The sequence below is a fragment of the Grammomys surdaster genome, unplaced genomic scaffold (assembly GCF_004785775.1).
Source record: "Grammomys surdaster isolate TR1022 unplaced genomic scaffold, NIH_TR_1.0 213, whole genome shotgun sequence".
Classification (NCBI taxonomy): Eukaryota; Metazoa; Chordata; class Mammalia; order Rodentia; family Muridae; genus Grammomys; species Grammomys surdaster.
The window spans coordinates 2,893,367-2,964,373 of NW_021604658.1; the positions used below are offsets into that span (position 1 = coordinate 2,893,367).

The following is a 71,007-nucleotide window of genomic DNA, read 5'->3' on the forward strand; positions in this document are numbered from 1 at the left end:
ACGGGGGGTGGGGGTGGGGGGAAGAATTGAGAGCGTGTCACTATGCTCAAAACACATAATACCCACACATAAAAATGGCACCATGGAGCCTATTATTTTATATAATGAATTATATTAGTAAGTTTGAAAATGAATAATTCCCAAAAAACTAAGAAGTTACAATATGTTTAAGATATGCCTTAAGTAAATACTCTACTATCAAATTCTTCATGCATAAGAAAACATCACAGTTGCTTTGACTAGTTTAGTGTTAAAAAGCTAATGTATCAATAACTTCCTTTTCAGCTAGCAACAATAAAAATGACCATTTACTTTATAGCCATAATACATTTAACTATTCTCTACCAGTGCCCCCAACTTCATATTCCACTCTATCTAACTAGATAAGTAAATTATTTTAACAGCCAATAAATTGCTTACCTGCTGTGTAGTTTCTAAGGGTCGGATTCTTTTCTTCTCTACCTGAAAATCATCATCTTCATCTCTGTGTATGGATGCCTGTTTCTTGGCAGATAACTTTGCAGCCAGAGTATTTTTTTCAGGAGAGTCTTATATAAAAAAATAATTTTATAATTAATATGGTAAATTTATAATAAAAATATTTTAAATAACTTATACTATGCAATTCTAGAAGAAAACTAAGATTTAAGACATTTCTAGATGGGCAGTGGTGGCGCTCGCTGGGCAGTGGTGGCACACACCTTTGATCCCAGCACTTGGGAGGCAGAGGAAGGCGGATTTCTGAGTTCGAGGCCAGCCTGGTCTACAGAGTGAGTTCCAGGACAGCCAGAACTACACAGAGAAACCCTGTCTCAAAAAACAAAAAACAAAAACAAAAACAAAAAACCAAACAAAAAAAAAAAAGACATTTCTATAAAATTGATAAAATAGTTTAAAACTTATGATTTTCTTTGTCCCATTGGCTAATTGAGACAGGATCTCACTATGCATCCTTGGCTGGCCTAGATTCCCTAGGTAGATTAGGCTAGCCTCAAAGTCTCCTGCTTCTGCCTCTGAAATTAAAGATATGTGACAGGACATCTAGCAAGGTATCTTTAAAAAAACAAAACAAAACAAAAAACAACTTTTTATCAATCAATTTATTTTTACCATAAATACAACAAGCTTTTGATAAACATACATTTAACAAGAAACACCCAATTTGTTTTTCCCATTGGCTCATGTTTTGTAAGCTATACTCTATTGATGGTTTAAGAAATATAACTGTAAGAGTTGGGAGTACAGCTAAGCTAGTAGAGCAGCTGCCTGGCATGTGGGAAGCTGTAGGTTCAATGCCTAATGCAAAGGACACTGACAAAATATGCAAATTGAGTCCCTCAAGACTCCATAAATATTTCATTTCCATGGAAACCTCAATGCTCCTTTCCTACTGAGCGTCATCATGATCTTTAGGCTAAAAAAATCAGACAATAAACTCATAATGTCTTAACTTCACAATCCTGAAAGCTCATTCTTAAAACCACCCAAACCCTCATAACTATTAAATTATTAAAATTACTCCCATTTTACAAAAGTGAACAGTAAATTTTAAAGAATTTTGTCCAATTTTATAAAGTTCATAATTTACAGAGCTTAGGTGCAACTAGATTTGCCATTTTGCTCAACATCCTACAATTTGAGTCCTGACAAACACAGCATCCTATTTCTTGGAACTATGGCAAACACATTTCCTTTTCCCGAATGTCCATAACACTATTTTTCACTATCCTATACATTAGTTCTTTCCATTTCATCTGTACCTTTTCTTAAAGGCACCTCCTTCCTCTGTTCCTTTACACATTTTCTCCACTCTGTGGCTTGAATTCCTTTAACAGTCCTTCATTACAAAGGAGTATAAATATGACCCCACAGACAGTGGGAGATGAGCACTGAGCTTTAGTTTGGTTTGCTCTTCCTCGCTATTCTTCGCTAAAGACACTCACATATTGGTTCACCTTACATAGTGTTGTTGAGCTCAACTTGTGATAATGCCGCCACTGACAGAAACTCGCCCAAGAACTGCTCTTGAGGTTCCTGTGGCAGCTTGCTGCTTCTGTGGCCTTGCCTCAGCCTGGTAGTTTCTTCAGGATTGAACTACAGCTGCCCAGTGTCTGCTTGCTGAAAGGATTGTAGTTTCATGCCTGTTGTCTGCCTGCCTAGAAGACTAGTCTGCAGCTGCTAAGTCATGATTTGTGTTTGCTTCTGGACTGAACTAACTACTGCCCAAGAAGATTGAACTCATCCCCAAAGAACTATTGCTGATCAGGTCCACTTTCTCCACATCCTAATAACTCTTCTCTTCCACTACCTCTGCTGGGTGGTGGGCTAGAGAAGTTGAACTCTTATTAAAAGTAGGTTACAACAAAACAAAACAAAGTCCTTCATTACACTGAGTCCACACAATGACCAGATAGCATGGAAATCAATGTAAGTGAACCAATGTCTTGACTGAAAAGATTCACAGGCTACTCTCAGGGCAGAAAGATCTGCAGAAGCAGGTCTAACAATCTGAGCCTATAAATACAGAATGCAATCTATACCATATACTAAGTCTTTTCAAGTAGTTTTGTTTGTGTTTAGCAGAAGACTGCATGTGTGTGCTCATGCATGTAGGTATTCACATATGGTTACACACATGTGCACATGCCCATATGTGCATATTTATGGAAACTAGAAGTCAACTATAGGTATCTTCTTCTCCATTGTGTGTGTGTGTGTGTGTGTGTGTGTGCGTGTGTGTGTGTATGGGGGTGGATTCAGGAATCAGTGTCCATTACTGAATGTGGAGCTCACTGATTGGCTAAACTGACTAACAGGCAAGCTCCAGGGTTCCTGTCTTCACCTCTTCGATGCTGGAGTTAGATGCACATCAGTGAATTCAGATTTTGTTCTAGACTTGTTTTATTATTTTTGATTGTGTACATGCACAAGAGTGGAGGTGCCCACAGAGGACATCAGTGGTAGGAACTGAACCTTGGTCCCCTGGAAGAACAGTTCTTGCTCTTAACCTCTGAGCCATCTCTCCAGCTCCCACACTCAGATTTTTAAGTGGGAGCTGGGGAATCAGATTCAGGTCCTCTTGCTTGCACAGCAAGCATTTTAACAAGTGAATGGTCTTTCTGCACCCATAATAGGGGTACATTTTTTTAAAAATGGCTAATATTTCAACAACATGAATCAAAGACCTAGATCTTCCATGATCCAGAAGCTTTTCCCCATAAGAGCCATTCTAAAACGAAATTTTTTGAAAATATAAGTTTTCTGTATGCGCCATAATATGATTTTTGTTGTTCTATATTGAGATTATTTTTTACTTTGTACATAGCAGGTTAGTTTCCTAATCTACACCATGTTTTTGGTACAGTTCCCATTCCTTTTTTTTTTTTAAGGTTTTATTCATTTAAACTTTATGGGTATGGGTGTTTTGCCTGCATCTATGTATGTGCACCACATGTATATATGTGCACGCAGTGCCTGTGGAGGCTATAAGAGGGTGTGGGTCTCCCTTGGACTAGAGTTCTAGTTGTGAGTCACCAAGTAGGTGCTGGGATTCGAACTTGGGTTCTCAGATGCCATCTTTCTAGCCCCTTCTCTTCTATTCTCTGCAAGGAGTTCATCAAAGAGGTTAAATTATTACAGCACACAACTTACAAAGAAGTGAGGTATATCTAAAATATATATAGAAAGAAAAATAGAAGGATGGGGGAAATCAGAGGGACAACTCCCAGAAATCAGTACAAAGGAAGACCATTTGAACAGGCAATTCACTAAAGATGACACTCCCGAGAACCAATAAACACGTAAAATGTTCACTAGCCATAATATACTATCAACCAAAATTCAAGGCTGGGCTTGGAATTAGTTAGCCTTAGGTTCCATCCATAGCACTGTAAAGAAGGTACCATAGAGCCTCAGTAAGTCAGAACAGCAAGCATGCGCAAGAGTGGTTTGACCTAAGAAAACTAGAGATAAGAAGAGTGTTGAAAACCTCTACATAAAAGCACACGCCCAGTACTGTGGGTTCCATTCCACACCATCTCAATAAAGCTTACGGCAACAAAGTAGGCCACATCAATTTTTTGTTTCCCATTGCATAAAAAGTTATGTTTATACTATGCTGAACTATTAACTATGCAATATTAACATCTGAAAAAACAAAGAGGTAACTTAGTGTTGTGAGTTGCTATTTATATTTTCTGCCCCCTCACTCAGGTGAGGTCAGGTGAAATTATTGGTCAGATAAGTCTGGAGCCTGTGATTGGGCAGTGGAATGAAAGGTGGAGCTGAAAGTTTTAGAGAAGAGGAGACAGAAAAGACAGAGACAGAGAGACAAGATGGAACCAGACGGAGAAGAAAATGGAGCTGACCCATGTGGTCGGGAGAAGCTGCAAGTAGCTAGAGATTTCATAGATGGGCAATAAATAATGTAGGGTGCACGTGTCCAATCTAGGTGTGCAGCTTGTACTTATGTCAATTGAGTTTTGTGTTCTTTGTGTGGGCATTCTGGGGTTGAAGATTTACCATTATAAATATGGCTGGTATATTACAAGTCTCTAGTGTTATCATTTTACGCTAAGGGGAGAGCGAACAGTAGCTGGCTTTCTGCAGGCTAGCCACAGGGGATGGATGGCCTGGGAAGGGTGGGCGCCTTGGCAGCAAGCTAGCCTCAGGAACCATGGAGGTGGGCGAGACCACCGTTTATGGTGACTAGCTGGTTTACAATGGATTAGTTTCTCTTTGTTTGTTTTTTAAACTACACACTACAACTTAGTTTTAAAATGCTTTATTTTAAAAAAATACCTTATTGCTTAAAAAAAAAATCACCTGAGGTTTTAGAAAATCACGGCATCAACAAATCTGTTCAATTAACAGTTCCATAAAGAAGCAAAGTTCATCAATGGTGACAGATGACAACACAGAAAAAATACTGGGAAAAGAAAAAAAACGGTTTAACCCAGCAAAATATCTCAGTAATTAAAGTGAGAACACAAAAAGTTAAAGAGTTTTTGAGCAGTCAATGTTACGATAAAAATTATTCCAGCAGGACACACTGTTCAGTTCAAAACACATTCTTTGACACGAATGAAGCTTGAAGTTCTGTCATTAGCACCAAAAATAAATAATATAATTTAAAGGATTTCAGAGAGGCTCTGTGTGTAAATGCACTTGCAGTCAAGACCTGAGTTCAATCCCTAGGACTCACATGGTGGAAGGAGAGAACGAACACCAGCAAGTTGTCCTCTGGCAACCACATGAGTGCTGTGGCACATGGACCCCTTCTCACACACACATAGACACACACACACAGATACACACACACAGATATATATATACACACACACAGACACAGATACACACACACACAGACACACACACATACAGACACACAGATAGACAGACACATATACACAGAGTAAAAAAAAAAAATGTAATTTAAAAAAGAATTTCAGGGGGACTGAAAGTCCAGTTTCAGGGCATTTGAGGCAATCAGGTACATATATGGTACACAGATATACAATGCAGACAAATATTCATACATAGAAAAAAATTTTTAAAAAAGAATATCAGAGAAATTAGGTAGAAATACATAACCATACTAGCTAAATCATCCTAATAAAGCTTCATAGTGGTAATAACTTCAACAAACACAACAAAATATAATTTACCTTGACAGGGTGCTGAGACTCCATTTCTTTCAGAAGATGGTTTGCTTGGACTGAAATGAGGTGAAGTATCCAGGTTCGTGTCACTGTAGATAAAATTCTTTGAATGGCATACACAACAACATGAAGACGGCACCTCAGGCTTTTTATTCAGGGCCTCATCCATGGGCTTCCCTAAAACCAAACCAAAACACCTTCTACTTACAATACAACTAACTAAACGAATAGTGATCTTCTTTTCAGCTAAAGTAAGCAACCACCACAGTTCCCAAGGATTGGAAGTTTCTCAGGTTACAAGATAAAACTAAGAAAAACAGTTTGTCTGAACCTTATCTATAGTATCAAATCAAAACAGAAGAGAAAAGCTATGCCTGTAGTATGTACAAAAATTTTACCAATTTATAAACTACAAAAATATAATAAAAGGATTAATGATGTAATTAAAAGCACATCATTCTTGTATTTGCTTTTATTGAGATTCATTTCAAAATCAAGCAAATAAAGGATTGAAACAAACATGGAAAGTATATGGTTCATTACTGCTGTTTCACTAAAGGAAGAATTTGAAATTGCAGTATCCTAAATAATAAAGACAAGGCTTATAACCACATTATACGTCTTTTTTATTTCTTTTTTGAGATAGGGTCTCTCTACAGAACCCTGACTGTCCTGTAACTCACCAAGTAGACATACAGGCCTCAAATTTACAAAGACGTACTTGCCTCTGCCTCCTGAGTGCCAGGACTAGAGGTGTCCACCACTCACATCCAGCCTCACATTATACTTCTATTTCAAACAGAAACATTCCAGCCAGAGCAGTGGTGACTCACACCTTTAGTCCCAAAACTCAAGAGGCAGAGACAGGTGAATCTCTGAGTTCAAGGCCAGCCTGGTATAGAGTGGGTTCCAGGACAGCCAGGGCTACCCTCCCTCAACAAACAATAACAAAATCAAATAGAAACCTTGTATCACCTGCACAATCTGATTTAAGTATCAGAGTAAATTTTAAAACAATATGCGAATCCTATAAAAGGTAATTAAGATACTTAAACATAATTTTAAAAATGGGGGCTGGAGAGATGGCCTGGAAGGGGTTCCCAATTCAGTCCCCAGTGCCCACATGGCTGCTCATAACCATCTACCCACTCCAGTTCCGGACAGCCCAGTGCTGTCATCTGGGCTGCTCAGGCACCAGGCACGACTGTAGTGCAAGAAAATATACTCACACACACAAAATAAAAATGAATCCCTTTTTAGAAAATTACAGTGTCTACATTGTGTGCTTACATGATACAGAAATACACAACTCATACTTTTAAAAAGGTCATACCCAGGGAGTGCCTCCACCCTCTCAGAGGAGAAGGGAGGAGGTATGGGAGGAAAGATTGGGAGAGGGCAGTGAGCTGGATGTAAAGTGAATAAATAAAAATAAATTTTTTAAAAAAGTCATCATAGTCAGGCAGTGGTGGCGCACGCCTTTAATCCCAGCACTTGGGAGGCAGAGGCAGGCGGATTTCTGAGTTCGAGGCCAGCCTGGTCTACAGAGTGAGTTCCAGGACAGCCAGGGCTACACAGAGAAACCCTGTCTCGAAAAACCAAAAAAAAAAAAAAAAAAAAAAAAAAAAAAAAAGGTCATCATAAGCAACCATTGTCATATACACCTGTAACTCCTTTATTCAGGAGGCTGAGGTAGAAGGACCTTGAGTTAAAAGCCAGCCCAGACTACACAGTAAAACCCTGCCTCAAAAAAGGAGGCAACATGAAGATATAAACATGTATAAAAACCTCATAATGAAACCCATTATATATAATTAACATATGCTAATAAAACAGAAGGAAAACAAGTGACATGTTTTTGAATATGCTTTTGACAATGTTTTCTCATCTGCAACCCAAAAACATCCCAGATAACTGTCATTAAATTTCAATTATTGACTACGAGTGCCACTTTCCCCCAAAGAATGACACCAATAATAACCAAAACGGACAGATGAGAAAATGTTTACCTTTTGTTATTTATATCTCTTGTCTGTCTTAAGTGGGGAAGAACAGAGGGCGATCTGCAGGAGCCAGCTTTCTCCCTCTACCATGTGCTTTCAGGGATGGAACTCAGATCATCAGAAGTACTAAGCATCTTTACCACTGAGCCATCTTGTCCACCCCTTGTTACCAAGCTCTATCAGTAATGCAAACATTCCTTCTCCATTACGTTTATTTATGAGTATGTGTTTATGTGTGTACATGCCACAGTGTGCATGTGGAAGTCAGAGGACAACTTGCAGGAGTCAGTTCTCTCTTTTCACCAGATGGGCTCTAAGGATTGAAATCATGTCACTAGGCTTAGAAGGGTAAGGCTTTAACATTGAGCCATCCTGTTAGCCCAAACATTTCCTTTTTTTTTTTTTTTTTGGTTTTTCGAGACAGGGTTTCTCTGTGTAGCCCTGGCTGTCCTGGAACTCACTCTGTAGACCAGGCTGGCCTCGAACTCAGAAATTCACCTGCCTCTGCCTCCCAAGTGCTGGGATTAAAGGCGTGCGCCACCACTGCCCGGCCCAAACATTTCCTTTAACCATTATATTAGTCAGGGTTCTCTAGAGTCTCAGAACTTACGAAATGTCTCTATATATTACGGAAATTTATTTTAATGACTTACAATCTACAGTCCAACTAACCCAACAATGGGCAGCTATGATTGGGAAGTCTTAAGAATCTAGTAGTTACTCAGTCCCACAAGGTTAGCTGTTTCAGCTAGTCTTCTGTGTAAGCTGGAATCCTGAAAAAGTAGGTTCTAACAGATGTGCTGGCATGTAAGTAAAAGCAGGCAAAGAAGAGAAAGGCTTCCTTCTGCCATTGTCCATACGTAGGCCTTATTGACTACGAGTGTCACTTTCCCCCAAAGAATGACACCAATATGAACATATGGCCCAGATTAAAAGTCTGAAGCACCATGACTGGATTTGGAACTTGCTTTGTCCCAGGCTGGCCTCAGTCTCCTGGGATTAAAGGCATATACTACCCTGCCTAAACCTAAGCCTTTCGTGATCACTATGCCTCAAGGTCTCCATCAAAAGCATCTGTCATCCTATGTCAAGATCCAGGTCTTCCAGCCTTAAGATTTGGATCACAGCTGTGCCCTCCATTTCTGGATTGTAGTTCATTCCAGATGTAGTCAAGTTGACAACCAGGAATAGCCATCACAACAATGTGTATATACACATACACTCCTATGATTAACTTTACATTCTTCTAATACTTTAGATAAGACTTATCTATTTATGCAGCTAAGAAATACTCAATACTATATTTCAGATTTATTTTTAAAATTACAAACTCTCGGGACTCAGAAGTTAAAAGCACATCCTGCTCTTCCAGAAGACCCAAGTTCAGTTTCCAGCACAAACATTGGGAGGCTCACAACCCAGTCACTATAACTCCAGGCCATCTAGGACTCTCTCCTGCCTTCTGTGAACAGCTTACATATACCTATACATATGTAATTGAAAAATAAAATCTAAGAAAAATTGGAGTATTTTATTAAGTAATAAATTATTAATATTTATTAATATTAATAGCAATTTCTGTATTAGATTGTTTTAATAAAAACAATCATATAGAAGCACTTATCAGCAAATACATGGAACAATTAAAAGTACATTTTATCTCAAAACACTGGTTTTTACAAATAGAAACATCAATTCAGAATTAGCCATTGGAAAGGATTCACCATGAAAAAGAGTGTAATGGGAGCCAGTACTCCAGTATCATTGTTATCCAGGTGTAAATGTTTATTTATTTCCTGGCAGTTCTGAGTACTGAACCCTGGAACTTACACATACTAGTTAAGCATTACACCACTGAGCTACGTCAATCACTGAGCTACACCCTTAGCCCTGAATTCAATTTTTTTTTTTTTTAAAAGACAGATTCTTGTTGTCCCCCAGGCTTTCTTCAAACACGTCGTTCTCAGGTCTTAGCTTCCTAAGTGTACATGCTAAATCCTAGCTAAGTTTGTTTTTTGAGACAAGGCCTCTCTGTGTAACTCTGGCAATAATTAACAGAATGAGACATATCAGAAATTTATACAAGCATTACTACAACAAGCCCCTACTTATCTGATAATCACAGAAGTAAAGCAAAAAGAATCTTTTTTATTTATTTAATTACTTATTTATTTAGAACTAGGGTCTTGCTATGTAGCCCAGGCTGGACGCTTAACTCACTGTCCTCCTCTTCAACCTCCCAAGTACTAGGCTTCCTAGCATGTACCATTATGCTAGCTTTGTATGTTTTCTTCTTCCTATATTTCACATTTTAATGTTATGAGTCATATAAGCAAATATATTCAAGGATATAGTCGAGCAATTAGTGTATGTATCAGGACCATCAGAGCTCCATCTTCTGTTAGATACAAATTATCACCTAATTATCTTATAAGAACTCTAAATATCTAAAACATTCATACAATCTCTGCTTGATCAAGTAAATGGACTAAATTATGTTAATATTACTTAAGAATTAATTTTGATGTATTCAATTTCTTTTGGAAGACTTATAATGTGTGTGTGTGTGTCTGTGTGTATGTGTCTGTGTCTGTGTGTCTGTGTGTGTTTGGGAGGGCGGTGCTATATAGCCTTAGCTGACCTGAAACTTCCTACGTAGACCAGTGGGGCCTTGAACTTACAGCAATCATCTTGCCTTTGGCTCCTGAATGCTAGAATTTGACATGTGTACCACCATGCCTGGCACAGATGATTATCTTGAAGAAATGTCTTAACAGAACAATGTTTGAACTAGTCTGGATAAAGTATACTTTATTATATTTTTACCAGGTCCCACCTAGCAGCCTGAAATATCAAGAACTATTTCCTGGGCCTGGGCTAATAGTTCAGTAGGTAAAGGCACACACTTGCCACTGACCCATATGGTGGAAGGTGAGAAGTGATTCTAGCAACTTGTCCTCTGACCTCCATCCCACAGCACATGTGCACACATATATGCACACAAAAATAAATATAATATTTTTTAAAAAGAACTACTTACCACTAAGAGATTGTTGCCATGCTAATGCAGAACAAAGTAAGGCTAAACTTTTTCCACTTCCTGTGGGACTCTCCAACAAACAATGCTGGCTACTGTTTAGTCCTCTGACAATCTGTAGACAAAGATGTCAATTTTAAAAAGAAGAAAATAATAAATGATTACTTTACTAGACCTTTCTCTATTGAACAGGACCATGAATAGAGAAGTATGGGGAGGGAGAGGGAAGGGGAGGGGGAGGGGGAGAGGGAGGAGGAGGGGGAGGGGGAGAGGGAGAGGGAAAGGGACAGGGACAAATCTTCTTTTACTCCTCTCCATTTTTTTTTCCATCTTTGAGACAGGGTCCTATTATATATAGCCCAGGTAAGCTTTGAATTCATGATTTTTCTGCCTTAGCCTCCACAGTGCTGACAAAAGAGTCAGGATACACTCCAGGAAACACAGCATAGGAAAAACTAGAGAATTTTGTTAAATTTAGACTTTATTCCTCTATATTTCTTCTGAAAAGTCTGCTGGTTTTATAAATATGTCAAGCATGTGAAATTTAAAACGTAATTTATATTTAATTATACAAGCACAAGTAGTTTCTGTGGAACTGTAATAAGTGCTAGAGAGGTGGTCCCGCACTTAAGAGCAGTTGTTACTCTTGAAGAAGACCCAGGTTCAATTCCCAGCACCATGTAGTCGCTTACAACCACCTACAACTACAGTTCCAAGTCTGACCCCTCTACTAGACCCCTCAGACCTTGGGCACACATATGGTGCACAGACATACATGCAGGCAAAACACTCATACACATAAAAATAATCTAAAAACACAAACAAGCAAACAAACAAAAGACTGTAAATACATTAATAGCTATGAATATCTATGAGAAAAACTTGATGAGAGATACTGCTAGTGGAAGGACTGTTATAATGACTTTGAATAGAAATGTAAAATGTAGTAAAAATAAAGAATAAAAATCGAAATTCCAAAGGAGCTGAAAATGTTTTTCAGATGTTCGTGCTACATCGTGACCGAAACATACATAGCTTAGGAATTCTATCACTTTCCTAGAAGTTAGGTGCTCTTCCAGATCATTTTGTACCTGTGAATAGTCACAAATTCAATATATACTTACAGAATTCATCATAGCAAGCTGTGCTGGGTAAGCTTTACAGGGAAAGTGAATCTTCACCCCACCGATGGTGTATTCAGATGACACTGAGGACATTCTGCTTTTTTCGATCCGTTAGGCGCTTCGCTACAACAGAAACAATAAAATCAATATTGAAGGGTTGGAGAGATGGATTCCCAGATCTTACATCAAGCACCTTACAAATGTCTGTAACTCCAGCTCCAAGGACTCCCACACCCTTATCTGGCTTTTGCAATAACCTGCATTCACCTGGCATACCCATACACACATACACTCACAAATATAAAAAGTATTACAGTTTACATATTGAAATAATGTCATTCAAAGAAAACCAGACACCTAGCAATAGAGCAGAAGTTTGATAATAAAAGCTGGAATTAATAAGCACATATATAAAAGTAATAGAAATTAAAAAAAAAAGTCTGACCAGTCTAGACTAGCACTCCATGATGTATTAGCTATGTGATGTAAGTAAGTCACTTAACTTTTCTAGAACTCCATGTCCTCAGATACAGAATAAGAATACTAACAGAAACAAGCCTTATAGGACTGCTGTAACAGTTAAGTAACATAAAAACATACAGTAAATGGCAGATGAAACACAAGCTCCTGTAACAAGTTCTATTACGTAACCAACTTACAGATACAACAGATTTCTGAAGCAGCTCTGCTATTCCATAGCCCCACTGTTTCCTCTTATCCTGTTTGCCCTTTTCACATTCTCCCAGTTAGAAGGAAAAAGGAGATGAATAGGCAAGAAGCATAGGTTATGTCTATGACTTATCATTTTACACCTATAGTCTAAAATTCTTATCTGCAATAATATCTCCTTTAAAAATTGTTGTAAGGAAGAAAGTATCTTTCCACAGAAATTCTCTTAATTTTTTTTTATCATCTTTGGATTTACTGCGGGAAGAGGACCCGCATGTGTTGAAATCATGAAGCGATGTTCTAGAGTCAGACTAGGTTCTCTCCTCTCACCATGTGGGTCTCTGGAATTAAATACTCCTAGCTTGCTTATGTCCTTTATCTGCTGAGCCAGCTCCCTGAGCTAGCATAGTAACTCTGAAATCAGGAGACTATAATGGAAAGAAAATGGATTTGAATTCCACTGTTTGCATCACCTTACCTCCCAGACAATTGTATTGACTGAAGAATTTTTATTTTTTTTATTTATTTTAATTTTTATTTTATTTTTTTATTTTTTTGGTTTTTCGAGACAGGGTTTCTCTGTGTAGCCCTGGCTGTCCTGGAACTCACTCTGTAGACCAGGCTGGCCTCGAACTCAGAAATCCGCCTGCCTCTGCCTCCCAAGTGCTGGGATTAAAGGCATGCGCCACCATTGCCCGGCGACTACAATGGTGAGAAGATCTGGTAAACTCAGTCTGTGAATGGAGATGGTTAAGACAGAAGGTTCAACATGTCATGAAGTCACTAATAACTTTAACCATAGCTTCTGTGCTCCAAAAAACCCACCACTCTGTTATTTTCCAGTTCTAAATATTGTTCTCTCAGACAAGACCTTCACAAAATAAAGCCAACGAGACATGTCAACATTCCATCAGGCAGTACTAGTTGGACTCATTGGGTGGGAGGGGCGTATAAAGGGGTCCTGGAGCAGTGTGAAGGGTGTACTGGGGATAGGTATGGTTAAAATACATTGTATATATGCATAAACTCTCAAAGAATAAATAAAAGATATTGTTAGAAAAAGTACCCAATCACTGATTTCTATCTGTAAACCTCTGCGGTTTAGTGGAATCTAACTAACCTCTTAATCTGAAGCAAAAACTCAATATTGTTTTACTAAAATTAATCTAGATTTCAATCTATGCCTGGAGCTGTGGCATCATCCCTCTCAAAACGTGGGGCTTCACTTGTAGAATGTATCAGAGAATCACACTTCCGGGTCTACAGGCAAGCCGAAGCTGAAGGGTGAGATCCTGTCTCTTGGGGGAGTGGGGGCGGGGGGCGGACAAATCCGTCGCCCGCCCGGAAGTATCGCGGGAGTCGGGACTACCTCCAGCCCGCGTTCACAGAATGTAAGGACAGGCTCCCTGCTCCTCAGCTTTCCTTCACAAGCTCCCAGTTCTCACACATCCAAGGGCACCACACCGCAGGACCCGAAAGCCCGCTAGCGCCCGCCTGCAGGAGCCCGTCTCCTACCCCCGCCTTCCTTTCCACTCGCCCGCGACAGGCTCCGGCTCCCAGAGAAAAGGAAATGCTGACGTTTGACAGAAAGCAACGTGGAACCGAGCTACAAGGAAAGTTCGCGAATCGAAAGTCTCCCTCACCGACTGTTACAGCGCTGCCAGGTGCCAAGGTACTGCCACTCCTCCTCCTCTGCGCTGCACTCAGCGCTGCCACACAGACGAATTCGCGCCTCCCGCCTCGCAGTTCCCAGTCAGCCAATCACACAGCCATGCCGGAAAAGAAAACAGCCAATCATCGTACGAGGCCAACTCTGTACTGCCCAATGGGAGCCTGGGAAATAAAATCAACCCTAATGTATTATGCGGCACCGGAAGGCGATCACCGCCCGCGAGAAAGACTGTAACAAATTCCGCTGATTTGCTTGAAGGAAACAAAAAAAAGTCTTATACCACTTTTGGAAACAGATGATTTAACCTAGACAGCCAGTTCCCTATGACTGGAAGACTAATGTGCGACAAAAGGGAAACATTTTTCCTGTTGTCTATCACGCAAATAAAACTTCCTGTGGTTACAGTATCCAAAGAAACGGGAACGCAAACTGCACCGGAATTGTTACTACAATGCCAAAATAAGTGAGGAGGTCCCGTAGCACTTTGTACATTATTCCGTGATGATTAAGGCCTTCTCGGATATTAGAATCTGCGGTGGATAATCTCTCCAGAGCACATCGACCTAACACTAGTGCTTACCTACCTTACATACCTTTTACTTCTTGCCAAGAAGTACACTTTCCTCAATTATAGAGGGTTTAAACCACGACCTTGACAAATTAAATTTTTTTCTATTAGATTGTTGTAATAGCTATTTTATTATTGTTGTCGTTGTTTGTAGCCTAACCTTGACTCAACTAATAGAAACCCCAAAAGGCAAAACCGTGAGGTAGTTTTCTTGAATTAGTTTAGAGGACAAGACTGGTTGTTTGCCCTGCTTTCGGTTATGCAGCTTCCTAAAATGATGGAATTTGTAATCATAAAAAATAAATTACCTTTGACATAGTAAGCTCAGTGCCCAAAGTTTATCCTAAAAACATAATCTAAAGCATAATCAATTGACAAGTGTCAAATGTAACATTGAAAAGTTGTAAAGTCTTTAGTCTAGTAATGGGGTACGAGTTTTGATTTATCAGTTCAATAGTCAATAAAACGATTTAAAAAAAAAAACCGGCTTCCAAGAAAAAAATATGCCCTGTGAAATTGGGTTTATAAAAGCAGACTCCATGATCTGAAGAGTGTGGATGAGTGCTTAAGAGTACTTGCTTCTCTTGTATAGGACCTAGGCTCCATTCCTAGCACCCATATGATGGCTCACAACCATCTGTAACTACAATTCCTTTGGTTTATGTGGCCTTACAGAGGGATACATTAAAGCCCCGGAACTAAGGTGTCCTAGGTTCTAAATCTCTCCTGGTACTTTTACATTAACAGTTGTGAAATAAAACACAAAAACTATTGGTTCATTGATAAAGAATGAATATTTATAAATCAATATCCAAAATAGTTGCACACATCTGTTTTGACTTGAATAAAAAAAAATCACATTGTGACAAAGTTTATAACTTTAACTTAAGATACATGAATATTAACATTTACTAATATTATTTACACATTTTATTTACATCATCAACAAATTGGATGAAAAACAGGCTGTTACAACTTTAACACAGTAGGTTATGACTAGGCTTTGAAAATTGATCCACAAAATGTGTACTGTATTTCACTACAAAACATACTTCAAACATTTCAGAATTCCTAAAGGATTCTACTATTCACACAAAATATTCCAGAAAGGCCTCATTTAAAAACAAAACAGGAGCAGTTGTATTTAATCTTAAGAGACTACAAAACTGCCTCATTTAAAAATATGAAAATTCTTGTGGTATATCTTTAAAGTATATTCTTTTACTCTTCACATCAAAATTACTTAATTGAACATTAAGCATCTAATAAAAAGTTGTATATATATATATATTCCATCATGCATGATACTATGCACTTCATGATTGGAAACAGCTATAAACTTGTTTTAATAGAACACCTTCATGAGGTAGGGTCAGGAGTGACAAAGGAAAACGAGATGTGACTATGTGTGAGTGGAAAGGACGAAGCAAAATTCCTTTTTGTAAAAAAAAAAACAAACTTTCCCTTTTAGCTTACTACCTTCTTTAACCAGAGGTCTGCTTTGAGTGGGGTGGCAAATGATTGAGGTATTTCTCAAAGAGCAAAGAAGTACCTTCTACATTGGCTACTTAATTGTAAAAAAATGATTATGGTTGTCTGAATGCATCTCCTTAATCGTGAAGCTCCTAACAGAGGGCTGCAAAAGCCAGCAACACAGTATTTTCCACATTATAATTTTTCCTGAGGTTCAAACACTTACTCAAAGATCTCCTCAAAGTAAAATGTGAATTATAATCCTGATGATGAACCAAGAGCACTATTGGGGTTTATTGCTCTAAAATTCATTTAATTTGATACATCTTTGCTCCTCTGAGAATTAGATAATACAGTATTATAAAAATAAATTTTAAAAAGAATAAACGAAATTTACTTTCAGGTTCTTCTTTGCACAAAGATGTTTCTGTAACTACAATCAGTATCTTAAAATTTCAAATTATTCAAGTATCTCTTTAAACATATGGCTTCATATATTAGGAAAAATTGAAGCAGACTTGTGAAATCTTTATATCTTCATCTGTAACTCCAAAGCAGTCATTTACTACTGTTTTGGGTTTTTTTTGTTTTTTTTGTTTTTTTTTGGTTTTGGTCTTTGTTTTGAGGGGGGGACAGGGTCTCAGTATGTAGCTCTGACTTTCCTGGAACTCAGTATATAAACCAGGCTGGCCTAATTCAGAGATCTACCTGCCTCTCCCTTCCTCCCTAGGGCTGGGATTTAAGGCATGCTCTACCACACCTGGCTTACCTGCCTTTTTTTTTTTTTTTTTTTAAAGCCATTTACTAATGTCTCTGACAAATTAGAATTTCAACCTGTAATACTATTACTTGCATTACAAGTCTGTGAGATTTCTGTGTACTTAAGTGGTAATTTTTTCTAAATTACTCCTTTCTATATCCCTCTTTCTCCTTCCCTTCCTTCCCTTCCTTCCTCTCCTTCTCTCTTTATTGAAAACTGTTAAAAGCTCACAAATATGAGGGATATCCACAGGCTCATTTTTTAAGAAATTTAAGGCCTAGCAGTCTTTCTTCACTTCCATCGCTAAGTACATGAACCAATCCCTTTCTAGTGATATTTCTTAAAGTGTTCCCAATGGAAAAGAAGTTCAGCTGCTACAATATAAACATTCCATCAGAGCAGATCCAAAGATAAGCCAATCAAATAAACAAGTATAATTCTCAGAGAGTTCTAAATTCTCCTCATGCTGAATTGAATCACTTCAGCAATTCCAAGGTCTCCCTGTTCTCATTCAGTTTAGAGTTCTCATAAAGTCCAGATTCCTGTTCCATAAACACAGCAAATGGCTGCATTTAAAACCTGTTTTTTTAAATTCCACTAACACTCATGTTTATTATTTCAATTATTGTGCTTTCAATACAGTGACAGAGCTGGACATCAGGATCCATGCTTCCAGTGTCCCTGGATCCATTTTTGTAAGATGGATCTTTACAAATTTGAGACCATCCGCTAGGTTTCTCCTTTATTTGTTGAAGACCTACAAAATAAGGGGAGAAAATAATTTAGGCAAGATATTCTAACATGAATATAGTCTTGTTTGAAACATTAAAATGAGGTAGCACTCACGTGTAATGATTGGATCAATGTCTCTTGTCTGAGTGGCAACATCAGAGGCACACACTTGTCCTATTTGAATTAGCAAAGACATAATATCCTCATACAGTGGAGGAAATGCTCGACAAAAGGAGACCAGACTTGGAAGAGTTGGCATGAAAAAAGAGTACCGCTTAGCTTGTGTTAGAACTGGTGGGAAGAAAAGCAGCACAATTGTTTGTTTTACAAATATACATTCAAACCAGGCATCCTACACAACATGTTTTGTGCTAGGAAGACTAAGTTTAATAGGATGCTGCCCACTCTAATTTTAACAGCCTGTGCTCTACTAATTAGTCATCACCAAGGCCCATATTTTTCTTACAACCCTGCACTATGATAAGTACACCGCTTGCATTATTTCACCCAGTTCTCACAACTGGATCACACCAGTTGTGCATATCAGAAAACTTTAAGTAAACTTCAGAAAAGTTGTAAAAGTTGTTTTAAGGTCCAGTGTACTTGTACATGCCTCTAAAAGATTCCTGCCCTCTAGAAGCAGAGGCAGGCAGATCTCTGAGTTTGAGGACAGCCTGATCTACACAGTGAGGCCCTGTTCCAAAAAAAAAAAAAAAGTTATTCCAATTCCAAGGCTGGGAAGGAATAAGGTAACTTAATATAGAATTCTTGCCTAGCACATACAAGGCAAGAATCTGGGGTCCTGGGGAAAAAAATAATGCTTGTTCCAAGTGATGTAACAGTTAGTGGTAACGTGGGGACTAAACGCAACATGAACCCTTGACCACTATAAATTACTGTAACATGAGGTGAAAACAACAGAAAGAAAATGAACAAACTATTGTAAGAACACAGAGAAAGGACACAACCTTCTAAAGGATGGAACATACTCATATCATTTTATGTGAGTACACTGTCACTGTCTTCAGACACACGAGAAGAAAGCATCAGATCTCATTACAGATGGTTATGAGCCACCATGTGGTTGCTGAGAATTGAACTCAGGACCTCTGGAAGAGCAGACAGTGCTCTTAACTACTGAGCCATCTCCAGCCCCATATCATTTTAAAGTAGTTTTCTTTTATAACATTTACTCTACAAACCAGAAGATGAGTAAAATACAGAGTAAGTTGTGGAATAGGTTGTAGAATTTAAGGAAATAGCTAATATGATTTATTAATTTATTACTTTTTTTTCCTTTGGAACAGGGTTTTTGTGTATAGCCCTGGCTGTCCTGGAACTCTGTAGACCAGGCTGGCCTCATCCACTTTCCTCTGCCTCCCAGTGCTGAGATTAAGGGCATAAGCCAACACCACCCAGCTATTTATGACATTTTCAAATATTTTTGTTTCTGGAACTGAGCACACTTAGTAATTTCTAATTTGTATTCTAATTCTACAGATTTTATTTTTGTTTATTAAATAAGTATTATAACTAATATATATCTGTTAAATATATATATTTACATATTCACAAAACAAAGGTATATATGCTTCTATATTACAAATCATATTTGTAAGTATGAAATTAAAAAAGAAAAGTAACTCAAAGGATGGGATACTTTAAGATAACAGCAACATATACTGTGTCACACTGACTCATTAAAACACCAATAAGCTGAGCATAGTGGCATATGCCATCCCAGCACTTGGGAAGCAGAGTCAGGGAGGATCTCTATGAGTCCAAGGCCAGCCTGGTCTACAAAGTGAGTTCCAGGACAGTCAAAGCTACACAGAAAAACCCTGTCTCACTATGAGCTGCTGAGTCTTAAAGTTCAAAAAATACATGTAATAAATGTTATTAGATACTTTTATTGATGTTGATTGGCTACACACCTGTTAGCAAGGTCCCCATAACATTGACAGCTAAGCGGGCCACACTAAGTGACTTTGGTAATGCATACTGGATACACAAATGAGAAAGCAGCTGTATAGCAAATATCTGGAATACAAAATCCAAATGTTAAATATTTCTTTTGAAAAGTTTAAATAATAAAAATTATAAAATATCTCCTCTAATAGCCAACTGAAACATGGTCAAAATTTTCTTCACATACCTGTTTTTCAAGTTCCGGCTGGGCAATAAGCTCCGGTATGAAATCCAAACAGATGTGCATAGACGGGATCCCTGCGACTGTCAGAGGCAGAAGCTCACATGGGTAGCCCTGTCTCAGGAGGAAAGGGAGAGGTCAGAGACAGGCAGAGATGAAATGAAGCTTCACCTCCTTTCTGTAGAATCTTCTCCAAATACCAAATGTACGTGAATATATCAGTAAGTGAACTTTCCTGATACATTAGAAAAAAGATAAAGTATTTGAATATTTTATCAGTATTGAGAATTTAGATTTCTCTAAATATTGCAAAGGACCATGATCCTTTCTCATTTTCAAATGATCTGTATTGATTTAATATATAAAGCCTTCAAGAAGAAATTCAAACATTTACATTATTCTTTTGGACACGTACCTGAAAGTGAACAAGTTTAGCAATGTTGGGATCTGCAATGTACATTTGGTGCAACAGGCAACAGATAAGGCACTGAACTTCTCGGAGGTTACAGAGCAAACTGTCTTCTCCTTCTTCTGTTTCTTTATTTGGAGTGCTGATGGTGATGACACCTTGAGTATTCCTGAGGGATAGGTCTGAATTGGCACCTTTTGCCTTTTCCTCTTCAGTAGGTAAACAAATCTCTAAGAGAATCTGGACAGCTGCACTGTCCTACAAGCAGATTAAAAAGTACATGTAAGGAGCCTCAGAGAAGCTGACCTGAAAATGAAATCCCTATTTTCATATGAACAGAATGGCACAACACCATAAGCATGGTAATTCTCAGAGCAGAAGTGAGCAATTGACAGTGCAGAAGGTCTCACATTGTAAAGTAAAAAACTCCTGATGTATCGGAAAAAAAAACAACAAATCACTTTTTTTCATAAAAATAAACATATGCAGGAGACTAGAGGTGGCCAGAAGACCAAGGTTCAATTCTCAGCACCCATGTGGTAGCTCACAACTAAGTGTCCTGTAACTCCAGTCCCAGGGATTCCAACACCCTCTTCTGACTTCTAAGGCCACTGCATGCACATGCTGCACAGATATAAATGTACAATACCCACACACATAAGATAAAAATGAGCAAGTAGCCAGGAGGTGGTGGCACACGCCTTTAATCCCAGCACTTGGGAGGCAGAGGCAGGCGAATTTCTGAGTTCGAGGCCAGCCTGGTCTACAGAGTGAGTTCCGGGACAGCCAAGGCTACACAGAGAAACCCTGTCTCGAAAAACCAAACCAAACCGAACCAAAACAAACCAAAACAAACAAAAACAGCATGTAAATTAGCATCTGGCATACTTCTGAAGGCTCGTATACCACTAGGCAGATGTGCAGACTTCAGTTCAAAATATCTACTGGACAGGTAATCAAAGCCAATGACCTCTAAAACAGACTGTAGGCATAATGTTTTTATGCACTGTGTAATGGTTACCATTGTGTTAATCAAATGCTGATTCCTCTGCTCTCATATCTTGTTTCAATCCAGACACAACATTCTTATGTCAAGAATCTCCTGTCTCAAGTTTGTGTAAACAATTCTTACCATTTATTCTCTGCCTTGTCAATAAAAACAAATCACCCAATGGCTCGCAGAAGCAAGAATAGGGCGGGACTTCTGCCAGCCAGGACAGGGGGAGAGAGAAGAGGAAGACAGACTGAACCAGGAGTAAGGAGGAAAGGAGACAACATGAGAGTTCAACTGGAGCACAGAAGGCCCTAAACACAAGCATGACGGGGATTTTGACTGAGAGGTAGCCAGATTAGTTTAGATTAGAATAGACAATTGACTACCCAGATATTGAGGTAAAGTTTGAAAATAAATCTTGGTCTCTCTGTGTCTTGCTTGGAGACCTAGCTAGGATAAAGCAAACAGCCAGCATACCAAGTCACTACATACATCTATACAAACATTATCACTTGGAGCTGACCTGAGCCTAATTCCTGTCCTTCCTCTCACTCTCCTACTTTCTCCAAGATCCTAGCAGGTGCTTCTCTATTTCACTCTATTTCACTTTACAGAGCAGGACTTAAGAGGTGATCTGTTTGAGGGGCCTATATAGAAAAGACAGCCTGATCCTTAATAATATTATATATTCACTTATTTTTCTATGTATAGTCTGTCTCCAACATTTTTTTTTCTATCTCATCATTAAAAACAAGTAGCCAAAGGTTGTATCTCCTTTACCACAATGTCCCTAGTCCTTGAATAGTATCTGACACACAGGTGTCCAATAAATACATGTCAGTCAAGTGAAGTATAACAAGATTGGTTAAAGGCTTATAATTTGACAAATATAAATCTTATTAAAATACATATTAAGTTTTATAATGAGAGTTTACCTGATACTCAGAAGCAAAGATAATATTATTTTAGATTCTAGAATAAAAGGAACACACAATGTCAACAGTGTACATATAGGGCCAGTGTATCATCTACTTATTTAGTTAAAAACAAACATGCCATTTGAAATTTTACTTTAGGGAATTTTACCTGAGCAGCCAGTAATGCATTTTTCAGTTCTTCTCTGGTCACTTCTGGGGCATCAGTTTGTCCAACCAAGCCTACTGTATTATTTGGGGAAGGTCTATCTTGCTCTGCTGTTTCCTTCAGATGGGCACTAAGGTATGCTTTAGAGGCAAGGAGATATCCATTCAGCATGTGTAAAGTAACATCCATTAGTGGGGGACACCTAAATAAAGAAGAAAAATGTATCAGAAAGAATATAAATTTTAAAACTAGCCACAGTAAGAACTAGAAATGCATGCCACACATGAAGAACAAGGCTATATGGACACATTAAGGTTCCTCTGGACACAGAACTGGAATTGGTCAAAAGAAGCCAGAAAAGCTTTGACTTTACCACAGCTGCGAGAGTGAGACTTCTCATTGTATACCTTTATTTTTGCATACTAGTACATATGAAAAGTACCAGAATGAACAGAGAAAAATGGATATTAGTAAAGAATCTCAAAGACCCCTTCCCTCAGCTCCCAAAGTTATCTACACAAGGCTAGCTTATTTGAGATCTAAGTCCACCCACATCCCTACCACCACTACTAGGCAAATCCTCATTATCATTATGTATGGTGTACAATACCTTTTAAAAACCCTTAGAATGATCACCTGGTAAAAGTAAAATTAACCTGTATGAAGATTTAAACAACAACAAAAAAAAAAGGTAAAGCAAAGCACTAGGGCTAGGGCTGCAGCTCAAAGAAGAGGACACACTGAGCCCCAAGCTCTAGCACCCCAAAAAATGTAAAACTACAACATATGTAGTAAGAACTGATATAATTTTTCCTTGTGTGTGTTTAAGATAGAGTCTGTTTAAGGCAGTCTTCATAATGAAATGCATTCATCTGTATGATAACTTGATTAAACAAAGAGTCATGGCTCAGACTGGCCTCAAATTCATGATTCGTCAGCCTCAGCCTCCTGAGTGCTGAGACTGCGGGCATGTGCCACCACACCTGGCCTTTTATAGTATTTACACATGTTATAGATGAAGAATTCTTCAAATAAATAAAAAAACCAATAGAAAAGCTTTTCTGAAAGATAAACAAGAAATAACAATAACCAATAAACATACTAAAATGTTCAATCTAACAAAAATAAAATAAAAAAGAAATCTATTTTTTACTTTCCTGTACAATATAAAACAGAAATGTACAAGAAGATATACAACACAAAACACTGTAATAGAATGGTAATTAGTTGAGCCCTTCTAGATGGCAGGAATAAAACAAGAATCAAAATTTTTTAAAATGAATGTATTGCATTTGTCAAAATTCTATTTTTAGCAATCTGATCTAAGAAAATTGCATCTAAGAAGGAGGCACAGAGTATTTTATTTCACGTATATGGGTGTTTTGTCTGGACGCATGACTTTGTACTGCATGATTCACTGTCCTCAGAAGCCAGAGCCCTTGGAACTGCAGTTATAGATAGTTGTGAACCACTGGGTGCATCTCTCCTGCCCAGCTGGTACATGTTTTCAATCTCATCTCAGTTCTTGGGAGGCAGAAGCAGGTGATTTTCTGTAAGTCTGAGGACAGCCTGGTCTACATAATGAGTTCCAGGACAACCAAAACTGTATTGTGAAAGCCCATCTCGAAGAAACAAAAATGAAACAACAAAATTCATTTAGCACATCATCCATTTGCATAAGACCACACTGCTCTCATACAGCTATCTTCTTCTCCATGGAGATGATGATCACTAAAGGTAGACCCCTCAACTTATTTACCTTTAATATCATTTATCTTGACAATTGGAAATTCAAATATTAATGTCTCAGGCAATTAAATTCTGCCTTTTGAGTTAAAGGCAATTCAAAATAATTAGCTAGGAATTAGAGACACATGTGGAATCAATGAAACTAACATGACAACTGGTACCAAAAGGGTCACAGTCTTAAAGTACATGATGGCTTACAATGAATCAGTGTTTTAAAATCATTTTTTCAAGTTGTATATAGTGACACAACTGTAATTCCAACACTAAGATGGCTGAGACAGGAGAATTAGGAGTTCAAGGTCACCATCAGCTATACAGCAATACCTTATTTCAACATAAAACACAATAAAGCAAAACCTTTTTAATGAGCTAACAGACATGGTCATGTTATTTTTTGTTCTTGATTTTAAGAGACGGAAGGGTCACTACTGATGACTACCAAAGCCAAGAACACCTTTTCTCTAAATCCAGATTTCATTATCCACATACTAAATATTACACTGACTATAATTTATGAATATATGCAACTAGAAAATAAAAAAGCTGCATAAATTATATTACCTATATATTTCTAACAGCAATAAGATATTAAAATGATCTTCTTCAATTTCTTTTGATTCTCCAAAGTACAGCTTTATTAAAACAAATGAAATTATGTAACTTACCTGTGAACCCTTCGGTCACACCTCAAGACAATGAGAGGATCTATCATCAAATCATTCTGGGTATATTTCTGTTGTCGTATAAATTTTATGGAAGGTTGGAGTGCATTAACCGTCATTACCCACAGCCTAGTGAGAAAACAATAACATTCACAATAGCTACGTTATAACTGACATCTACAGTTATTTGGTCCTTTGTATCTAAAAAAATGTTATTTTCAAGATAAAATAAAAAAAAAAGGAAAGCAGGTATAAAAAACAAAACTTTGGAGTTTCTTTTTGTTTTGTTTTGTTTCTGAGAAAGGCTCTCATGTAGTTCAGGCTGGCCTCAAACTCACTATAGAGCTAAGGATGACCTGACCTTCTGATTTCTCCTGCATCCCCCTCTTAACTGCTGAGATCACAAGAATGTACCACCATGAGCGTGTGTGTGTGTGTGTGTGTGTGTGTGTGTGTGTGTGTGTATGTATGTATGTGTGTGTGTGTGCTGAAGAGATGGTTCAGAAGCTAAGAGCATTTGTTGCTCTTCCACAGAACAGGAATTCGGTTCTCAGAACCCAAGTCAGGTGGCTCACAACCAGACATAACTCTACCCCTCCAAAATCGAGTATCTCTGGCTTCTTCAGACATTTTTACTCTCATGCACATACCAACACAAAAATGCATATAATTTAATTTATTCCAGAAATAAAAAGTTCTAAAATCAAGACACTGCTCACCAGAATTAAAAAACAAACAAAAAAATCAAGTACCCAACACTATGAAGGCAAAAAAAGATCCACATCAAATCACATCATTATTAAATTCCAGAACACAAAAGGGGAAAGCCTTTTATGAGTGAAGAAACTAATGGCTATATACAAAGGGCTGAAAAACGGCAACACACCAGATTGCTTCTTCCCACAGCCAGTGGGAAGTCCACGTCAGAATGATGTCCTCAAATTTATGAACTACACTTAAGCAAAAAAGCAGCCACATGTGAGAAAGCAAGCTCCAAAGTCATACACATAACACCCCAGCCTCCGCCAGCCCCATTCAGCCTTTCTCAGGAAGTGTTGCAGTCAGTATGTGCTCTATGTGGATAGAAACCAAGAAAGAAAAACAGGAATCCCCACAAAGCAGAGACAACAGCAGTTCTAGGACTAATTCTAGATTAGTTTCTGTTGTAGTTCCTATTAAGTAAGCCTAGTCTTAATAAAAAGCTTAGGATGAACTATTTATTAGTTATTGATAGCATAACAAATGGAAGCAAGGTACGTATACAATGGCAAGTACGGGGAGTGGCACTTGTGTATAAGAAAGAAGCCATTATGAAGTGTAGCTCAGGGACAGCATCCTTGACTAGCATGCACACAGCCTGAGTGTGATTTCCCTCCACCCCAAAAAAAAAAAAAAAGTAAGAAAGAGAAAAAGGTAATCAAAGAATATTGCAATATACTGCACAGTTCAACTGTAAATACATAACCATAAGATGAACACTAAATATTGCTTAGCTAAATGATACAACTATATTAGAAAATAAAGGGAAAGAAGCTTTACAGGAGAGAAGCAAGTCAGACTGCTAAACTTCACAAACCATGTCTAAATTAGAAAATCAAGAAGCTGTACTTGTTATAAGCCTACTCCTTAGCTATAATGAAGAAAATGTAAATGTTAGAAAAATTTTTAAGCCAAATAATGGTTTCCTCTGGGTAACCAGACTCTAAAATAGAAAAGTGTGAAGTATTAGTATGTGTATTTATTAATTTGATGTAAAGTAAAACTTAAATTTAGGCCAAGTGGTAGTGGCACATGCCTTTAATCCCAGCACTTGGGAGGCAGAGGCAGGCGGATTTCTGAGTTCGAGGCCAGCCTGGTCTACAGAGTGAGTTCCAGGACAGCCAGAGCTACACAGAGAAATCCTGTCTTGAAAAACCAAAACAAACAATCAAACAAAAAGAACCACCAACAACAAAAAACTTGAGTTTAGAAAGAACAACTATCCCCAGTTCCCAGAACTACTAAACCAAGCTCTCAAGGAAGTGAGACCAGTGCTCTGGTTTCCAGATTGGCCTGGCTATACTGACAATTTATAAGCCAGCACCAGCCAACTGATAACCACAATGAAAACACAACCACTTCTCCACACTCTGCTGCAACAGAGGGATCTGTTTTTAAAACTTATGCCTCAATCCTGCTGCACCCACTCAGGTTTAACTGCATAGACAGCAGCCTGGGGATCAGGGTTTTAAAGCCAGTCCAAATGGTTCAGGGTACAACAGAATTTGGAAACACAGCAGTGATGTAAGACACCATGATCCAAATCAATTAGCCACAAATAACTACACAGAGGAAAATACCTTCAAACACTTTCTCAAACTGTTAATAGTTTTTATTTCTGAAAGTATACTTTTTTCTTTAAAATGTAACAATTTTTTTGAGACAAGTCTTACTATACAGGCCACACCTTCCTCAAATTTAGCTCTGCCTGTTCTTCCTCCCAAATCCATGCTGAGATTATACATAAGTGCCATTGCACCCCAATGTAATATTTTTAGTCATCTTCAGAAAGGAATTTTATTGTTACATACTCAAAACCATTAATGAGAGTGGTCTTGTGAATATTTTTCTAACAACTAAGCTCCCTGTGTATTATCAAAGCTATACACTTCTCTAGTCCATACAGCAGAAGACAGGATTTACCTTCTTGGCATCACAGTATTAAGAACCATCCATAACTTATTGACAGTTTGAAGAATTCTCCGTGGAACCCCAGGATTCAGTAGTTGGCTCATGTTGGACGTTAGTACTTCTGCATAGGGTATAAGCTCACTGGCAGAAAGGAGAGTCAGGTGCTCCATAATCTGCATCACTTGTGTGTGACTGACAGGGACAGCTGAAAATGCTGAACAACAAAATTTTGCAATCATTCCTAAATTCTGTAATTTTACCAAGTAGAAATAAATACTTCTTTCATAAATGTAGGAGCCAAACAAATCAAGAAAGCAATGGTGTTAAAGTAAAACTTCCACTCACAGCTACATGATCACTGAAGCTAATATTAAAGTCATTAGAAAATTTCACAGTTGGCAGGTGAGATGACCTGGGGGTTAGGTCAAGTGAAGCCTGGCAACCTGAGTTCCATCCCTGCACACACATGAAGATAGAATCAGCTCCCTCAAGTTGTCCTCTGACTTCCATATGTGCAGTGAGGCATGTACAATACCCCACACAAACATATACTAAACAAATAAATTAGAATGCAATAAAAATAAATGAAACTTCATAAAGTACAGATGTTATTTCATAAAGTTCTTTTTAAAAATCCTATTAGTGACACAATGGCTAACCTCATCTTTTGGGGTAACTGCTTCTGTAGCTTATTAATTTAGAAGTTTCAGACTCCTTGATACTTTCTTCTAGGTGTCCCATTATAAGAGATTGGCATCCAGCAGATTGCTGTTATTAAATATCTAGAATTACTTCTCCACTAGAGTGGTCACTAATTACATCTGGCTAGGGAACATAAAATGAATAACAAATGGGAAAACTAATTCTTGTTGTTACCATCATGAACAACACTGTATCTATCAGTACCTAGCTTTTCATGACCAACCAACTGCTTTAAGGGAAACAACAGGTAGTCATGCATGTACTGCACCCTGGAAAACCAACAGAACCTGAACGAAATGTGGAAAAAACAGCCAAAGCTGGTAAGAACAGCGTGTCACTTTGTATATGGGTTCAAAATCCACATGTCAAAGACAATAGGTTCACAATTCCTTCAGTTGTGTAGAGAAAACAAAAAGACAATGACCTCAAGAGCTGGGGGTAAAGCTGAGTAGCAGAGCACAGGCCCAGAACACACAAAAGGCCCAGAGTTCAGTCTACAGCTCCAAAGGGAAAAGAGTAAAAGACTTAGAAATAACAGCTAAAGAATTCAAAAGCAACAACAACAAAAATTCAGGTTGGCCAAGGCTAACATTGTCAAGGCAAAGATGAGTAAAGATTGTACAACAACAATCTTTACACTGATTGTGCAATTGTATTCAGAAGGCTCATAAACCGAAACTTTTTAATACAGCTAGTGCAATGTTAATATGTAGTCCACACTATTTGTATTTGTACTAATAATTTGTATTTGCCACACTATTTGTATTTGTACTAATCTAGAACATAACCCATTAATAGCAAGTACACTGCCTTGATCTACTCTATTTATTTCTAGCCACTTTGGAAATTTTCTAAAACTTTTTAGTGATATAACACAGAATACAAAAATGCTATCAACATGTCAACTAAATTTCTAGCATAGCAAAGAGATGGTTAAAAATCCTTACTCCAAGACACCTGATTACAGTATAGGATTCCAGTCAGCCCAGCCCCTGTGTACAGCAGTATGGGGAAGGAGGATGACCAGTTACTGTACCTTCCTGCAGCTGTTTCGGAGAGTGGGTTTTGGCATTACTAGTCAGAAGCATTCGCCTTAACAGTGCATCAGTCCCTGTGATCTCCTCCTCACAGATCCAGTCATCCACAATACACAAATGTGGGTAATTAGTGGCTAGAAGACGTAGTAAAGCTGAATGCAGCCCTAAAAATCAAAACAGGAAGTTAACTAGACTCTCAGTTCTCAAAACAGAATCTTCCCCACACCGTATTTTAGCAGCCAGCAGCCATAAGGAGCAGAAGTGTGCACTAACAGTGTTTCTCACCTCACTGGTCCACCCACTAGCATCTGGAGCTAAAGAAACTTGCTGTACATGCATAGTGAAGATGCCATGCCCCAGCTAGGGCTCAACTGTGGCCCACAGGGCTAGCCATGTCCATTTCTGCAAGTATATACCACATTTTAAAAAGTTCTAGCCAGGCCTGGGGTGGAATCTATGCTTTTCAGAATGTTGAGGCCGTATAATCCTGAATTCAAGGTCTTGCTTCAGCGACACAATGAACTCAGGACCAGCCTGGACAACTTAGTGAGACATTACCTCAAAACAAAGACTGAGGGTAGAGATTAATGACAGACGACTTGCCTCAGGTGTTGGGGGGCCTAAGTTCAATACCAATAGCCAAAAAAAAAATCCTTTTTTTAATTTAAGAAAAAAAATATCTGTGTAGCATTTTAAATGAAAGTCCCCAAGAAAACTAATTTACTGTATGTCAAGAATGACTCCTTACAGCAAATTTTTCTCAGCTTTCTTCTACTTTATCCCACCGTTTGACTCTCACTGTGAAAGCTGTTTAACACAGCAATCTTTCAGGAGTTCAGGAGAGAAAAAAAAATAGCTTCTCAAGTGTTAAGATTTTCATGTGCCGCCATGCTTGACCATCAAGACTGCTTTAAATTGATGTTTCTACATTCAAAAAGGCATTGTAACAATCAAAAGTGCTACTCAACTTTAAATCTCTAAACATAAGTATAACTAAAACTACTCCCAACAGACATAGAGACGTGCAAACCAATCTACATATTATACTCTTTTCAGTAAAATATGTTAATTGGCCAGTGCTGCCAAATACTGCATCCTTTTTTTTTTTAAGAAACAGAGTATGTAAAACTATAATGAATGTAGCCATCTGGCTAACCATGTCCAATGAAGGCTCATGTTCCTCTTCCAAACCAACCACAGCAAAGAAAGAAGGAAAATCATTACTTCAAAGACAGAGGAAAACCACACTGGAAACATGAAAAGTGGCTATTAAGAAATATCAAGTTTCTAAAACTCCCACAGGTCTATTTACCAATATTTACAACCAAACTATTATATATATATATTAGTATACCATAAAGTATTATGGAACAGTCTCAAATGATAAAGTGGATCTACATGGGCTGATATCTCAGCTGAGGCAGAGGGCTAAAGATATAGCTCAGTGGTACAGTACTAGCTTAATTCACATATGGCCCTGAGTGCAAATCTCAATGAAAAAAGAAACATGAAAAAAAGGAGGAAGTGTATAATATCATTCACCTTTTAAAAATATTATGTGAGCTTCTATTAATGTCAACCATATCAAATTGTTGTTATCTAGGTCAAAGACAGTTTGCAGCTTTAGACGGTTGGATTGATGAGTTCTTAGCTTTACAGTGTCATGGAAATGATGTACATATGGTAGACTAAATCATTACAAGGCTAGCAAAATGAGACTAACTCTTCTGTTATGCCAGGCAGCAGCAGTGGGCAACTCCTAGTGAGCCAGCCATACAATCTCGAAGGAAAACAGGCACTGTGCAGAGGTGCACTACACTGCTGAGCTTCAGTATTCTGTGGCTTAGAGGAGGGCAAATAATTTTACTTTTTGTTTTGTTTTGTTCTGTTTATGAAAGGGTCTCACTATGTAGCTCTGGCTGTCCTGGAACTTACTATGTAGACTAGACTGCCTCAGCCTGTCAAGTGCTGTGTGATTAAAGGCTAAGCCACCATACCTGACCACAAATGCATTTTGAACTTGAATACTGCATATTGAAGCTTATAATAGGGTTATATCCAAATAACCTCCTAATAAGATGCAGGGAATTAGAAGTATGTCCTGGTGGGAATCCATGTGTCGTGTGTGGTGCTGGGAATGAACCTAGGGCAACACACATGCCAGGCAGGCACTCTACCACCAAGCTGCACCCCAACACTCAAATATCAGTCATCATATTTGGGTCACCCTATATGAAAAGAAATGGCTTAAAATTAAAATGAATGTCAAACTGAAAACAACTGGGGTTCCCTAGGGGGTGGTAATCTGTAGGTAATGAGGTAATAGATTGAGCAAGACAACAAAAAGAATTTTGAGGCTTCGATTGTTTACATTTATAAAAATGAATACTTACTACAAAGTATAGCATAAACAGTAACATATTTCATATCAATAAAATTTAGCAAAGACAAATAAAAAACACAAATACCTCCCAACTCCTGCTGCAGTCCTTGAGCCTGCCGAATAAGAAACTTGATAGGAATCTGGTCCATTAGAGAAGAAGAATATGATTTGGGTTTCCTTTGCATGGAAGCTGTCAATAAAAGACAAAAATTGTAAAGTAAAAGAGTATCAGAAACAAATCTTAGCTTTCAAAACAAATGAGAATAAAGACACTGTGAAAGTACTTTTAATTCACTTGATATATGAAAGTATAACAGATAAAAATTAACTACCAAAATAGTGACTACAAAGGAAAAACAAAGGCAAGACCTAGAAAATGCCCTGAATTGGAACAAAATCACTGTAGGTTTTAGTGCAAAGAGGAATTCACTGAAAGAACTCAGTGGAGATTTTTCTACATCCATTTAGGAAACCTGAAGAAGTCATGAACACAGACTCAGAGCTTAATGATCCTAATGCAAACTATAGAACACCAGGGGGTGAGAAAAAGGAGCTGGAGAAACGGTTCAGCTATCAATAGCACTGGCTGTTCTACCAGAGAACTGGGGTTCAATTACTAGCGCCCATATGGCAGCTCACAACTGTCTCTCACTCTAGTTCCAGGGGCTCTGACACCCTCACACAGACACATATGCAGGTAAAACATCAATGTACATAAAATAAAAATAAATCATTCAACAATTTTAAGAAGAAATAAATAAATAAATAAATAAATAAATAAATAAATAACAAACACCAGGCATGGTGTCACACAACTGTAATCCTAGCTACTTGAAATTGCCTTGCTGGGTGGGCATGGTGGTACCTGAGCACCAGTTTACCAAGTACCAGACAATGAAACAATGAATCTTGTTCTGTTGGTGACCAAAATGGACATTTTACATATAACAAGACAGAGTAGATACCGGTGAGGATTTCTTTTAGGTGACATGAAGCTAAAGGGTGAGTTAAGCACCCTCTAGTACTTTTAGCTACCGAGGAGTGAGACTGTGGCCAGGCATGGAAGCTCACATCTGTATTTCAAGCACTCACTTGCAAGGTAGAGGCAAGAGGATCAGGAGTCCAGGCAAACTTCAGCTGGACAGAGGGTTCAAGACCAGCCTCTACAAGAGACTCTGCCTCAAAATCAGGAAACAAATAAAAATTGTACATCTGAAATTTTTTATACTAAGAAAGCAGTTTGTTTGAGATCATTTTGATACAAGTGTGCAGCACTATGCCCAGCTAATAGCACAGTGTTTTAAGTACAAATATTTGAAATATATAAGGAATATTCATGATTTAACTAAGTAGTAAGTACCCAGGAACTTATTCTGTATTTACTATGCATCTTCTTTGAGATAGATACTTAAATCAATGATAGCCTATAAATATGTACAATTTTTATCTTTAAAATATTTTTAAATGAGCATTTAACTAGAATCAATATACATATCCATGCATATTAATATACACATATGTATAAGGCTTTTTAAATAAACAATAAACACACACCCATGTATTTTAACATCTATAACATTCCAATACTTGATTTTACCTCAGAATCCAGCAGGTGGCTGCTAATGTTTCTTATAAGAATTAAACCAAATGTGAAGTGCTGAGATTACAACACAATATCACAGGTAAGAATATATTCGAGGCAAATAATCTTTGGCTACAGTCAAAAAACTCTGAACACTGTCATAAAATTCTTTACACCCTGAGAAAACAAAAACTAGACCAGAAAAAAAAACCCTAACCAGGGAAAGTTCTGCCAGGAAAATGTCTTCTCACTCATCTCTTCCCATTCATTGAGGATGTAACTGCAGAGACTGACTGGCTTCAACAGCCTCTCTCTGCAGGACACTCCTTTCAACAGCAACAGAATAACACATCTCCTTTTCATCTTAAAACGTCAGGGCTAGAGATGAGTAGGTGGTTGAGAGTACTAGCACCCACACTGGTGACTCACAATCGCCTGTGCTCTTAGTTCCAGAAGACCAGTGGGCACCGTACATGTGGTGTACTTATATACACAGGCACTCACTCACTCACACACACAGGTAGTTATAAAGTCGCTTCCTGACCTTACTCACCCCAGTTACCACATCACTTCTCTCTCCCTTGGCAACTCCCCAACACACAGTCTCTTCTCATGATCTACAGCACAGGGTCCCCCAGCCTCCTTCTGAATTCATTACATTTGGTCTTCACCCTACAGTTCTACAGCAAACTGACCTCCACATGCTCTGTGCAGCCTTGGCTGAAGCCTAGTCCTCATGTTACCTCCTCATACAGGATCACTGAACAGACCTCAGACAGCAGACCTCACCCAGTCCTCTTTGAAACCTCCTTCAGCATCGAGAATCCCTATCTCCTGGATTTCCTCTACACTCCACTGCTGAGAACCTATCTAATGTCATAATTTTAAATACCACACCACATATATGCAAAAAAACATTCAATCCAGATATTACTAGATACACAGCTGCCTTCTCACTGTTTTCACTTCAAAGAACAAATGTCTACATATCCAAAATGGAACAGCAGATCTCCCACAGATCTAACTGAGGTCTTCTAGGTTCTTCATCTCAACTAACCGTTAGGCCCTATGCCACTGTCCAAAGCCTCTAAGTTAACTTTCCTCTCTCGCAAATTTGATTCACTAAAATAAACACTAAAAGGATCTTAGTCCCATGATACAACACGAATTATTTGAAATCTAGCCTAAAAAAGTCCCTAGCATCTCACTACTGCCTATTCATTGGATTTCCATGGATAGATTCTGACCCACGATCAAGAAGCTACTGGAGAGGCTCAGCTCTGTGCAACTTACCTAATGTCTTTGTGTTTGCCAGGAGAGCTTCCTCGTAAGACAGGATATAATAAAGCACCAGAAGCTGCGCTGTGATACTGAAGCGCTGGTTAAGGCGGATGCTGTCACCCTGAGGGGATACAAAAACTGTTAAAACATTTAACAACAAGAGCATTAACCAGATTGTCCAGTGCTGCTGCATCAAGCACAGCTAGACTGAGAGAAGGATTGTGGGCTCACATAAGGCTGAAACAACTTCATGTTTCCCTGAACCTTGAAGGGCATGACAGACAAAAGTAAGCATCCTTTCCTCAACTCTTAGGTTGACAGGAAAAATGTTGCCAGACTTCAGCAACTACTTCTCAATAGTACTCTCACCAGGCTGCTTCTGAAAGACTTGCAGGAATCAAAGTTCTATCTGAAATTACTATGAAGATAACAATTCATTTAAAAAATCCTATATATTAAACTGTCTGTGCAAACTGCAACTTTTTTCAAACAAAATAAGAAAAAATATTTTCCTCAAACTTTCCATAATTGAATCCAGGCATATTTTGAATTTCCAGGAAGCTAAACAACACCATGTTGGATGTGTTGAAATATCCTACAGTCCTTTAGCAAACACGTATCTTCAAGGTACCCATTAAACTTTAACAGGAGGTTTCAAAACAACTCCCTGTGCTGCACACGGTGAGGCAACCCTGTTATTGCAGTATTCAGGAAGCTGAGTCAGCAAGATGATGAGTTTGAGACTACCCAGGCTACAAAGTGAGACACTGTCTCAAAAACGATGTACTTAGAAATATATATATAATAATTTTATCATGACGTTTATATATTATACATAATATAATATATACATATATTATATTATATCTAAATATATTATATATTAAATATATTATGATATAATACATGAATATTGTATATAAATTATATTATATATAAATTTATAAATCTTATATAAATTATATTATATACAAATATTATATAATTAAATTATATATTTATAAATATATAATATATAAGTTATATAGTATATTATCTATAAATTATATAGATTGTATATAATTTAATTATATATAAATTTATAAATTATAATTATATAAATTCATATATAGATATTGATATAAATTATATATAAATCATATATAACTATATAAATTCTATATAATATATAAATATATATGATATATAATAGATATAATTATTCAAAAAGTAATGTTTGACAAATTATATAATTTTTATTAGTAAGCTAACAAAATTTAACCTCATTCATGTTTGCATATGTGCAAATGTACATGCCCACATATTAATCTTATTTTGAAATCAGAGTTACCTATAAGACTTCTAAGGAAAAAAAGATGGACCAAGCCAGAGATGTAACAGATATAAAAGAACCATTATTTTATTTACCCCAATAACTTCCTGGAAAATGTTGAGTATCTCCTGCTCAGTGACTGGCTGATTTGTGGCTTCAGGGTTAGATTTAGATGCAGGAGTAAGTATAGAATTTATATACACATCAATCAGAGGAAGTAGTTGAGGGTGGAGTGGAGTGGAAGTCTCACACAGCTGTCTGTAAATCCAGTCCTACAAGAAAAACATTAAATCAAGGTAATTTAAAAAACAAAAAAACAAAAAAAGATCAACACTGTAGAGCACATTTATCTTTACCATGTATAGCTTTAACACATGTAGCTTTCCATGTTTCTCAGATCAGTGTACTCACCATTAGTTTTGGGAGCTAATATAGATTACATCTTTTCCTAATTTGTCTATAATTTAACCGAGAACACTGTCTACTGAAAGATACACCTAAGATGGTGAGCAGCCTGGCCTTGGGTTTAATGTTTTTGAATATTCCCCTCTCTGACCCTACTTAGAGCTCTGTATGTGTCATGGGAAACTTCCCAGCAGAGGGGACTGTAGCAGGGGCTATTTCTTCAGAGAAATACTTTGATTAAGAAAGAGGACTAGAAAAGAACTACTATGGGACTTCCACTTACCTACTGGTGAGGAGACATGTAAACTTGAGGTGTGCATCTGGACTCTGAATCCATAGCTGTGTTACTCAATGAGAGCACAAAAAGTAGCAAAAGATGCAACGTAGCTAAAAATTAATAATGTCACTAAATTGTCAAAGCAAGAGCACCTGAAAAGATATGCCACATATAAACTGCTCATTGCTCGTTTTAAGTAAAAAAGGCTTTCACAAAAGGTTCAAAAAAACATTTATTTACCTCTTTGTAGTTCAGACTTCTCATTAGGAGACCTTTTAACTCTTTGATATAACCAAATATAAAAAACTGAAAACATAAGTTAGGCACTGGCTATGTTGGTGACAAATTTGCAAACAGCAACAGTAGAGCTGGTGAACAAAAGTAAAATTTAGAAAATGGGCCAGCCATATTGGTGCACACCTATTACCCTAGCATTTAGGAGGGGAAAGCAGAGGACCAATAATTCAAGATGAACCTCAGCTACAAATCAAGTTCAAGACCAGCTTGGATTCAATCGATACATTTTGTATCAAACAAAAATGTAAAAACATGTTACCTGAGAATTTAAGTGGAAACATAATTATACATTTTGTAAAAAAAAAAAAAACAAAAAACAAAAAAAACACTATAATATTGTTTTAAAAATTTGAAGTTGGGTTTTTTTGTTGTTTTGTTTGTGTGTTTGTTTGTTTTAATGTTCATTGGTGTTTTGCCTGCATGTATGTCTGTGTGAGGGTGTCAGATCTGGGAGTTACACACAGTTGTGAGCTGCCATGTGGATGCTAGCATTCATATATATAAAAACCAGAGGAAAGAACTACAGTAAACAAACCAAGAACTAGTGAGAGAAAACTGAGTTAGAGCTTAAAATCTAAATGTGAAGTCATACTTTTATAGACACTTTGTGCTTGGTAAACGATCGACTCCTGAGAAGTTGGTAAATACAATGAATGGGCAAAAACCCAGTAATGTTGGCACTCAGGTTGCTGGTGACAGGAACTCGAACTGCATGGGCTGTGACAACCTGAAATGGAAAAATAGCATTAAAACACATAACAAATGCAAAATTAGCTTGAAAAAAGGTATATTATATAAACTACCAATGTAAATAGACCATCAACACCTAAACATAGTCCATGAGGAGGAAAAATGAGAATCAACTGATACAAGTTTTCATTGTTTTGTTTTGTTTTGTTTTGTTTTGTTTTGTTTGAAGACAAGTTCTCATGTGGATCAGGCTGGCCTTAAACTTGATATTGCTAAGGCTGACCCTGAACTCCTGCTCCTTCTATCTCTTTGTCTGGAGTGTTAGGGTTGCAGACTTGTGCCTAAACATTCTTACGATGTCTAAGTGACAAGTAAATTAGGTGTGGTAACATTCATCTGTAGTCTCAGCTACAAGAAAGGACGAAGCATGAGTTTCATAAGTTCAAAGCCATCTTGAACAGCTTAGTGAGACTTGACCCACTAAGGCTAGGAATACAACTCAGAGTTAAGGTGCTTGTCTAGCATGTGCAAATCCTGAGTTCGATCTCCAGTACAGTTAAAAAAGAAAAAAGAAAGAAAAAAGAAAAAAAAGAAGTATATATCTAGGAACTGGTAAAGCTCTCTAATTTTCTGTTTATTTTTACACATACACACATAAAAGGCTCGAGGTGTAGCTCGGTGGTACAGCAGTAGTGTAGCATACAGAGGCCTATGCTTCAATTTCCACCACCACCAACAAAAACACTACAATAAAAATAAGTAAATAAACACACATGAGAAGTGCTAAAAAATATATATTATTTGAACTAATTGGCTCTAGATAAGTCTCTCTACCTTTCAAATCTACTTTTACATGTATAAAATAAAAGATCACAATCTTACTTGTCTTGAAAAGGTGGCTGTGGGTCTAAATTTTTTTCTAGTAGTTATATGAGCTAGGCCAGCACTCAAGAGGCTGAGACAGGACTGCAAAGAGTAGAGAATTTGCAGATTTGCCTATATATTAAGTTTCAGTCCAGCCAGAGATATAGAATGAGCCCTTGTCTCAGGGGAAAATAAAAAAATATTATATATATATATATATGTATATATATATATATATATGTATTATGTGTATATATATATATATACACACACACACACATATATATCATATTATATGTACATATATAATAGAAACTGGCAAATGAATTTCAGAATTAATTTAATTTTTATTTTCAGGATCACTTTACTAAAAAGAAAAATATTCTTGGATTTACCCAGAGACAATGGTACTGAAGCCAAATAAGGGTAAACAAAAGAATAAGGAACCAGAAGCTAGTTTGTAATGTAACTGCAAATACTTTACAACCTAAAGACTTAACTAGGTTGAGAGATGGGGCCACCCACCCATCTCAAAAATATTAATCCAGAATTGCTCCTGTCTAAAGGAAATGTAGGAACAAAGAGTAGAGCAGAGACTGAAGGAAAGGCCATCCAGAGAGTGCCAACCTGGGGATCCATCCCATCTGCAGACACCAAACCTAGACACTATTGCTGATGCCAAGAAGTGCTTAGGACAGGAGCCTGGTATAACTGTCCCTTAAGAGGCTTTGCCAGAGCCTGACAAATAGAGGCAGATGCACAAAGCCAACCATCGGATTGAGCGTGAGGACCCCAATGAAGGAGATAGGGCAAGGACTGTAGGAGCTGAAGAGGTTCGCAACCTCATAGGAAGAACAACAATGTCAACCTTCTAGACCCCCCCAAAGCTCCCAGAAACTAAATCACCAACCAAAGAGTACACATGGGGGGACTCATGGCTCTAGCTACATATGTAGCAGAGGATTGCCTTATCTGGCATCAATGGGAGGGGAGCCCCTTGATCCTGTGGAGGTTTGATGACCCAGTGTAGAAGAATGCTAGGGCGCTGAGGCGGGAGTGGGTGGATGGGTGGAGGAGCACCCACATAGAGGCAGGGAGAGGAGATAGGGGGTTGTGGAGGAAAAACTGGGAAGGGGGATAATATTTCAAATGTAAGTAAATAAAATAACCAATAAAAAAAGACTTAAATTAACTAGGGCTCTGTTTTCTCAAGAGTAATCCAAATGATTAACTCATATGAGTACATTACCAGTATCTACAACCATATTCTTAAGTACCCACTCAAAGTTTTCAAGAATCTATAAACTCAAAATATACTGTTTTGTAATGAGGTAAATGAATTATTCACAGATAGTTTAAAGATGAAATAAATTATCATTACAAATTGAAAGTGATGAAAAAACACTACTTTATTCTTTTAAGTACTTCAGTGAGGAGCTAAAGACAGAAGTAAGTACCTGCTCTGTAAAGATTTCCTGTGTGAAGATGGTCTTCATCCTGCTCAAGGAGCTTGGCTTAATCACAATCTAAAATGGTTAAAAGAATTCCAGTAGCATGTAAAGCTGTATGAAGTACATTTACTCTCATGAATTTATTTTCCAAAATGGTATGATGCACAATATTAATGGTGAAAAGTTAAATTTTTCTCTCATAAATGACCTCTCAAGCTCGACATTAAAAGACACAGAAGCAGAACCAACATAAAACTTAGTAAAAGCAGTGCACACATGTGCATGCCTGTAGTCTCAGGCACTTGGGAGGCTGAGACTTGTGGGTCACTAGAACCCAGGAGATCAGGAGCAACCTGGGCAATATAGTGAGACCTCTTGTCAAAAATAAAGATAAAACATACTTTAAAATTACTTAATAAATTGTACTAACTATTGGCATCTTAAGTTAGTGAGTAGAAAGGTTTATCCAACAAATGGAGACCAAAAAAAATACCTATTTCATATATTTACACACACACACACTGTTATACACATAACACTACACACCAACCTGTACTTCAAATGGACTACCTTAAGGTCAATGGAGACCTGAAGTATATACAGCTCATTGGAAGGGTGCTTGCCTAGTGTAAGTGAAGCCCTATGTTTGTTCTTTAGTATTGAGGAAAAAAGATTTCAATGCGAAGCATAAAGCCACAAATAAACTAGAATAAAATTTGGTAAGCTGAGTGTGATGACTGACATTTATAACCCAGCACTGCTGTGAAAAGGCAGTGAAATCACATAAAAGTTTGAGTCACTCTAAGCTACAAAGCAAGACCTTGTCTAAAAGAAACAAAACAAAAACAAACAAACAAAAGGACAGAAGAACTCGTTTTACTAATAATCAATAAAACATAAAAAAGAGGGTCTGTTCTTCACCAATCAAATTTGCAGGCCAGGCATGGTGGTACACGCCGTTAATCTCAGCTCTCAGGAAGCAGAGGCAGACAGATCTCTATGGTTTGAGGTCAGCCTGGTCTACATATCAAGTTCTAGGATAGCCAGGGTTATATAGGGAGACCTTGTCTCGATAAATAAATATAGAAATAAATTAAAAAACCAAAGTTACAAAGAATGGGGCTGTCTAGGCATGGTAAGACTTTAGGAAACCAAGGGCTCTGAGGCACTAATGTGAACAGTGAAACTCAAAATATCTCTGTGACAGATAATCTGATAGTATTCATAAACACTTGGCAGACTTGCATTTACTCAGTAACTGTTTGCGACAGTTTTACCTTAAAGAGACTGAGAAGTATACGAGGATACAGATGTGTGACTGCCTGTGTTTACATTTATATGAGTTTATTCATCTAAGCTTTAGAATAAATTAGAAAATCTACATAGGAGATTAAAACAACAACAACAACAAAAAAAAAAAAACCATTGAGACCAGCATGGGTTCCAGGCCAGACTGTCTCAACAACAAAAAAGAAGACTGGAGAAATGGCTGGGCAGTGGACTGCTCCTGCTGAGGACACTAATTTGGTTCCTAACATCCATGTCAGGTTACTCTGACACCTGAGGCTCCCACTCCCTCTTCTGTCTTCCTTGGGTAACTACACACATGTACACAAGCCCATACAGACACACATACATACACAAAATTTGTATAAATATAATTTCTATTTTTCTAGGAATTCCTAAATAAAATTTCAAACTAGCAAACAACTAAAACTACTTTAATGAACACAATGTATTTATTTTATACTATAACAGATTATAGATATACTAGTGATGTTTGTGTATGCTATTATATATATATATATATATATATATATATATACTAGCTTAGACACACTTTCTTTCAGAAAAAAAGATAATTAACAATTACCTTCATCCCCAAAGTGGAGCAGACTAAGTCAATGATAGCACTAAGCTGGTTGCTATGGAAATACATGGCCACCAGTAACAACATTTCCCCAAAAGAAGCAGAGACACCTGATGTACTGTTAAAACAGAAGAAAAACTATGAATTTCAAGGAGGGAGTAAATAAGAAACGCTTTCTCAACTAAGAGAAACAAATGGCTGCTTGCCTTACCTCTCAAAGTAAGCTTCTTCTTTGATCATCCAGCTAAGCCACACAACCATCAGTTGTTCCTGCTCTGGTGTGCTGCAGAAAACACCATGTCACCACATAAGCCAGAGAGCAATGAAGAAAATAACCTGAAAGAATCTTTTCCTTATTTTATTTATTTATTTATTTATTTATTCTTATCTTCTGTGTATAAGGATTCTGCCTGTTTGTACCATGTACATGCCTGGTGCCGTCAGATCCCCCGGAACTAGAAATTTCAGAGGGTTCTGAGACAGTGTGGGTGCTGGGAACTGAACCCAGGTCCCCTGCAAGAGCATAAAGTGTTATTCCATCTCTTCAGCCCTGAAATTACTTTTCATAGTTTTTTTTTCTTCTCTATTTTGAAATACCAATTCAAATTAATGGTTTGCTGACTTGGACCATTAATTATAAATGAGATGAGAACTCAAAGATGGAGGCTCTGGCTTCATCACCTTGCTGTCAAAACTTCCTCAATTTTTAGTAACTATATATTGTAAATTGGAGAGCGTGACATTCTCTCTTACTCCTTGGAAAAACAAAGGTTTCTGGGATTAAAATGTTAAAAGAACTATATTAAGAACTAACCAGTTACTTTCTATAGGAAAACGTTTTTAAAAATCTAATGTTAAAATGTAAGCATCAAATTTGGTGGTTCAACTTTTAATCCCAGCTCTTGGGAGACAGAGGAGGACATATCTCTGTGAATTCAAGACCAGCCTGGTCTACATGGTAAGACCCTGTCTCAAAAGAACAAAAACAAACAAACAAACAAACAAACAAAAAAACTCCTTAAGCATCAAAAAGTCAGAAGCCAAGGTCTATAATCTAACAAATTAATGCATCTTTTAATTCAAATTTAATTTATGGAAATATTTTGGGAAGAATTTTAAATTTTAGACAGAAATGATTACTAATCACAAAAACAAAGAATATGAGCTTACCATACTTAAAATGGTTATAAAAATATAACAGTACTATTTGTAAGTTTTTTCCATTTATCTATTTATCTGTCTATCTACCTACTTATTTATTTATTTATTTATTTATTTATTTATTTATTTTGTGAGCACGGTGTCTGTAGGGGTCAGAAGACAACTTGCAGGCATCAGTCCTCTCCTTCACCATGTAAGTCCAGGGGGTCCCACTCAGGTTATCAGGTTTGGCAGCCAGTGTCTTTACCCACTAAGTCATCTCACTGACCCAACAGCAGTAATAACTTCGTTAGAACAATCACTGTATTTAAAACTAAAAGGCACTCTGACGTTTACTCATGCAAAAATGTCATGACTCTCTTCCACTTCACTGCAGGTAAAGCAGAAAACAACTGAACAGTGTGCTTTTCTCACTACTCCAAGCTAAGAAAATCTAAATAACCATTTATACTTATACATAATACTGTGCTCAATTATCCTTCAATCATTCCACTAAGGCAAGACAGTGCTATATGGGAGGGCGCCTAGAGGCCTGCCAGACCCAGTGGGAATCTGGCCTCTACAGTCACTGACGGTGTGATCTAGAACCTAAGTTTATCCTTCTGAACTATAGTCCTCCTACCAAACACTCACAGCACCTCAGTGTAATGAGGACTAGAGCTACTGGCTACAAAGGGCCTGGAGGAAAACCCTGAAGTATACAGCTGTCACTACGCATATCTAATTTTACTAGCATTATACTTTCCTGAACAGCACTAAAATTTCATTAAAAGAAATTTCTAGGTTGGTGTAAAGACTTAGAAGGTAAAAAAGCACCTGAGTTTGATCCCTGGGACCCATACTAAGGAAGAACTGACTCCCACAAGTTATTCCCAGAACTCTACACACATGCATGGTACATACATGCCCACACAAAATAAATAAATGCAATAAAAACTCCTTAACAAAAGGCTTTAGAGAAAATCAGTAGCCTTCAATGAAGCAAAGGCTACTAAAACAAAGAAAGTTTAGTATCAGGAATCAGTCAACAAACAAACAATCCTAAAACTTGGGAGGTGGAAGCAGGAAAACTAGGAGTTGAAGGACAATCTTAACAATACAGTAAGTTCCAGCAAGATTACCTACAAAAATTAAAAAACAACAACAGTAAAATTATATAAAGAAAGGACTAAAAGAACAAAAAGAGAGCTCTTAGGACCTAAGCCTGCAGTGAAGAGGGAGCCTGAGAGGCAGGCAGTGTCTGTTTGGGGCCATGAAAACTCCTGTAACAAATTGTGGCCACGGCGAAATAACTGCTAAAATGCTAATAACACTGAGCTACACCAAAGTGTACAAGTACATTTTCTGGTATGTTTTGTGGCAGTTTTCAAAAATAAGGAGCAAAGCATAGAGAAAAGTATGAGATAAAAAAATCCAACCACTGTCTCTGAAAGATTCACACAGGAGGACTGAGACAAGGAGACCCCAAGGGAAGACACTAGCAACACAGCAGTGCAAGGACATTTCCTACAACTGAAGCGTTGGTTTCTAGTTGCCTCCAATGATATAGATCAATATGGACTCAGGCAGGATATGATAAGCTGTGTAATCCCAGCATTGGAGGGCTGCAGCAGGAGTACTGCAATGCATTCCAGGCCAGCCAGAAAGACTGTCTCACATAAACAAACAAAACAACAAAAAGAGACCAAATATTATCTACAACTTTTCGAAACCATGTGAGAAAGAGCCAAGCCTACATGTTTGTACAGTGACAGAAGAGGCCACACAAAGGGATAAGGAATTGGAATGACTTTAGACACTGACAACAAAGCAGAGAGTTAGAAGACAACAGAACAGACACACACTTTCAAAATCCTCAGAAGAAATCCTTTCCTGCTTAGAATTCTACATGCCATCAAACCATCAGATGTCAGAATGAAGGCATTTTCAGAAATCCACCCCTGCTCTGAAGAATTACCTCCCACATGACTGCTTTTTAAAGACACAAAATGAAAAACTATTCCTGTGTACAGCTGTAGAACAGCAGGTACAGAGGGACCCAGCCAAGACTGGAGCAGACAACACTGCTCTGGGCAAGATTTCTGAAAAAGATTAAACCAATAACTGTCTAATGAGTCAGAACAGATCCAGAGGAGATTTAGCTGCATCTTGTTTTTTTGTTGTTGGGTTTTGTGTGTCAGTGGTTTTCTCAGTATTTTGAGACAAGGTCTAGGCTAGCCTCAAACACATGGCCATCCTCTTGCCTTGGTCTCCTGTGGGTTGATATTAGAGGCATGCACCACCACAACCAGTAAGATTTAGTTTTGCAGTTTGGAGTTGAATTATTACTACACAGAACACCAAGAAAATTTAAAACAAAATTGAAGCCAAACCTGACACGCAGAGTTCAATCCTTGAAGCCCACATGATAGAAGAAATGAATCCTGCAAGTTGTTCTTTGATCTCTACACATGCATCATAGCACACACGCATGCATGTACACACATATACATATACACACTCATGCACACACATCAAATAATATGCTAACTAAACAAATAATAAAAAATAAACAAGTAAGAAATAAACAAGTAAGAAAAATTTTTAAAGTTTTTAAAAGTACTAGTAAAACCCAAAACAACTCGAAAACTAAAAGATATTACCTCCAAGGAAGGAAAAAAGTAGAGAAAGAATTACTAGCTTTTAACAATGTTCAGAAGAAACTTTGACAAAGACTAATAAAATAGCTATCATTCAGTAGACATTGATACCCTTTTACTGGCCAGTTTCTGTGATAAACTTTTAATAACATGCTATATACCCATTCTGGTAGCAACGCTCATGCTAGGTGAACATGCTACCTACACTACATGCTCGTCCCCTATAAACATTTAGAGAAGTAGGTAAGAGCACATTGAGAAGGCAGAGTGATTTGTATAGCACAGTACCTGACAAGTGTGGAGAAGGCCAGCAGCATACAGAAGGAGAGAGAAACAAAGCGAACCCCAGCCGGTGTGGCAGGAGGCCGGCTTGTCATTAGCTGCAGCAGCTGCTCTGCTTCTTCTTCAGTTGGTCTAAAAGGGCAAACAAAATTTATGTTTGTTTGTTTGTTTGTTTGTTTGTTTTTAGTTCAGTAAGGAAACAAGCAAATTTTCCAACATTTTAACCCTCCATGCACAAACTTTTTAACCTCAATGTAAAAAAACTACATCTAATTACTTACTCATACCGTATGTGTGTGCACATGCATAGGCATGTGTTATGCATGTATGAGTTGTGGGTGGGTATTGCACATGAATGTATGGGTGTTGGTGTCTAGACATACATGCAGGGCAGAGGAGGGTGCTCTGTCTTACTGCCTCAGGTAGAAGCTAGCTGCTCCCAGGAGGCTTGCTGGCATGAGCTCTTGGGACATGCATATCTCTGCTTCACAGTCACGTGAGGTGATATCACAGACATGTTCAACCATGCTCAGCTTTTTAGATAAGTGCTGGAGATTTAAATTCAAGTCCGTCATGATTGTAGAGTGAGCATTCTCTACCCTGAGCCATTACTCCAACCCCAACACTTTCATCTTTATTGGCCAATTCTCTCTTTTCAATTGTCTCCTTTTTAAATGGCATATGATTTACCACAAAGAATGGGAAGTTGAATTGCTTTGTTGTCTGTGCAAAAATCAAATAAATAATGAGGGTTCTGTGACCAACAGACTTCCAAGGACATAATAGCAGAGGTCATAGGCATGACAAGCACCTATTACTTATGTGTAGTCATATGTGTCCTTAAGAGCTCACAGCAATGTGTACTTTATACAATTATGGGGTTAATGGATTATAATGACTGATGGGCCAGCATTTGCTTAACTAAACTGTCAGACCTGAAAGGCACATGAGCTGGAGACACACAGAAGAATGTTCAGATACAAGCTGAGGACATTATTCAAAAGGATTTGGTACAGTAACTTAGAAACCTTGTGTTTAAGAAGCACATACTATCAATTCTAAAGGATTTCCTTCAAATGGGGCCCAGGTATGGTATGGTAGTGGACCACTCACAGGTCACTCAGAGGTATCTTCTCAAGTGTGGTAAAATCTGTGACGAAAAACTTAGAAACTACTCTTGTACCTCTGATATTTGCATAATTCTATTTGTAACAAGACCACATTAGATCAAAATATTCCTTAATGACAGTTGGCTTTAATACCTTCAAGCTTGATATAAGCTAGTAAAATTAAGACTTGAACCTTCTTAATAAAGGCCTTTGGTCCACTTCTCTGAGATTAGAATCAAGAAGAAAAAGATAAAGAAGGAAATATTAGATTGAGTACTTGAGTCCAGCAATCCCCATCAAGGCACAGTATAGACGTAAGAGTGCGCTGGCTTTCACAACATGCTCTTCTTTCAGCCCCGAGTACACTGACACAGTAGGCTCCATCTCCACATCGGCTTCCTCCACAATGCGGGTACTCCTCACTGTAGGAAGAATGCCCATCAACTCCAGAAGAAGCTGCCTTCTCATCTGCCAAAGCACGGAACCACTGGTCTCCCTTTTTCTCTGTAAGAAGTGTGAAATGGAAAAGGAAGAGAGCATGGAGCAGTTACTAAATTAAAAGGAAGCTGAGCAGATCTTGTCACATGAGCACTTGCAGTTGACGCAACATGAAGACCCTACTGTAACTGCAGTTCTATTTTTACAAATCAAGAAAACTTTATCTACTCATCCCAGTTTGCACTGAGAGCAGAGGAAAAGCTAAATTAATGCAAATTAGGTCGTGAATAGTAATTAAACGGTACTTTAGCTGAGTGTGGCAGTCCATTTGTAAATCTCATCACTCTGGAGACAAAGGCAGGAGAGGTGCAGGAGGCCAGGCCAGTCTACATGGCAAGTTCCAGTGCAGCCAGAGCTACAAAACAAAAACTTGTTTAAAAAATTCAAAGTAGGGCTTTCGAGATGGCTCAGGGGTTAAGTAAGAGCAGTTGCTGCTCTTGCAGAGGCCTAGGGTTCAATTTCCAGCACCTACTCTGTACTTCCAATCCCTAAGGCAGTACAACAGCAAGCACGCGTTTAGAGAACCTGAAAACCTCAGTCTTAAGCTCTAGCTCTACCACTAATCATGCGCTTCATGGTACAGTAGTTAACCTCTCTGAACCCCAAGTTCCTTCTTGACAAGGAACTAAACAGTGGTATTATGTGCCTTGCCTTTAGAGATGCCATGATTGAGTCTGTACCTCTAGAGGCAGCACCCCAGCTCAGCTCTCCAGGCAGGGATATTTTAGTTGTCATTCACTCTTCAAGTCTAACACTGTACTTGACAAGTGCAAGCACTCAATGCTTACTAAGAAAACAATGAACAAAGAAAGGTCATACACAAGAATGGAATGCTAAATTACAAAAGGAGAGACATTTGCTTAGCCAGGTATGATGGCAGATAACTTTAATCAGTGCTTATTATTCTTTTTTTTTTTTTTTTTGGTTTTTTCAAGACAGGGTTTCTCTGTATAGCCCGGGCCTGGAACTCACTCTGTAGACCAGGCTAGTCTCGAACTCAGACATCTGCCTGCCTCTGCCTCCCAAGTGCTGGGATTAAAGGCATGCGCCACCACCACCCGACTGCTTATTATTCTTAAGACTGCTGTCAAGGAAAGAATAATAAACATGACTGAACAGTAATGTTAAATTCCAAGAAGAAACATGTGTGGTACACAAAGGACTAGGAGGAACAGGAAGAGCATACTGACTGCCCAGCACACAGTCATACACCAGTCACACAATACTTGTGTATGTGCAAAGCAATGAACTATAAAGAAAGTAAGTCTTGAATGTAGAATGATGTGATATCTTGGCACAAAACTAGTTTCTAACCCATACACAGGCTGCCCTGTTTCAACATTAACTGTTAAAGTCAGTCTGCACCAGCAAATTCTACTCAGAAGTACTAAAAAAGTGTTCTACAAAAACTAAAGTATTCTGCAAAGATAAAAAATGGTGGATCTGGGGGATAGTGGTGCATGTCTTTAATTCCAGTACACAGGAGGCAGAGGCAGGAAGATCTATGTGAGTTTGAGGACAGCCAGAACGACAGAGAGAAACCCTGTCTCAACGAACAAACAAACAAACAAACAAACAATCAATAAATGGAAAAGGAAAGAAAAATAACAAAAACAAAACATATTGAGCAGGGAAGAATGTTGGCAATGGAGGCCAAGCCTGTAGTCAATGCCAACACTCACGAGGATTCTCTCAGACTCACACCCGGTCAGCCTGAGCTACTACACTCTCTAGAACAGCCTAGGCAACAAAGGAAGAGCCTATATCAAACATACACACACACACACACACACACACACACACACACACACAAGCACACACACAAAAGGAACAAACCTGCTGCAAGACACAACTTACAGACCAGGTATGCTAGCTAGTACCTGCAACCTCAACTGCTCAGGTTAGAGGAAGAAGCCAAGTTCAAGGACAGTTTTGGCAACTCAGTGAGACTTAGTAGCTCAGTAGGAGAGTGCTTACACAGTATATGAGAGGCTCTGGATTCAATCCCAGGACCACAAAACATAATGCATCACTTTGTTTATTAAATTATTTGTTATTAGGTACCATAAAATATATGATATATATAAAAAGGTAAATAGAAAGACAAAATGAATATATACACACAATGGACTGTTATTCAACCTTAAAAAGGAAGGAAATTCCTTTGTGGGGGTGTTTTCTACATGGTGGAGGAGGTCTCAGGATGTAGCCCAGCTGGCTGAGAATGTGATTTGTATCTATCCTATAATACTTCTATAATGCTTCTAGCTACTGAGTGTTAGTATTAAAGGTATATGTAACAATACCTGGCTAAGGAAATTCTGACATATGCTGCAAGAATGAACACTGAAACCTTTATGTTAAGGAAATAACATACAAGTATCACGTAATGTGACTCATATGAGGTACTTACAAAGGCACCCAGAATTCACACAGAACAACATAGAGCCATGATCACCAGTTTACAGAAAAAAATGAGGAGCAGGCAGTTGAATGGGTTCCGAGTCTCTAGAGCACAGGGGATAGAACTCAGAGTATTCACCCAAGTGTAAACCCAGACCACAAAAAAAGAAAATAGAATCCTAAAAATAGATAATGGTTATATATGCATTACACTGCCAAGGTTCCTTTTCTTTGCGTGCGTTCGTGTGTGCGTGTGCGTGTACGTATGCGTGTGTGTGTGTGTGTGTGTGTGTATAGATACACACAAGCTGTATATATGTACATCTCAGAAACAAATGCTGGGTATCTTCCAACTCTCCACTTTCTTTATTTTTAACGATGTATTTATCTTTTATTTATTTGTCTGTGTGTACATAGGAAAGGGAGGCTGCAGAGGGTATCAGATCCTCTGGAAGCAGAGTTACAGATGGCTACCCACTGTGGGTGCTGAGAACAGAACTTGTGTCCTTCAGAGAAGCAGGAAGTGCTCCTAACTGCTGAGCCACCATTTCAGCTGCCCCACCTTATGTTTTTAGACTGAACCTGAAACAGGACATTGCAGCTGCACCAGGAAGCATCCAGGACACATGTATAAGCTCCCCTAACACTGGAATTACAGACAACTGCTACCACACTCTGCTTTTACACAGTTACTAGGGTTCTAAAATCAAATCCTCATGTTGTATAACAAGTATTTTAACCACTGAGTCTCCAGGCCTATACTGTGAATGTTCTGAACTGTATCTAAAAAATGAATAAATGCAAACTTTGATATATATTTTACCGTAGACACATACAGACACACATATATTAAATTACAGAATATAACTTACTTTGATGGTCTACTGTAACAGTTCTCAAAAATGTAACACAGGAACCTAGAACATCCCCAAATTCTTTCAAAAGTTCAGAAAGTTGAAATACCTCTTCACAACAACTCTTACTAGAATACCATACATTCTCCAAAAACTTTTGCTAAGCTAGACTTTGAAGAGATTTAAAAAATTGTAAAATACTACTACTATTTCATTTTTTTTTAAAATACTTGTATTTTTTAAATGTAATGTTTACTAAGCATGGTGGGACATTCCTATGATCTTTGCAATCGGGAGGCTTAGGCACAAGGAAGAATTGAGGGCCAGCCTTAACTAAATACCAAGACCAAGCTCAAAAATACACACACACACACACATATACACACACTTCATGTTTATACTTAATTGAGCTTTTTTATTTTTAATAAACTGAGTATTTCAAAATTTTTAATTTCTAATTGGAAATATCAAAAGGCAAAGCCATGTAAACATATGGCTTTCATATCCTTTATTTATTATCTTTTTTAATGTAAGGAGGTTCCAAAAATTAAGTCTAACAACCACTGGCCTAAAGATGCCTTTTCTCTCTTTGTTTCCCCCTTCCCACCATGGCTTTTATTTGTTCTTTTTAGATACAGTCTCTCTATGTAGCCTTGGGTGGCCTGGAAGTGGATATGTAGACCATACTGGCTTCAAATTCATAGAGATCTACTTGTCTCCTACTACAGGTCCTGGGTTAAAGGTGTGTGCCACTCCCATGGCTTTTAGCCTTGAAATCATAGTAAGCCTCTTGCCTGAGTCTTCCAAGTACAGGGATTATGGTATGAGGCACCAGGCCTAGTTAACAAGATCCTTCTAAGGAGTTTCTCCACTCTTCATAACTGCCCCTGAGGAATGAGTCTTCCCTATGCGCATGCTTGACTCTCACCTGTTGTCCATTTCGAATGAAGGTTCCAAACCAAGTCCTGACTTTTGCATTTGTTCCAAGAAGCAAGCCACTAACAAAGCAAACCAAGTCACTCACTCCATCTTCACAAGCTTCAGTTTTAGTATGATCCAATGTCAAAGCCACTCCAAGGCCTGGCAAGTGACATTCTTCCACCTAACGCAGCAGAGAAAACTAAATTAAACTTAATACAATAAGGAAAAAGTCGAAGACATTCCAAAATTTAATGTACCTCAAGTTCAGAGGAGAGAGCTCAGACCCGAGAGGCAGCTCACTCAGCATATGAATAAAATTCCCAATTCCTAAAGGATTCTCAAACAATCTTGAGAAAAATCCTGCTATAAAAAGAGCTGTCACAAAGAGACAAGAGACTCTCTTACCACCATGCCCCGGACCTTCAGGGCCTGAGAAGGATTCATTCTGCATAAGAAGCGTAAGGCATCTGTCCTGCGCCTCCCTCCGAGACTTTCTTCATCCTGCCGTTCTCCGTTTTTGATCAGGCCCCTACAAACTATTATTTAAGAGCCTCTATTATTTTAAGCTTTGTCAAGCTTTTTTAAGTAAAGAGTTATAAACCACTTCTTCATTCTTGAAAAGAAACCATTTATGCAGCTTAAACAGTATAGAAGGGAGACACTGGGAACTTGATAGTGTTTCAACAGAAACCAAGTCAAAAGGAACAAATAACAATGAAATAGTCCTTAATGAATAACAACCTGGAGGACAACACCTGCTACTATAAACTCACAAGGACAAAGGTAGTGAACAACTAAATATACTCAAGCTGGCCATGATACACACCTCTAATCACACCTCTAGGGAGCTAGAGGAGAATCTCCAACTAGAGCCCAGCCTGGACAACATAACAAAATTCAGGCAAACTGGAGCTAAATAGGAATTCAATGTCACAAGGAAAAAACAACAACAATAGCAACAACAACAAAACTAGGGCTGAGCTCAGCAGAAGAGCACCTGGCTAGCACTGATGAGGCTCTGCAATCAATTCTGAGAAAACAAAACAACAATTAAGTACAGCCTAGTAACAAGGCTGTAATCTGAGCTACTCCAGAGTCTGAGGCTTACATCTAAAGATCACAAGTTCAAAGCCCTTTTGAGCAACAAAGTGAGTTCAAGTCTAGCCTGGACATCTTAGTGAGCCCCTGTCTCAAAATGAAAAGTTAAAAGAGAGATGAACAACAGTGGCAGAGGGCTTGCCAGGCCAGTGCGAGGCACTGTGCTCAATTCCCAGTACTTTTAAAATAAATTTTTTCAAAATAAAAGTTTTTTTCCTAGACTGGAGAGATGGCTCAGTGGTTAAGAGCATTGACTGCTCTTCCAGCGGTCCTGAGTTCAATTCCCAGCAACCACACGGTGGCTCACAACCATCTGAAATGGGATCTGATGCCCTCTTCTGGTGTGTCTGAAGCAGCGACAATGTACCCATATAAATAAAAATAAATTATATTTTTTTAAAAAAAGCTTTTTCCTACCAAAATTCTGGAGAAAATTGTTGCCAAGAAATCTACCCTTCAAAGCTCAAGGGATAGCTCATTGACAGAGCAAGTAGCTCTTGGTTCAATCCCAAACTCACATAAATAAAAACAAAATAAAAGAAATAAATATAAATAATCTACACTACAAGAAACGAAGGCAATTCAATTTCAATAAAGAGCACCAAAAATACTAAGTATATGGATAAAGCTTTTTCCCAACATTTTAAAAAGGACTTTAAAACCAGCTAGATGTGGCAGCACACACATGTAATACTAACACTCACTGGGAATTATGAGGAAAAAAAAATCAGAAAAGGCTGCTGGTGAAGTGGCTCAGCAAGACAAGATGCTCAGCACCAAGCCTGCCACAGGACCTATATGGTAAGAGAAGGTCTACTCATGGAAGTTGCCCTCTAACCGCCACGTGCTCACTCATATGCAAATACACACAAACTACACAACGAAACCAATCAGAGGAAAAAAGAATTAACTAGTTAAAATAAAAGCAGTAAGAATGTTATTTGGGACATGTATGATAAAAAAAATGATACAAAGAAGAGATAAAAATAACATGGCATACTTTAACCACCACAATAATTGCATTAAATCCCTAATATAAATTATCTACACACTTCAATTGAAAGACAGACTGGTCTGGGGGGTAGCTAAGGCACTGGGTCCCACCCTGGCCCAGAAAGGAGGGGAAACATAGCACTAAGTATGGTGTCATGCACCTGTAACATCAGCCCCACTCAGAAGGCAAAGGCAAAAGAATCGCAGGTTCAAGGACAGCTGGGATAACAGAGCAAGGCTGTCAGACAAAACAAAAAGCCCCAAATATGCCAAATCAAAGTTCTCCAATATTTCATTCTTAAATTGTATTTACCTTCATTAAAACTATCAGGAACATTGGCTACCAAGAGACACAAGAACCAGGCACCGTTTCTAACATGTAGCAAGGCTTCAGCTACATCGACTATAGGAAGCAAGGAAGGGAGCTCTGGAAGAAAAAAAGCCACCGTCACTATTGAGACGTGACCCCTACAGTGTTATATGTTTAACAGCCAGACATTTCAAAACGCAACTCACTTAGGTACTAGTTCCTCAGTCACATTAGCTACACTTCAGTTAGCACAGGGAGGGGTTACTAACTGGACAGCACAACCCAGAATACAGCTGAATAGCACTGGTCTAAGAAGTTATTTTAATAAAAATCTTTACATTTCTATATTTTCTTGTTTTTATTTTACCATATACACCTATTAAAAAATCTGAGAAAGCAAAAAGGCACATAAGAAAAAATTGTATGTTAGCCTTAATAATATATATATTTAATATATTTGTAATTGTAAGTATATTTAATATCTAATTTTAATCCCCTCATTAGTTTTAATATTAATTAAAACAGAGATTTTATTTATCCCCTCTGCCCTTTTACTTTTTGATCCAACATATTATGAACATTTATGAACTCATTAAAGTTACAAATCATTAAATCAAATATACACTGCTAATGTGTATATAACATGGCATATTGTACAAATAGTAGATGTCACTGAGTCTTTGTTCTAATACTACTTATTCTTAATTTAAACTTTTTAAAAAGAAGTTATGAGCATGCGGGTGTTTACGTGGGACTGTCAGATCCCAAGGAGCTGGAGTTGCAGGCTTCGGAGTCACCAGAACAACACAGGCAGGTCCTTCGGTAGAGCAGCAAGCACTCTTAGCTACTGACCCATCTCTCCAACCCTTTCATTTAAAATTTTAAGTCATATCTTTAGTAAACTTTTACATTTTTAAGGTTTTGGGGGTGGGGCAGTGTTATTTGAGACAACATTTCACTCTGTAGACCAAAATGATCTGGATTTGACACAATATTCCTGTCTCAATGTCCCAAATGCTGGACCACACCCCATCTTGATAATCTTTAAAATACCAAATTTGAGGCTGGGGAGATAATACTGCTCTTGCAAAGGACCTGAGCCTTAGCATCCCCATCAGGCAGTTTACAACCGCCTGTACCTCCAGCATAGGACATCCGGTGCACACCCACAGACACATGCAGCTCTGCGGTCAGTCAGCCAGTCAGTCAGTCAGTCAGTCAGTCAGTCAGTTAGTTAGTACCTGCTTGTAGGATACAGAGCACATCTGCAGCCTCCTCCAAGTATACTGCACTCTCAAAGAGCTCAGAAGACTTGAAGACAAACTCTCCACTGCACTCAGACACCTTAGTGAGAAGAGGGAAGCAAGGAAGGAAGAGCAACTAAGTTGAAGTCATTTGTAATTGTTTTTGAGCTCAGAGATCATGAGTTTATGCTGCGATTGAGATAGGGTCTCACAACGTAGCTGTGGCTGGTATGAACTCAGTACATAGCCTTTAATCTATTGACCTAAGATGGCATAAAACACATGATCTTTGTCCTTGCTTCTCTCCTGCTGGGATTGAAGGTGTGCTCTCCTGCACAAGCCTCAAGTCACTACTTACAATATGGCTAATACACTGAGGCAAAGTCTGTGGCATCCTATCAATTTTCACAGTTTAACCATGATTACTACCCAGACATGGTAGCAGTAGTCTCAGAACTGCACACTGGTTACTTGTTTATAATCCGAGCATTTGAGAAGTTGAGGTAGAAAGGTCTCAAGTTGCTGGGCAGTGGTGGCGCACGCCTTTAATCCCAGCACTTGGGAGGCAAAGGCAGGGGGATTTCTGAGTTCGAGAGTTCGAGGCTAGCCTGGTCTACAGAGTGAGTTCCAGGACAGCCAGGGCTACACAGAGAAACCCTGTCTCGAAAAACCAAACCAAAAAGAAAAAAAGAAAAGTCTCAAGTTACAAGGTCACTCTGGCACCTACTGAGATTGCCCCTCCCCACCAAAAAAAAAGAAGAGAGAGACAGAGACAGAGGAGGTAGGGGAACTGATTCCAATCTACATTTTTAGAGATAGTTAAAATTAAAGGATAAGGCAAGCCAAGAAACAGTATAGGAATGTTATATGTATAAATTGTTGATTAAAAAAACCAATATTGCTGGGCGGTGGTGGTACACGCCTTTAATCTCAGCACTTGGGAGGCGGAGGCAGGCAGATTTCTGAGTTCGAAGCCAGCCTGGTCTACCGAGTGAGTTCCAGGACAGCCAGGGCTACACAGAGAAACCCTGTCTCGAAAAAAACAAAAAAAAACAAAAAACAAAAAACAAACAAACAACCAATACTGGGCTGCAAGATGCCTTGGCAGGTAAAAGCACTTTGTCACAGAAGCCTGATAAACTGAGTGTGACCCCCAGAAGCACAGAAGGAACTCCTGAAAGGTAACCTCTGACCTCTACATATGTGCCAACACAAATCATACCTACACTCACAGTAACAAAAATATAATTACTTTTTAAACTGCTAAAGCAGTATAACAAAAACAAATTCATTTAATTCTAATGATCAACAGAGACAAAGTAAAAAACAAACAAACCCCACAAGGAATGACAACTTTGTCCCTGGATCAGGAGTACATTCCAGCAATCTTAGCACACAGAAAACTGAAACAAGAAGAGATCAGAAGTCTGAAGTCATCCTAAGCAAATAGGGAGGAGGCAAAAACTTAGGAGAGAAGACAAAAAAAATATATCACGAAATTAACCTCTATGTTCCTTAAATTTCCTAAGGTGGTATGTCACCACATATCTCACATGGTAACAAGCCCATGTTAGACATTAAAATCAACTCAGAAGAAAATGTTCTTATCGCATCCAGGATGTATTTACAAGAGATGCAGGAAAATTACAGTGTGGGAAAGTTTCAATTAACCATTAGCCAGAGATCCATGACTTAAAGTAACTTTTGTGTGTGTGTGTGTGTACACGTGTATTCGTGTAAGTGGAGATTATGGGACAATATTCAGTATTGGTTCTCAACTTTCATCTTGCTTGAGACAGTCAGTCCCTCTCCCGCACCTCCTCCCTCTCCTATGCTCACACTGGTGTCTTACCTATATATGTCTGTGCATCGCCAGTGTGAACTATGGATGATTATAAGCTGCCATGTGTGGGGTGGGAACCATATCTGGGTCCTCAGTAAGACAATCAGTATTGTTAACTGATAAACCATCTCTCCAACCCAAAGGGTCCCTCTTTCTGTTGCTTGGTATGTACACCAGGCTACCTGGCCCTTGAGCTCCCAGGGATTCTCCTGTCTCCCACCATAGCCCACTAGATTACAGATGTGCACCATCTCACATGTGGTAAAAGGGTTCTAGAGTTTCAAAGTCAAGGCAAACAAAAAAGTGCTACCAAACTTAGTAATTTCTGCAAGTTAAGTTTCTTTTTTATCAAATGTTAAAAGGGCTGGAGAGACAAACTGGCTCAGTGGTTAAAAGCACTCCTCCCTCTTGCAGAGGGTCTAGGTTTGGGTCCTAGAACCAATATCATGGCTCATAATCAAGAACTCCAGTTCCAAGGAATCCTATGCTGCTCTCTTCTGAGCTCCGCAGACCCCCAGGCAGTCACAGAGTACACAGACATATATACAAGCAAAACACTCGTGTATCTGAAGATATTAAAAACAATTATACAATTCCATACACACACAAAAATCCTGATGAATACAGAATAGCTGGGTGTGGTTGGCACACACTTATAATCCCAGTCCTGGATAGCAGAGGCAGGTGGATCTGGCCAACCTGGTCTACAGCAAAGACAGGACTACACAGAGAAACCCTGTCTCAAAAACAAAGAACAAAAAAACAAAAAACAAAAAAAACAAACAAAAAACACCAAACCCTTCTGTCTTTGAAAGAAGAACAGAAATACTAGCAGATATTAGCAAATAACCTGCCTGCCTTCTTGCTGATGTTTTTTGACTATTTTCTAGATGTAGATATTAAGTCATGAATACTTTGGGCTGAAAAGGAAGTTTTTTATAAAGCACCTTGTTCATAATTGCCAACAATTCACTCAGCACAAGCCGCAATCGACGAGGGGAATCACTGTGTTCAAATTCTAGTGTCAGTCCATGCTGAAGCTGTGATACCAGGATGCTCTCTCCACTGCCTCCTCCAAGTTTGTGCCTAGTACAGTCCAAACACGGAAACACATTAAGACACTGGCAAGGCAATAATCCACTCATTGTAAATGGTTTCCATTTCCTCTGAAACACTTGGTTTGTCTATGTATTCCAAGAGCTCACAAATGTAAATTAGTAGTTGCCACTGATTTTGGTAAAACAATAGCTTTCTTACAGATACACAAGGGGCAGGAAAGGATATAAAACCAGCAAAGAGTCTCAGGAAAATCAATGTAATCTCTAAAAGCTCAGTGTTTCCCATAAAATATTCCACCCTAGAAGACCTTATCCTACCAAGATCCTACTTAGTACCCACTAAGAGTAACTGACCTAATTCGTAGCTAATCTTCTCTAAGCAACATTTTATAACACAGAAAGCAGCTCTTAGGAATTTAACTATAAACAGAACAGGCTTCTGTCAAATGTTTTTCAGAACTTAAAAATTTCACTCTTTTCTGTAGAAGCTCTGACAGCTCTGAACAATATTCCCTCCCTTCCTGTGGAATATCAAGTAAATCCCAAGTCACATAGAAGTGAACTTTACCTAAGTTGCTGTTCTTTGCTGGCATCTTGTTCTAGAGCGTGGAAATCCACAGACAACAGTGCAACAATGGAGTTGACAGCTTCCACTCCAGACAGAAGGCGAAGTATAAGTTTTTTATCCTGAGCCCAGCTTTGGCTCTGGTCAGCAGGAGCACAAAGCGCCATCCTCACCAAGCAAGGCAAGAGAAGTCTTAATTCTGGATCACTTAAAGATGCCAGGCGAACAACATCCACCTTCTGCATGGCTTCAAACGCAAAAGGGCTGACAAACTGAAGACTTGTGCACTCAGGCATCATCTTTCTGGATCCTAAGGAGTCAAAAAAAACACAATGAAAGTAGGCTATCTACTTCCCACATATATGAAAACCTTCTTAAAAATCTGAAAAAGTGTACTAAATATTTAGTAGGTCCTTTCGTTGGCAATGTTGTTGGCACAATTAAAGCCCAGGTTTCTGCCTTTATGTTTCTACTGACATCTGGAAGATAAGAAGGACAACTGCAGATTAATGTTTCTTCCCAACTTAGGAATCGCTTGCTGTAATACTCTGTGGAAATAGTGGGGAAAATCCTGGCTGAACCCTTCACCCTAAACACAGTCTAAGACTTTCCTCACTATGCCCCTTAGTTGGCTCCAAGAAATATGGAGAGAAAACGAAAGGCTGCAGCCAGACAGATCTTGTTAGTTTTACAAGCCTACCAGATATACTTAAATATCAGTTGAGCTTCTCTTTCCACCTCCCAACTGGATGGAAACACTGGTAAAACATCTCATGGGCCAAAAGTAATGTCAGATTCAAGGTTCTGAAAGCGGAAACGCTATTCCGTACCCTTATTGCTATAGGGGTAGATGTGTAGGTACAATCAGCTAAGGGAGGGAAAGAGAGTCTTACTTTGGCACTTGGGTCTTGAGTAAATTTTAAAAGGTAGCAGAAAAGAGAGAGGACATGGAACAGAGGACAGAGACCACCCAGTCTTAAGACGTACTCACTAGCAGAGCTGTGGACAAAGAGTCTTGGGCAGAAATGTTGCTGCTTTCAATAGTAAGCACCGGTCTTTTAACACTAGAGTAAGCTCAAGGCAGAGGTGACAAGACCTGTGTGCTCAGGAGCCTCTGCCAGGTAGCAACGAGAACCGAGTGCCCCGGGCTGAGAAGAGTTAGGCGGACTTCAGACAAAGCGTCACTTGGGCCCAAGAAGCCGACGCTTCGTACCCTCTAGCCTCAAGAGACCCACTCGGATTTCGAGTCTGAGCGCCTGACGAGACAGAAATCGAGAGCGCGGTCCGAAGTTGGGCCTAGGCGATTATCCGAATCCCCAAACCCCGGCTATGCCCGGGGTAGACTCGGGCACCAAGAACTCTGTCGCTAGGACCAACTGGGCCGTCGACAGAGCGGGGGTCAGAATAGGGACACTGCAAAAAAAAGAAAAAGAAAAGGGCAGAAGCAACCGGGAGAGAGGGGAAAGCAGAGTTACTTCAACCTGCACCCTGCACCTCCATTCATCCCAAGCTTCTGGCCCGCGCCGGCCACCGTACAGCACTGAGAGAATGTCGGCGGAGACGAGAAAAGCCAGTTTGAGGAACCCGGGCCGCTCTGCGCGTGCGCGGGCCCGCCCCTTCCTCCGTCACCGCCCTCCCAGCTTCCGAAAGTGTGGAGTGTTACTTTTACTTGTTTCTTTTCCAGAGCCTTCTTCTTTGGGCCTGTCAGATGAGTCCCTAAAGCATCAGAGTTAAATCCCGCCCCTCCCCCCGGATTATCGTGACATTTAAGTGACAATAATGTATTAAATGGCAAAAGTTGTCCGCTCTATTCCTCCACAGAAACTTGCCTAATGGAACCCGATTGTAGCCTCCGGGTGCCGGCTCATCACCAAAGTTCTAGAATCCCAGTGTGCAGGGGAATTTTAAAAGTAATGCAATCCTAAATCTACACACTAACGGCCAAAGTGTAGTAATATCTTGCTTCGGAGCTTTTCATTATTTAATTTTGTGATGTGTACCTCGAATTACAAGTGCGTGCTACCACTTCCGACTTGCATCTGAGGTTCGTTTATCAAACACGGTGTATGTAGTCCTGTTTGGCCTGGAGTTCATTATGTAGGATGACCTGGAACTTGACACAATTCCTCTGTCTCCCCAGTGCTCATACTAGAGCCTCCATGTTTGGTTGCTTTCTCAGTTCTTGAGGCTACAAAAATCCTATTCAGGAGTCTGGGTTTTAGGAATGAATTCTATGAACCTTCTCAATATTATATGTGGCACTGGGTGAAAGTAAGTCAAAACTAAAGTTCTCACCATCTTGAAAATGACAAGTCTATGTATCTCATAATGCATGATTCTGGGAGACAGCGCCACACTATGTATCCCAGGCTGCTCTGAACAACTGCATCAGCCTTCCAAATTGTGGTATTATGGGATTGTGCCACCTTGACCAGCTCATGTTTTTTTGTTGTGGTTGTTGTTCCTGGTTCAGCCAAAGTATACATTACCTTGTTTCAAGTATAGTATTAGGGATACAAAACACAATACACACACACACAATGCATATATGTGTGACATTTGTTGTGCATGTGGAAAATAATAACTCGTGGAAGTTCGTTTTCTCCTTCCACCATGTATGCCCTGGGACTTGAATTCAGGTCATCAGGCTCAGCAACCAGCACCTGACTCACTGAGCCATCCATCAAGCCCCTGAAATATTTTATTAAAAATACTGCTCTTTAGAGGTTCTGAGTTCAGTTCCAAGCACCTACATCTGTGGCTCCACAACTCCAAGGATTTTGACACCTTCTTCTGGCCTCGACAGGGCGCACACACACAATAGTTTTTGGTTGGTTGGTTGGTTGGTTGGTTGCTTGCTTGCTTGCTTGCTTGCTTGCCTATTAAGTATTTCTGGAGCCAGAGAGATGGCTTAATGATTAAGAATACTCGTTGGTCTTCCAGAGGACTAGAGTCCACAAGGCAGCTGACAGCAGTCTGTAATTCCATTTCCAGAAGACTCTCTTCTGGCCTCTATGGGCACTGAAAACATACTGTACACAGAATATGCAGGCTAAACACTTAAACTCAGAAAAAGAAAATAAATGAATCTTTAAAAACTAAAAAGAATTGAGCATCCCTCATTTGATTACCGAGACAGAATTTCTGTGTGTAGCCCAGGCTGCCTTTGAACTCACAGAGATCCACCTCTCTCTGCCTTCCAAGTCCTGGGATTAAAGGTGTGTGCCACCACCACCCAGCTTGACTGATCATTTCTATTAAAATTTTTTCTTTTTGATTTTTTCAAGATAGTGTTTCTCTGTGCAGCCCTGACCTAGTGCTGGGATTAACAGGCATGTGCCGCCACCAACCAGTTTACAAAAAAAAAAAAAAAAGTATTTCTAAGGCTCTCATAGAGGGAAAATCTCAGAAAATAAACTCAGCTTTCAGGGTAGAAAAATCAGCAAAGGGAAAAAAAACTGAGAAGTGATAGTGTTTCTCAAATTTTCCCATTTGATTCATCGGAATACCTTTAGTATTGTGAACCAAAATATATGTAACCTGTAACTGTTAAGTATCATATATACTTGTATGCCAGAGACACCCATTGTGCCCAAATTTAGACGGTAATAAATGTCTTATCAAATACACATAATACTTGATATATTTCCTATTATTGGGAGGAGGGTCTTGTTATATGTGAAGCCTACCACCTCAACTTCCCAGTTCTTGGAATTACAGATATGCACCATATTCTGCATATTTTAAAAAATGTAATTGAAATAGATTTCACAAGTGTTAACGAGGTTACAAAGCATACAATTATTGGCTGGGAATGGTGCCATGTGCCTTTAACCCAACACTTGAGAGGCACAGGCAGGATCTCTGTGAGTTCCAGGACAGGACAAAAAGAGACAGGAAGACAGAGAACACTATTTATTTGTAATTTCAGCACACACAGGCTGAGCTGCAGAATGACTGTCTCACAAAAAAGGGGCAAGCTGGGAGAGTCAAAACTGAGAGATTAGGCAATTTAAACTTCCTGGGTACCCATTTCACAGGAAAAGAGGACTGAAACGTTGGTTTGGCAGACTAATAAGAAGAGGTTGCCCAAGAACTAGGTGATACTTAAGATCAGTGACATGCAGGCACAGTCTCCACCGCAAGATACAGAACAGTAAATGACCCCAGTCTCAATGACTCAGAAGTGAGTGCAGAAACGTCCCTTTCTCATTGTCCCCCTTGCTTCCTTTCTTTCAGTCACTATCAGCACAGCTTGAATTCTTAAGCCAGAAATGTGGAGGTAGATTGCACTCTCTTCTTCATAACTTAGTAGAAATCTTTCAAAAACATTTAAACAATGCTTGCCAAACTATTTGGATAATTATACAGAATTTGGCCACCCTACTGAAAAAAAACACTTAGCCATCAAGTTTGAGGTTTTAATTCTGTCTCATCAGTTTAACTCCTTAAAGAAACTAAAATCAGCTTTTACAAATACCTTGTAGTTCAAAATTTAATTAGATTACCTTCAGAAATAGTAAATAGGCCTTTAAAGTAGGAGTAAGTTTACTTGCTTATAAGTTACAATTTTGATTATCTCAAATTTGATTATCTTTTTAATATCTCCAAATCAGGCTTGTTATAATCAGTAGTATTCTTTTATTTGGCAAAAATTTTCCTTAGTGAGACACAAAGGTGTCATAATTATCGATGGCTTACATTAGATGAAACATTGTTAGTTCCTACATTCAAGAGAAGACTTTCCCAGATCAAGTGAGCATTCTCTTAGCTGGCTGACTCTGATTTACTTTCTCTCCCTACCAGAGGAGGAATAAACAAAAAGAAAGCAGATGCAACAAGTGACACTTCAAGAAATTAAAGATTGAACTACTTAAACAAGGGTCAGTACTCTTTCTTGGGAAACAATAATAATGTTTCAAAAATACAAGGATCTTAGAAGACATCTCTCACAATGGAAAGTGGCTAACATGCCTGTCACCTCACTACTCAGCTGAGACTGGAGGGCAGAGGTCACCGTCAGCTGCAGCTCTAGCAAAGATGTCTCAAAAACAATAAACTCCCCACCCTTCTACATGCACACTTGCTCCTACAACCTGTCAAGTTATCAAGGCTCCCAAACAGCTCATTTGCTGCTGGTTTCTGGAACCTACTTTGCAAAATATTAAAAACTGTTTAGATTGATTTGATTTTATGAGTGTTTCACCTAAAATCTTAAAAACTAGGAAAGCACCATTTTCCAATCTTTTGTTACTTTCCATTTTCCACAGATTTCCTGGACCCTTGTCTGTCTACCACCCAGGAGGTGATTCAAGGAAATCATTGACTAAATGATTTGATTTAGTCTTTGATTTCCACTGTATGCTATTTTATGTCTTAAAACCTGATAATACTTCAGGCTGATCTTTTAGCTAGAATGGGTACAGGAATGAAGGAGGGAAAGCTGGATAGGTACTACATTTTGTTTCTGTTTTTGCTAGGAACTACTTAAAAGTCCTTTCAGACAACATTAACATCTATTTTTTTTTTTCCGAGACAGGGTTTCTCCGTGTAGCCCTGGCTGTCCTGGAACTCACTCTGTAGACCAGGCTGGCCTCGAACTCAGAAATCTGCCTGCCTCTGCCTCCCAAGTGCTGGGATCAAAGGTGTGCGCCACCACTGCCCGGCTAACATCTATTTCTTGTAAGCTTTACACTCTTCAAGTAAAAATTCAAAGTAACTACAATATTAGAACTTTACTTATAGGTAAAACTCACATTTCAGCTAAGTCTTGGGCTATAATAAAAGGTCGAAAGTATTCAAGAAGTTAAACACCTTAGTAAATAATTGTGTGTGCTACCTTCTGCCTGTAACAATAGTTACCCAAATAAACCCAATTTCTTGCCCTTTTGGAGGTTTTTGGAGGAGACAATCATACAGTACAAAGTGCGAAGCAGTGTAGATGCACACAGCGTGTTATAGATAGGAGTATGACAAGGGAACTTGATCTGAGGGATATGGGAAATGAACTCAGATGCTCAAAAGGCTAGGAGGAAACCAAGGATCCTTTGTGAGGTTACAGAAGCAAACAATAAGGCTTGAAATTGGTTTTCTTCCTGAGAATCAAAATGCCAATAAAGGGATTTTTGTGACCAAAGCTACAGAAGAAACACCAGGTTTAGAGTATTCTGCAGGCCAGGAAGTGGTGGCACACGCCTTTAATCCCAGCACTTGGGAGGCAGAGGCAGACAGATTTCTGAGTTCGAGGCCAGTCTGGTCTACAGCGTGAGTTCCAGGACAGCCAGGGCTACAGAGAAACCCTGTCTCAAAAAACCAACCAACCAAACAAACAAACAAACAAAAAGAGTATTCTGCAGGCTAGGTATTGGTAGTGCATGCTTGTAATCCTACCACTTATGAAACTGAAGAAAGTATATGGCATATTCAAGGTCAGCACGGGCTATAACAAGAGTTTGAGACTATGTCTCAAAGTAAGTGTATCTTAATGACCAAACCAAATAAAGCAGTTTTACCTAATACTTGGTATGTTTAGGTCAAAAGATACAAACATTTGATAATCAATATACCAGCCAATAATTTCCAGCCAAATAATTATGATTATTTGTGATTCTGTTTTCCAGACAAGGTCTTGCCATTTAGTCCAGCCTGGCCTCAAAACCAATGCCCAGCTTAGCTTCCTAAGTACTAACAATCCCCAGCTGTTAACTTGTTTTCCTTTGTGTTGAGACAGTCTTGCTACATAGCCCAGACGGGATTGAAACTGCCATCCTCTTGTCTTCACTGGGACTGCAGGCTGGCATCTCCATGTCCTTGTAAACAACTAGCAATTGGCTACAAAGAAGAGATTCTTATGTTCTATACAACCTGACAGATGGTCGTCTCTTTCGCAGTAACAAAGAGCACTATGAGAACCAGATGGATTTTGTGGATAATTCATGCTATAAAGACTTTCTCAGAACAAAAGAATCAAAGCGCCAAGGACTATAGTTAGGCATTCTGAACATAAGTCTAGAAACACTACAAGTTTTGAGAGCTGTAAATTCCATTTTTCTACCCCTGTATAGTAATAGGTCGGGCAAAATAAAGAAGTCTTTGGCTTTTATCAAAAGGTTATTCTTTAATAAAGTTCCACTAGGCCAATACTAGGAAGAAGAAAAAAAAAAGCACTTTTTAAAACATCGACTTCAGGGCTGAAGAGATAGCTTAATCAGGAAAGTACTTGCCACACAAGCATAAAGGCCTGAGGTGGACCCCAGGACTCACATTGCCAAGTGTGGTGATGAACAATTTACTAGCACTGAGGAGGAAGAAAGGCAGAAGAATCACAGGACTGCTGTAAGCACCAGGTCCCAGGAGAGAGCATGCCTCAAACAAAACTGTGGACAGACAGCATCTTAGAAACAACCACCAACGTAGTCCTCTGGCCACCACGAACATGTATTACTTTGAACACACCCCCACACTCACAACAAATCCGCTTCTTTTTCTTCTCATGCAGAATTTCTGTTTGTACCCATACCCAAGGGGTCTTGAGTCTCTGGACCAGGAATGGCACAGTTCTACAGTACACACTAAAAACTAGAATAACAATATTGTAGTAAGTAGCTCAGGAATGTACACATTTGAGACAATTTAAAAAAAAACCTTTCACCATGAGTCAAAACCAAAATTTTCTTCTTACATTGTCACAAACAAACAAGCAAAAAGCTGGCAGTGGTGGTGCATGCTTTTAATCCCAGCCTGCTTTAACAGATAGACTTCTAGGAAGGCCAGCACTGCACAGAGAAACCTGCCTCAAAAAGAGGGGGGAGGGGAGGAAAAGATTCCAGGTCAAACCATACTAGTTTTTTTTTTTCTTTCTTTTCTTTTTTCCCCCCTTCTTTGAGACGCATTTTCTCTGAGGTAAAGTGTTTGCCAGGCACAGTGGTGCATGCCTTTTATCTGAACATTTGAGAGGCAGAGGCAGGTGGACTTCTGGGTTAGAGGCCAGCCCGGTTTACAAACAAGTCCAGGACAGTGAAGGCTCTGCTACATGGAAAAACCCCGTCTCAAAAAAAAACAAAACAAAAAAATACACCACCATGACCAGACCAGGAGACTTCTGGAATCTTAATCACATGCTCTTGTTCTTCATATGGAAATGTAGGGGAGACAGGCATCCAGAAGACTCATTAGAACTCGCTGTTAGCAGAACACAATCCCTCTATTACCTTGTTAAGCAGAGCCTAGGCATCTGCGTTTGGCTTGATTAATGAATAGTGATTCTCACATACTATTAATAAGTTATTTATACATAATGGATTGAGTACAATTCAAATTGTTTCATTTAATCTAAACTGAATTTTCTTCATATAGATTCCTCAAATTATTTTCAATGACTACATAGTATACTCCAACATTCTTAATAATTTATTGACACTTAGAAGAGAAAAATAGTATTATTTCAGTTCACCTGACAAATCCACCAAATACATTTGTGGATATCAACAGTGTTCTACTGACACCAAAGGATCAAGACAATGTCCATGAGTAAGCTATCTAATCCTTGAAAATGTTCACCATCTTTGACACACTTTTAACTCTCTGTGTTCATTATTTTAAAGAAATTCATATGGAGAGCTCTGACAGGAAATTTTTCAAAAGAAAATACTCAGGAAAGGAACCAATTACCATTCTCAGACTTCAGTCTCAGCTTATGACAAAATCATAGCTCACATAGCTCCAATACAGAAACTGTGTTCATGCAGGGGTGAGCAACAGAAATTTCTCTAAACAACTGAGATTGTTAGTAATAAGTATCAACACCTTATGCATATAGTTAATGAAAGAAAAAAAATTTCCTTTGCAAACTGCCCAATAGCTACCCTGACACTGTTTGCATTGCTTGCAACTGAGCCCAGGGTCTTGCAGTTAGGCAAGTACACAACCGATGAGGTGTAAGTTACAGTGCCCAAAGATTGGCTTTGAGTACTGTAAACCACAACTGAAAAGATGTATGCAGTTGTCCAAATGATGAATATCTTTCCTTGTAAAAATGCTTAATTTGCATGGCTCATATATAATAGTAATAACAAGGTAGAAATCAATCAGAGGAGAGTTATGAGAAGAAATAATTTGAGGTATAAATTTCAATGCCATACATCATCATTTCTGAAAGTATTTGAAATTGTTGGCAGACACTTTTTAAATGACCACAACAACTTTGAGGTAAATATTTAGCTTAAATCTGAACAAAACATTTTATACCACTGCCTACAGGACTCATGCACAGCTATTTTAAAGCATTATTCATATTTTAATATTTAAATTTTCTCATGTTTCAAACATGATTATGTGATCATATATATACACACACAAGACACAAGCTGAAATATTATTATTTAGTGTTCTCCTTAACTATTTTGACTAAATAACACCAAACTGGTAAGACAAAAAGGGGCTGGCATCAGTAATCATAAATACTGGATGTGTAGAATCAGCATTCTCTTTTAAAAATTATTTAGAGCTGAGATTACTGGTGCATGCAGTCCTTTAATCCCAGAACTTGGAAGGCACAACCAAGGAAATCGCTGAGTTCAAGACCAACCTGGACTATATAGCAAGACCCTGCCTCAAACCCACCCTCCCCCACCCTGCCCAACCAACCTACTCATCAGTACCTAGTTGAGCTGCTTCTCTTGACAAATGACACAAAAATAACCCTGCTAATTATGGAAAATTTTTAAGATGGATATACTTTCAACAGAATGAGACACCACAATGAAGGCTTCATGAATAATTTATTCCATTTGAAGTTTTGTTTTTTGTTTTTGTTTTTTTAAAAAGTATAAACTTTTTCATTTCCTCAATCACAATTTGTACAACTCAGTGTTATGGCATTCGGCAGCAATAGTGTTTGTTCCTTATTCTTTAAAATTTTTTGTCATGTTAAAAAGAAAAGCAATTGGACCATATTAAATGTCACTGCTAAACAACAACTTAAAAGCTCCCCTTCATAAAGTGACCAAGCTATTCTGAGAGGGTTGATGCTGACATGTCCAGTACCGATGTTACAATCTGTAGTTTAAACTCAGTAACTTTAAGGTCCACAAATCCAGTTTACTTTAAAAACTAAAGCTATTTTAAAACTTCAAGAATATCTCAACCTGAGGAGTATTTTAGGTCCCAAATCCAGTTTTTTAATTTATACTCCACAAAAGAGAGAGAGAGAGAGAGAGAGAGAGAGAGAGAGAGAGAGAGAGAGAGAGAGAGAGAGAGGAAGAATGGATATGAGAATGAGAATACATATAAAAATTTAAACCACAGTTCTGGGCCCATGAAAAGACTAAGAAATACCAAAAGGTAAGTTTTTCCCACTGATTTGGAGAGGATGGGACAAAAAAAAATTATTGTTGAACACATTTTTTCCTAATTTCAATTAAACTAAAATATTAAAAGGAAACCCAGACCAAAATGTCAGTCAAGCAACAATGAATGTCTCAAGAGACTAATGTGCAATGCCACAGTAGGTGGGAACAGGTTCGGATGCAATAGCATTTAAAGACTTTCTTTTACCCTATTCAATCTGAACATTCTGAAATAATGTGACATAATATTTTGATATTACAGTATTAACATAGTGCTTGATTAAAGATCTGCAAATATTTGTAGTAACACATTAAGTTAAAAAATGACCTCAGAAGGTAAATATGAAGACAAAGAGAGCATTTTAATACAGTGATCTGTGCCATACTGACAACTGAGGACGAACACAGCTGAGGATAGTTGACTAAGTAGTAAGAGCTTAACTTTAGTGGTTTAAGAAAGTTTAGAAATATTTAAAAATCACAAGCTAGTTTAAAATTTAAGGATTACATATAAGTACACTTGGTGGCCCTCTGGCCAAACAATAAGGTGTACAGAAATGTATTCATACAGTGTTAATTCACAGTCCTGATAACTGAATGGCTTGCATAAGAAAGGTATGGCTAGATGTTGCAGACTGGCTGGAAGCAGACATTATATAACTCATCTTTTAGAATGCTAAAATACTGACCTTTCACCTGCTTCAGAATGGATAACTGCACACAAAACAGATTATTAGCACTGAAATGAGGAAGTCGAGGTGTTGGGAATTCACTGGGGAAAAGTGTGCAAATTTGTTTACCTACTCAAATAAAATGTGCTATGACAGTACATTAATAAGTTAGATCTATCGTCCTGCATGAAAGGCTTCATTTCTTCTTCTAATGGCTATTTAGTAACCTCCTATTTAAGCAAAAACTGATGTGTGAAGAGAAGGAAAAAAAAAAAAAAGCAAAGCATGAATCAATGCTGTATATTTGAGACTAGTTCCTGATTCCCAGGTAAGAAGAATTGTATGCTGGGTCCCTGCTTATGGTTACATGGAAGAAAACGTTAGGGAATAATCTTATTAAATCTATTTCAAACTGAGGTATGGTTGTCACACATTAGTAATTTTAAACTGAGATTATAATATTTTATTTTTCTTGAGTCATTATTGAGCTAAGAAAATAACAAGGATAGTTTTTAATAGAAATTCCAAATAAGCATCTTTTCCATCAAAGCAAAGTCCCACCAAGAAAATACAGAACAAAATACGTCAACAGAATCTGTGGTGGTGTTAGCATAATTTAAAAACAGAGACGTGATCTTTACTTTAATATCAAAATCTGTTCAACACTTGGATTGTTCTATTAATGTTGAAGGAATAATTTGAAAACTTGTTACTAATTGTGTTTCTTTATAAAAAAAAAAAAAACAAGAGTTGGTAATATTTTCATATACCCAATTTAAAGAAGACAACTGTAAGAAAGTGTTTTTTATGCTAAGCAACATTAAATGTATACTATGTACAAAACAGGTTTCAGTTAAAAAAAAAACCATACTGAGTTAGAGTTTTGTAAATACAACTGATTTTGTCATTGTCAACAATTAATGAATATACAAGTAGGAATTTTGAAAGACTGCTTCCAAGAAAGATAGGTAGACTTGGCGACTGTGAGTTCAAGTCAGCAATGCAGGCAGGAGACTGGCTGGGCTCTCATGAGCAGCACTGTAGAAAGGAGTTTTTCAGGGGTAAAGCCTGCATCAAAGCAGTTATCTTGGCATGTGCAAACAAGAAGGGGGAAAGCTGGACTGAAGGAAGGGGTGAATTAAAGTCCCTAAAATTCAAGTCCCTTCTTTAGGGAGGTGAGAACCTCCTTGGCATGTGCCCTACTTTAATTTGAGCTGTGTCATAGAAAAGTACAGACTCTGGTGTTTGGGACTGCCATCTCCAAACCAAGAAAATTCAATAAATAAAAAGTCAAAGGGAAACGTTTAGAAAATGGTTCATTCACTAGTGGAACAGAGTCTGAATACCAGAATTCACTGAGGATCTATTTACACCACAGTTTGATTGCACACACACACACACTCTCTCTCTCTCTCTCTCTCTCTCTCTCTCTCTCTCTCTCTCTCTC

The 71,007-nt window shown here is 38.4% G+C and overlaps 2 protein-coding genes across 3 annotated transcripts in view; both read right to left on the reverse strand.

The window, feature by feature from the left end:
• Positions 1–11,917, reverse strand: part of Brip1 (BRCA1 interacting protein C-terminal helicase 1) — a 128,134-nt gene extending 116,217 nt beyond the window's left edge. Inside the window, 4 exon segments of the mRNA XM_028772447.1 lie at positions 421–548; positions 5,667–5,837; positions 10,704–10,815; positions 11,825–11,917. Of these exon segments, the coding sequence (XP_028628280.1) occupies positions 421–548; positions 5,667–5,837; positions 10,704–10,815; positions 11,825–11,917 (504 nt within the window).
• A 5,063-nt stretch (positions 11,918–16,980) lies between these two features.
• Positions 16,981–60,070, reverse strand: Ints2 (integrator complex subunit 2). 2 transcript variants are annotated; one of them, XM_028772366.1, is made up of 25 exons: positions 59,535–60,070; positions 58,547–58,853; positions 57,868–58,006; positions 55,075–55,177; positions 53,837–53,950; positions 51,838–51,968; positions 51,440–51,613; positions 47,034–47,260; positions 45,654–45,779; positions 41,777–41,848; positions 41,569–41,683; positions 39,702–39,770; positions 37,283–37,417; positions 35,807–35,983; positions 34,412–34,520; positions 31,622–31,726; positions 29,153–29,317; positions 27,427–27,628; positions 24,748–24,873; positions 22,337–22,535; positions 20,263–20,514; positions 19,854–19,961; positions 19,633–19,738; positions 17,813–17,989; positions 16,981–17,723 (listed from the first exon to the last, which is right to left on the reverse strand). In XM_028772366.1, the coding sequence occupies exons 2-25, from the start codon at positions 58,840–58,842 to the stop codon at positions 17,554–17,556; spliced, it is 3,597 nt and encodes a 1,198-aa protein (XP_028628199.1). In that variant the 5' UTR covers positions 58,843–58,853; positions 59,535–60,070; the 3' UTR covers positions 16,981–17,553. The 2 variants fall into 2 exon arrangements, with proteins under 2 accessions (XP_028628199.1, XP_028628200.1); XM_028772367.1 differs by having other exon boundaries at positions 59,531–60,070.
• Between the last annotated feature and the right edge of the window lie 10,937 nt (positions 60,071–71,007).

Excerpts from the sequence above, each read along its gene's own strand:
- Ints2 (XM_028772366.1), bottom strand. The coding sequence starts at position 58,842 with ATGATGCCTGAGTGCACAAGTCTTCAGTTTGTCAGCCCTTTTGCGTTT. Across the intron at positions 58,007-58,546 it reads AGCAAAGAACAGCAACTTAG|GCACAAACTTGGAGGAGGCA; the intron begins GTAAAGTTCACT and ends GGACTGTACTAG. Across the intron at positions 47,261-51,439 it reads TCATTCGAAATGGACAACAG|AGAAAAAGGGAGACCAGTGG; the intron begins GTGAGAGTCAAG and ends CACTTCTTACAG.